We start from the raw sequence: 72,089 nt of genomic DNA, 5'->3' as shown, positions 1-72,089 counted from the left end.
ACTTCCCACCAAGTGTCTGGTCAATCCCTTTGACCCACTTGGACTTTACTCGTCGTGCCAAGTATCCGGTCACTCTCTTGTCCTACTTGGACTTCCACCAGATGTCTGATCATCCTTGATCCATCTGGATTTTCCCTTGCCTGGCTTCACTCACCAGGACTTTCACCTGGCTTCACTCACCAGGATTTCCTTCTGCCTAGCTTCACTCACTAGGACTTTCACCTGGCTTCACTCACCAGGATTTCCAATCTGCCTAGCTTCACTCACTAGGGCTTTCCTTCTGCCTGACTTCACTCACCAGGACTTTCACTTCTGCTGCCTAACATACCAGTTAGGACTTCCTAGTCAGGTATCCGGTCACTCTTGACCTACTTGACTCTCCTTCAATCACACTGATCAATCCCTGATCAGAATCTCCCCACATGAACACCTGCACCTGCATTGTCCATGTGTCTACATGTATTGTCAAACATCGAAACTATGACCAAGACCCAAGCTTGGTCAACTCAGTCAACCTTGACCTAAAGGATATTGCACCAACACAAAGTTCCTTAAATCTCTTCCAATATTCATGCAATGTCTCCTCCTCGAATTGTTGAATACCACGAATCTTTTTTCGCATAGCTATATAATCATTTTGAACTCCCTGTGGTCTTTGATATGCTGGATATGACTCATCAACTTGTCCTTGTGCAACCTCATTCCTAAAATTTGATTGATTAACAAGTGGGTAGTACTGATGTTCAGGCTGATAGAACCAAGTCTGAGGCTGATAGTACTGATAATATGGATCCATGGTCAAAGAAATTTCCTGCTCTTATACTGAAACACTAGCAAATAAAATCAGAAGACACAGGAGCATATAATATCAAACACATGGATATATGAACATAAAAGCAATTGAAACAATTGTTTTTTCAAATTTTTATGTAAAAAGAAAAAGAAACAATCCCAAGGTATCAAACACTGCTACATTCCCCGGCAACGGCGCCAAATTTTGATAAACCCTAATTTTGTCATGAAATGGGTATCAAAAGAATTAAGTGATCGAAGTCATTCTACACTAATGTAGCATAGAGATGACTCGGGTCGTCTCCCAACGAATGTAAACAGTAGGATGATAGTCTTAGGATCAATTATTGTTGGCTTGGGGTTTTCTGGATAAATTGAAGATTTCATAATTGACTTTTGAAAAAAGAGAAGAAGTAAGGCCCTAAAACTATGCTACATTTGTAAATTCAACTCATGGAAATTAACAAACAAAGAAGCTAACTAATCTAAACTACTGCATTGAAAGAAATGGCAAACAAGAACAACCTAATGCAACAATTAAGCAATTCTAAATTGTGTAGAATCAAGAATCAAGAACAGTGGCCTTAACCGAAGGTTTCAAAGCAATAGCAAGGAAATTTGAATCAACTATGCATTGATCAACTACAACAAAACAACAATTCAATCAAAGATAAGGAAACTAATCAAACTAGGAAACCCTAGCTTGGATCTGATGTGTATCGGAGGAAGAACTCAGTGATGAAGATAACAGAGGAGATAAATTCGGCTTGAAATGGTTCAAAATTAGAGGAAAAGAAGAAGCAAACACTTATGATGGTTCAGATGGATGCGGAGCTTCAGGGAAGAAAGATCTCCGGCTGGAAGACAAAAGAATCGGCCCAGACCACCAGATTCTTCACCTTCTCTGCTTCTTCTTTCTTGCACGAAGTCGCGGCAGTGGTTTGAGATCAGATGATCATGGCATCGCCGGTTGCTTGTGAAAGACCACCGGAGGAAGGGAAGTGCCCTTGACCTCACTTGCTCGCCGGCGGTGGAGTGGATCAGAATCGCCGGAGAAGGATCGCACCTCCTCGCCGGAATCGACAGTCTTCGCGTCAAAAACAGAGGAGGTGCGATCCTTCTTCGGCGATTCCGATCCACTCCACCGCCGGCGAGCAAGCGAGGTCAAGGGCACTTCCCTTCCTCCGGTGGTCTTTCACAAGCAACCGGCGATGCCATGATCATCTGATCTCAAACCACTGCCGCGACTTTGTGCAAGAAAGAAGAAGCAGAGAAGGTGAAGAATCTGGTGGTCTGGGCCGATTCTTTTGTCTTCCAGCCGGAGATCTTTCTTCCCTGAAGCTCCGCATCCATCTGAACCATCATAAGTGTTTGCTTCTTCTTTTCCTCTAATTTTGATCCATTTCAAGCCGAATTTATCTCCTCTGTTATCTTCATCACTGAGTTCTTCCTCCGATACACATCAGATCCAAGCTATATATACACACACACGAAGCTTCTGCCACATTCTCGTGATTCTTGCCCTCCCTCGCCCTATGTCCTAAGACCTAGGGGGAATTAGAGAGAAAGAGAGGGGTATTATGTCAAATCGTCACAAATTGTGGCATTAATAGGGTGAGGAGACACTGTTCAAGGGGAGCCTTCTTCGTGTTTTTTCCACTGTTCAAGGGGAGCCACATTCACTGTTCAAGGGGACACTCTCAAGTCCCTACCGTCGACGACCACGCCGCCACCAAATGGAGGAGACTACCGCCTCCCTCTCCCACCTCTCTCCCACCTTCGCCGCTGACCTTCCCTTCTCCCTGCCAATGTCGTTACTGTTGCATGAGGCTCTCTTCCATTCACGCGTCGCTCACGCCGCCTCGCCTTCCTCTCCCCTGCGAAATGTTGCCGCTGCAGGGACCCGCATCACCTCCCCTGTCGTGATGCCACTACCTCCGCCAGCCAACAACCTCCGAAGTCGTTGCACCACCCTCGATGCAACCTTCGTTGCCCCCACAGTGTAAAACGCTTTGCTGACCAATGTTGCCCTGTCACTCTCCCCCTTTCCAGCGTCATCTCTCTCTCTCACATTCATCGGCAAACCTCCGACGCCACGCCCGACCCGTGCGGCCATTCTCCGTTTTCCTCTGCACACCAGCCGTCTTCCGTGGCTTCGACAACATGCACCATTACCGCTCCACAGCCCCGGCGAGCAGCCACCAGCAGTCGACGCTGATGCTGACATCACTGCCAGCGCCCCTGCCGTCGAATCTGACCAACAGGCACCCTTGTCGGTGGATCTGACTTGGCGGCGCCCTTGCCTTAAGATTCGACGCTGACATGCCGACGCCCTTGCCATTCAGCATTCTGCTCGGCTCTTTTGATTTAGCTCGTCTCGGGTCTTTGAGTTGCTGTTATTCTCGGCCGTTACGTCATTGTCTTGTTCCAGCCTGTGTGTCATGTTTCGACCTGTGTGTCGTTATCTTATTCCGACCTGTATATTGTTATCATTTTCCGGCCTACGTGCCAAAGTCATATCCCGACCTGCGTGTTGATGTATTATCCCAGCCTACGTGTCGATGTCATATCCTGACCTATGTGTCGATGTCATATCTCGGCCTGCGTGCCGAGGTCGCATCCGATTTTGTGCCATCGCGTTTAGCTCCGCGTTGTCAGATCTAGCTCTCCAACCTGTTCAGAGTTATTTACTCTTCCGGGTCATGACAATTCAAGCAACATCCCGACTAGCTTATCGATCCATCAGAGGGCGCTTCCTTAGGCTAGGGTACGTTCTCCATTCATATTCTATACACATTTCATTATTATACGTGTTAGTCTGTTATTTATATATTCATTGGATCTATCTCAAACATTGGGGGTATCAGAGACTGAGGTGACTCGGTCACTAGCTGCAGGTACCGTTGACCAGAGGACTTCTGACGACTTGGTCAACATAGAAGTCATCTCAACATATCCCTTCCGGGATATCATGATTCGGTCAATATTCTATTCATCTCATACCACGGTCCATCTGACTCAATTTTTGGATCGGATATATAATTTTCGATATTTTTATAATAAAAATATGAAATAAATAATTATTTTAAAGTATGTATTTGAAAAATAACTCCTTATAAATATATTCGGTACAAGCGTTAAAGCGGAAGCCGAGGACGGGGAGCACACGGAAGCTCGCCTCTGCCTCCGCCCAATCCACGTTCACCATCTTTACCAACTCCCACCACCACCTGCCCTCCACAAAACGGTCCACCAACACCTGCAAGCTGCTTCGAAGCGGCTTGCTCCTCTTCTTCCTCGCCCCCCTCCTCCTCGATCGCTTCGGGATTCATTCGGTCGTCCCCTTCACGACCGTCGACAGACATCGCTAGCTCCTTCCGGCGTCGTCCAGCCAAGTGCATCATTTCCCAAGCGCCACCCAATCTTTAGTCACGATTCAAGCACTTACTGAAACTCCGCCTGCCATGCATCGCTGCCACCGCACCCGCACCACGTCCTCCTCCTCTACCCACGTAGTCTTCTGCCATTTGCCACGTGGATGAATGCCGCTTGACTGTTACTATAACTACTAGCTACCACCTTCTTACTTATTAGGTATGCCATCAGATCATCGCTACCTCTCCAAATTAACCTCTTGCTTTGGTACGTAGGACGGTAGGAGAATCAATGAATCATCTTCCTTTAATTCGTTTTCCTAGCTAGCTAGCGAGTAAAACTATATATTAATTGTTGTGAGCTTAAATTACTGGTTAATTAATCAATGGCATCACGGGAAGCGATAAACAAAGTGAGAATAGGGAAGACGACGACGTACCGGAAGGGCACCGATACGGAGCTGCTTGCCTTCGGAAGCGAAGCGGCGATGGCGGCCAAGTTGCTCGTTTTGGGAGACGGCGGCGGCGGCAGGCGGCAGGTCTTCCGCGCCGGGCGGCTCTCCGTGCACATGATCCGGCTGGCGTCTTCCCCCGTGTGCTTGGTCAGCTGCATGGTCGGGGATCACCAGTGGACGCTGGCAAGGGACGCGGTCGTCCTCCGGGCAGCTCCGAGCAGGTACGCCTTCGCCATGCCGGGATTCTGCTACGGCCTTTCGCTCCCCTGCTCCGGCGGCGCCTACGAGCACGAGTGCTGCCGAACGCTGGAGGAGATGCTTCTCCGGTTTTGCGCCTTCCGGTGCCTCGAAGGTGCGCCCGCCGAGATCAATTTTTTGGTTTGAATTTTTTTGTTATTTCGGCGCGCGCGCCAAGAACAAGTTTGTACATATATTCTGCATCCGTTCAGCGTGCGGAGGTGATCAATCAGGTGATGTTTGGGCTCGTGCCTACGAGGAGATCAAGAAGCTCACCTATGCTACTGTCACCGTCGATCCAAGCAGCAGTCGCGAGGGCCTGGACTCGATCCAACTGGCGGTGAGGACGTCGGCGGTGGTGAAGCTGCTCTCTCGTTCCCTCCTGACCGGCGCTCTCGACCCGCGGAAGCATCTCGACCTGACCGCCGGCACCTCCCTCCCCAGCGGGCAGATCATAGCCGACCTTCTGGATGTGGTTGAGACGGGGTGGCGACGGGAGCCGTCGACGCCACCAACGGCGGCGACCCCCAGTGGGCTCTGGTGCATTAACGCAGAGGGGCTGAAGCTGCTGCTGGTGGTACTTTCGGCGTGCAGCACCGCGGAGAAGAGAAAAAGGCAGCAGCTAGAGACGCCGAATGAGGAGGAGGAAGAACCGGAGGAGGCGGGAGGCGACGAGGATGCAGGGGAGAAAGGCGGAGGCGGAGGAAGTAGTGCCGCTACTCCTTCGAGGTGCATCAGCGGAGGAGCAAGGGTGGAGAAGGAAATGGATGTTTACTGAGAAATTAAGGGTGCGTTTAGTTTGTACCGTTTTCATTTTCATTTTCTGGAAAACGCGCGTTTTCTAGAAAACAGAAAACAACTTTTTGTCATTCTCTGTTTTTCTAGAAAACGATAGTCAATTTTTTAGAAAACGCGCGCGGAAAACGCAAACCAAACACCGTTTTTCAGAAAACGCGTATTTTTCAGAAAATGAAAATGGAAAACGCGCGTACCAAACGCCCCCTAATATTGCTGCATCTCGACGACGCCAATTCCTTGTTGAATTATTGGAGAAGAAAAAAAGATTATAGAAGGAAAATGTGGAAGAGGTGAAGAATCTCTACGTGGAGAGGAGGAGAATAAAATAAAACACACAACTTACTTCATTCATTGAAAAGAGATACATACTTATAGGCTTATTGGATAAGCACTAATAATCAATGATACGGTTGGCAATGGAGGGGCCCAAGAGGAAAGGGTGAGAAAGGTCAAGGCCATATAGCAGTCAAAAGTCAAGAGGACGTGGCGGTCAATAGTCAGGGTGATTCAGCAGTCAATAGTCAAGTTGACTAGGCAGTCAGAGGCAAGTATGTGGGGGTAGTCAGTGGCCAGGCAGACTTGTTGATCAAGGAGGCAAAGTAGTTGAAAGACAAGGGGAGACGACAGGCGGAACACCGGGTATAGGTCGGGATCGGCAGAGCTGGGTAGAGGTAGCCCGATTTACAGGCCTGCGATTTGAAGGCCCGGAAGCGCAAGTCACAAATCATAGATCTAAGGCGCGGCAAAGATAGCCCGATCCTGGCTTACGGCCGAGGCCGAGTACTCATGGGTCGGGAGGCGGTAGAGGTGGGAGGCATGATTTACAGCCCGCGATTCAAGCCGGTGCAAGTCACGACCACGGCCTGGAAGCAGAGCTGGCCTGGTCACCGTGACCGCAAGTAACGCCAGAGGCGGATGCCGAGGTATGAGGTAGATGCATACCGTGATAAATAGGATGAGCTAAGCTGTGCAGGTCGGAGGATCACAATCGTCCGTCAAGGGTAATCATTGCATACCAAGAGATGCGGGCGGAGGCGAAAAGATGCTCTCATAACCAATAGCAGCCTGACAGATGTCCTCTACGAGACAAAACTCCTGTGTAAAGGCGGAGGTTCCTAAACAAGAAGATGCCTTCACGACCAATAGCATGACTGACAGGTGTCGGGGATATAAGCCCAGCCTAACGCTTTCCGAGAGGGTTGCGGTTCGGAAGCAAGGTGCATAAAAGGAAGAGATTCTCGTGACGCTGCACGCGCCTCCGGTCATTTTTCCACAACTTTTCATTTTGAGTCTCTACTTTTCTGGGAAAAGGACTGACTTGAGCTGAGGGCCTGATCCGGACTTTTTCCGGTTCCGGTCTCTAACGTGAGGGGAAGATCGTCGAGTGTGTCAGGTCCCGCAAGATCGCCACCGCCTGGGAGCCAAATCGCCACGACTTTCCACAACAACTGTGCCACCACGACCAGCCTCCGTCCGACCTTCCTGACAGATCAATTGCGCTGGGAACACAACAGCCTGATTCGAGCGTGAAGATGGAGGACTCGGGCAGCTCCAGTAGGAGGATTAATGTTACCATGACCGCGGGGGAGTATGAGCTCTTCAAGGAGGTCAGAAAGCGAGCCGCCTCTGAAAAACAAGGCGCGGTTTCACGACCTCGCTTAGCACCTGAAGCGTCTAAAGAACCAGCTCCTGTTTCCGACAGGAGCTCAAAAAGAAAGCAACCGGAAGAACTCCCTCGTACTTCATTCCGAGAGCCTCGCCGCAACTATCATCGAGCTGGACCTCGGGAGCATAGTCCGAAGAAAGAAGAGCCACCGGCGTCGGTGGCGGAAAGCTCTTTACATCCACCCCGGGATTCAGGAAAGGGGAAGGCTATAATCTCCGCCATAGATCTGCCTGAAGATCCGGATGATAAGGTACCCTTCTCGGCCCAGATCTTGAGGGAAAGCCTGCCAAGGGGTTATCTAGCCCCAAACATCGGAGAATATGATGGGAGCAAGGACCCGGAAGAACATCTGCGGAAGTTCAAGAACGCGGTTATGCTGTATCAATACAGCGATGCTGTCAAATGCCGAGTATTCCTACACACCCTGTCCGGGTCGGCGCAAAAGTGGTTCGATGGATTGCCCCCAGAGTCCATCAATCGCTTCATGGATTTCAAAACGGTCTTCCTATGCCGTTTCGCTAGTAGTCGTAAGTATCAAAAAATCGACCACTGTCTTTTTGCTCTCAAGCAGGATCCGACCGAGCCCCTGCGAAGCTACATCAACCGGTTCAGTCAGGTGGCCAATGACGTTCCCTCCGCCACCTCAGAAATATTGATGAGCGCCTTCTCCCATGGATTGCAAGAAGGGAAATTCTTCAGGGACCTCATCAAAAACCCCGCCCGAAGCTTTGACGATATGGTGGAAAAAGCTTCTTGCTACATCAAGGTGGAGAAAGCTCAGGCCGCGAGAAGAAAGGCCGAAAAAACGGTGGCTCCCGGCAACCGACCTGAAAGGAGAGCACCACAGCCAACCCAGCCCTTCCAGCGCGTTCAACCCAGCCCTGCCCCTCAGCCCGCTCAGGGAGTCAGACCAGCCCCACGAGTTGCTGCCATACACGCGCCCAGGCCTGGACCAAGGGGAGCACCATATTGCACATATCATCGGTCCAGGACGCATGATCTCAGTAACTGCTTCCAATTCGCTCGTGATTCCAGGCGCCCCCCCCGGAGTTAGCGCCCCAAATACAGAGAATGGAGGAGGAACGGGCCGCGGCTGGACTGCTCGTCAGGCCCAACCCGATCAAGCCGGTCCTTTTAATCAAGCCGGTCCCGGGGAAGATCGAAGAGATGCCAGAGAGTTGGAAAATCGGGGTAACGCCGCTGTACGAGAGATCGTCATGATTTCAGGAGGGCCCATTGACGGGGACTCAGGCCGAGCCCGTAAGTCGCACGTTCGGCGGTTGTATGTGGGAGCTGTGGGGTGCAGCCACGAGCAGGCGTCTGGCCCTGTCATTAGCTTTGGGCCACAAGATTTGGAGGGTCTGGAACTACCCCACGACGATGCTCTCATAATCAAGACCGTTATCGCTAACAGCCGAGTGGCCCGGGTATTTGTGGACACCGGGAGCTCGGTCAACATTTTGTTTAGAGCTGCGTTCGAGGAGATGCAGATTGATGCCGCTGAGCTCCAACCCGTGACCACTTCTTTGTACGGGTTCACAGGCAACGAAGTCAAGCCCATGGGTCAAATCAAGCTGGCCATCTCCATGGGCACTGAGCCATTGGTGCGCACCCGGAGGAGCACCTTTATAGTGGTGGATTCGCCTTCCTCCTACAACGTCATCCTGGGAAGGCCAGCTCTGCATGAGTTCCGGGCCGCTGTCTCCACTTTTCACCAGAAGATCAAGTTCCCTGTTGGCGAGCGGGTCGGGGAAGTCAAAGGAGAGCAAAAGGTATCTCGCAGCTGCTACATCGATATGGTCCGGGTGGAGGCGCGCAAAAGCCGGAGGACGCAGGATGGTGGTGTACACGCTATCCAAGAGGAGCCTCTGCCTATTGTTGAGGAGCCTATTCCTTGGGAAGAGATTCAGTTGCACCCTGACAGAGCGGAGAGCATCACTCGCATTGCCAGCGACTTACCGCCGGAACTTAGGTCGGAGCTGATACGGTGTCTGAGCCATAATAAGGACGTTTTTGCTTGGTCACCGGAAGAGCTGCCCGGAGTCAAACCAGGGGTAGCCAAGCACAAGCTGCATTTAATGCCCGAAGCTAAGCCAGTCAAGCAGAAGAAGAGAAACTTCTCTGCCGACCAGAATAAAATTATCCGAGCTGAAGTGGATCAGCTCAGGAAGGCAGGACATGTTCGAGAGGTGCAGTTCCCGTCCTGGCTTTCTAACGTTGTACTGGTAAAAAAGCCTAACAACAAGTGGAGGTTGTGCATAGACTTTCGTGACCTCAACAAAGTCACCCCCAAAGACTGTTATCCTCTCCCGCGGATCGATCAGGTGGTGGATTCAACTGCTGGCTGTGAAAGGATATGCATGATGGACGCTTATCAAGGATATCATCAGATACCCTTGGCTAGGGAGGATCAGGAGAAGGTTAGCTTCATAACGGCCGACGGTACTTTTTGCTATACGGTCATGCCATTTGGACTCAGGAATGCTGGGGCTACCTACCAAAGGATGATGGATAAAATCTTTCGGAATCAGATCGGCCGGAATGTGGAGGTCTATGTTAATGACATCTTAATCAAGTCCCCCCTGACGTCCAGTCTAATAAAAGATGTAGAAGAAACCTGTGGGACTCTGAGGCAATACGGGGTAAAGCTGAATCCCCTGAAATGTCTGTTGGGTGTCAAAGGAGGGAAGTCTCTGGGCTATCTGGTGACCGAGCGAGGGATAGAAGCCAATCCTGAGAAGGTTCAAGCACTTCGGAACATGCAGATCCTGAATCAAGGAAAGCGCAGGTTAGCCAGGATAACAATACGTGTCGATTCATCTCCGGATCTGCAGATCGAGCCGCCCTTCTTCAAAGTGCTCAGAAAGCGGCCAAGTTTCGGACGGAAGAATGCACAGGCCTTTGAGGAGCTAAAGCAATACCGGAGTCTTTGCCATCCTGTCGTGGGAGAGCCCTTTGGGTCTACTTGTCGGTCACCCCGAGGCCGTGGGGGCTGTGCTTGTGACTAATGTTACAGCAATTTTTTCACCATCTATCAGGGTGAGTCAGGACATCCTGGAAAAGTTGGTTTACGGACTTGTTCTCATGGCTCGACGCCTCCGACCGTATTTTTTGGCGCATCCCATCACCGTCTTGACAAACAGTACAATGGGTCGAGCTCTCACCAAGGTGGAGGTAGCAGGTCGGCTTATCAAATGGGCAACCGAGCTCGGGGAATATGATATACAGTATCAGCCCCGAACCGCGATCAAGGCGCAGGCCCTGGCGGATTTCTTGACAGAGGTTTATCAAGCGGATTCGGAGGAGGTTTGGAGAGTTTACGTAGACGGGTCGGCTACCCATCGTGGGAGTGGTGTAGGTGCACTTCTAATATCTCCGCAGGGAGACATTATGCAGCTGGCTGTACGGCTAAATTTCAGAGCTATCTGTTGGAACCCCGAGGTGTTTTGATGTGATCAAACAAGTTAAGTTAGGTCCTGCGTTGTTTAACCCTTGTGTCTAAGTGTGCAGGAACTTAGGAACACAGGAAGTCGAGAGACGAAGGCGCTTAGCGAGAAGGACAGAGGGAGAGCCGACGGGCCGGTGCGGCGTCGAGGGACGAGGTGTCCGTGGAAGAGTACACGGTGGACAAGAAGAAGCGTCTGCCCGGCTAGAAACGGCCGGGAAGGAAGGTCGCCGAGAAGAAGGCGGAACATGGGTTCGGTGAGCCTATTTCGGATGGCCGAGATCACCCAAGCTAGTGGAGCAGGAACAAGACCCGGCCGAGGCCTGAGACCGAGCGGGGAGCGACGGACGGGAAAAAGTCAACCAGAGTTGACTTTTGGGTCCGGAACCATCCGGGCGCCTGACCTCCTGGGCCCCGGGCGCCCGGATGGTGGAATGAGATTTTTGACCGATCGAGTCAAACTCGATCTGAACATTGGGGATAAAGTTTTATCCCCAGTGCGCCGGAACCCTTCCAGCGCTCCCAAAGGCTATAAATATAGCCTTGGTCCGTAAGCAATCAATTCGAGCAGCGTAACTTGTAATCAACTTCCGGTGCTTTACTTTTCTTCTTAGACGTTCAACGTTGAAGAGGCTACTCCGCCCAGAGGAGAATCAGATAGTGCGCTTACATTCCTTGGATTAGCAATCCCCTGATTGCAAACCAAGTAAAACTCTGGTGTCTGTTTTTCTTTACTTAGTCTCTTTTTTATTTATTACAAGTGTTCATTATATAGTTGAAATCCGAGAAAGGTTCGTGTTTTAATTTGTAGGGCAATTCACCCCTCCCCTCTTGCCGGCCTCCAAAGGGACTAACACTATCAACAATGAGGCAGAATATGAAGCCCTATTAGCAGGTCTGCAAGCAGCTCGGCATGTGGGGGCAAGCCGAGTCATAATATATTCAGATTCCTAGTTGGTGACTCATCAGGTGACTGGGCATTTTGAGGTAAACGATGAAAAGATGCGAGTTTACAAGGAAGCCTATGAGAAGATGAGGGAAGAGTTTAAAGAAGTCACAGTCACTAAGATTCCCAGGGCTGAAAATGAAAGAGCGGACGAACTAGCTAAAATGGCCAGCTCCCTGACCACTTGGACGCTCGACAGAGCTATAGCACAGACCTTCCTTATAGCTCAGATAGACCTACAAAGTAACCTGGGAGAAGTAATTGATTGGAGGGCGCCCATAATAAGCTTCCTCCAACGAGGAATTATACCCACCAACTTAGAAGAGGCGCATATGCTCAGGAGACAGGCCCATTCTTATGTTATGATCGGAGATCAATTGTACAAAAGGTCTTTCTCCCGACCTCTGCTCAAGTGCTTGAATATGGAAGAAGCAGATCAGGCCTTGCGGGAGATACATTTGGGGTGCTGTGGCAATCACGCAGGTGGAAGAACGCTGGCCCGGAAAGTACTATTGGCCGGGTATTTCTGGCCTACCCTACAGAAGGACGCACAAAAGCTAGTGAATACTTGTTTGTCGTTCCAAAAGTATCAGAACCTGACACACTGACCCACAGAGCTACTGAGAACTTCTATAGTGTCTTGTCCGTTTGACCAATGAGGTATGGATATCGTAGGACCTTTCCCGATGGCTACAAGGCAAAGACGTTTCTTGTTGGTAGCAGTAGACTACTTCTCCAAGTGGGTAGAGGCGGAAGCTCTGGCTAGAATTACTGAAGATGCGGTGATCCAGTTCTTGTGGAAGAATATTTTTTGCAGATTTGGCTTACCTCATAAGTTAGTGTCGGACAACGGCAGACAATTTCAAGGACGCAAGATACAGAATTGGTGCAAGGGGTTCGGCATAACTCAGGCCTTTACTTCGGTGGCTCATCCTCAGAGAAATGGTCAGACAGAGGTGGTCAATCGAGAAATAGTGCGAGGGCTCAAGGTCAAGCTGGATCACATGGGAGGCAGTTGGGTGGACGAGCTGCCGAGCATTTTATGGGCCTATCGTACGACACCCCGAGAAAGTACAGGTCTGACACCCTTCCATTTGGTGTATGGTAATGAAGCAGTAGTACCTCTGGAGGTCGGGATACCGTCCGTGAGAAGAATGATGTACGATCAAGAGAAACAGAGAGGAGCGGTTGGCCGATTTCATCGATGAAATTCTCGAGCAAGCATTGCAGTGGGAAGCCTATAGGCAGGAGGATGAGACGAACTATAACGAAGGGTGATCCCTGTTTCTTGGAGAAGGAGACCTAGTCTAGGCAGGTGAAGCCCTTAGGGAGTGAGTTTGGCCACAATGGGACACGGACCATACAAGTCATCAAAACGGCATCGGGGCCTATTATTTGCGGGATGCTCAAGGAAGGAATCTAGACCGACCTTGGAGTGCTTCTGACCCCTCGGGTTTAAAGTGGCTCTGTGGGGTGTAAGCCGGGTCGGTGAGGGCCTGGAGATAGTAGAATAGTCGGGGTAAAAATCCAGAAAGCATATGTACATGTAAAAATTCCACAGTTTAAGCGGCTGGTACGAGATTTTAATTTATCAATGGGTGATTTAGTTCGTTGAATCAATAAACCCGATAAGTTGGGAAATGGTATTACTTATAGTGTGTGTTGTTGATTATAGAAGGAAGCTGTGTCCTAGAGATACTAGGTTGATAATGTCAAGAGGAGCTCATAAAGATTGTCATGTTAAACCCTGCAGGTGGATTTAGTCAGACATGACAATAAGGTTGAGTGGTACTACTCTTGGACTTAGATATTAATTAAATGAGTTGTCGTTAACTCACTTAATTAGTGGACATTCGATATCTTAAACACAGGGAGACTAACACACTCATAATAAGAAGGAGCCCAAAAATGTAATTTGGGATTGGTGCGGTAGTTCAATGATAGTTCTCTAGTGGAATGAATTATCATTGATAAAATTAAGTTGTGTGTTAGGGCGAACACGGGATGTAATTTTATCGGAGACAAAACCAATTCCTCCTCTCGGGTCCTATCGTAGCCTCTTATTTATAGAGTTCATACCCACCTATACCCACCTTCTATACCCACCATAGGGGCGCCAAGCTAGCTTGGGAACCAAGCTGGCCTAGGTATAAAATGGCCGGCGCCCTAAGAAGCTAGTAGGCAAATAAAATAAAAAGAAATTTAATTTTAATTTTTATTATTATGTGGAAGATATATTTTAAAGAGAATTAAAATTAAAATATCTCTCTTGTAAAAGATCTACAAGATTAAAGAAAGATTAGATCTCTTTCCTTATTAGTAGATTGGAGAGATGTTTTATTTTTCTTTAAAATTATTCACATTGATAAAATTAAAATTATAATAGTATTAAATTTTATAAAATTTCCGAAACAAATTAGGAAGTTTTAATTGTTGATTAAAACTTGTCCTCTTTGTTTCCAATGATGTAACCGACCATCTCAAGTTAATTGGGAAATTTTGTTTTATTTTTCTCAATTAATTCATGTCAAGAAATTAAGAAAATTTATTGTAATTCAATTTCCTAATTTGCCTAGGCGAGGAATATAAAAGAAGGGTTAGGGTGCCTTCATGGACACAACCTCTATTGTTTTCTCTCCCTTTTCCTTGGTGTTGTGGCGGATCATCCTCTCCTCTCTTCCTCTTGTGGTGGCCGATACTTCATCTCTCTTGGAGTTCTTGTGGTGGCGGATACTACTTGGAAGAAGAAGAAGAAGGAGAAAGCTAGCATCTCTTGGAGCTTGGTTAGTATTTTGATTTTCTTCTTTGGTGAAGTTCTTCCTTTGTGGCGAACCTTGCTTGGAGGAGAAGGTGGTTGGTGGTTTCTCATCTCGGTAGATCGTTGCCCACACAACGTCCGAGGTAAGAGGAATACGGTAGAAGATCAAGAGGTTTTCTACAAGGTATAACTAGTAATTTCTATTTCCGCATCATGCTAGTTATTTATGGAAATAATACCAAATACAAGAGGCTTACGTTCTAGAATTTCGAATATGTTTTTCGAAGTTGTGTTCTTTGTTTTCTTTTCCTTGTGATTTGATTGTTCTCTTTGGTTAACCTAAAGTTATTTTAGGAAATTAAATATTAGCTTTCTATTAAAGGTTTTGTCTAGTCGGTGGTGGTTGCTCCAATATCCAAGAAGGCCATGTGCCTCCGTCAATCTTGGGAACCTTTTATGAAATTAATATTTAATAAAATTAATAACAAGGAGACTTGGGTCGAGCGTGTTAAGTTTCGCAGGAGATCAGTCAAAACCTAAAAGAACAAATAGATTAAGTTTTGGATCAAGCGTGTTAAGTTCATGCAGGCAATTTAATTTAAAAGAACACATGGTAGCTAGGAAAAGGTTCAGACCTTTGTACAAAATTTTGTACAGTGGAACCTATAGGTTTTCCGAGTAGCAACCAACAATTGGTATCAGAGCTAGGGTTTTGCCTCTGTGTATTTGGTATTTAGTTTAATTATGCACATGTCATACATTATTTAGGCAGGATAATAGTAGGATGTGCTAACTTTGTGGATGCAGGATCCAACTATTATGGCTTTTAGTTATTATGTGTGTGATTGGACCCTTGAACATGTCAAGGGCATTTAATGTGTGTGCATGATTGTATTAAAAATACAGGAGTGTATTTAGTTTTATTAGGATTTTATTTTTTGATCTAGATACATGTACATTCCTTTTATGGAATATAGGATCAAAAATGTAAAATTCTATTTATGTCGCGGATCGAATCTTGCAAAGCGTGGAACCTTCTAAGGACCAGAGGCGCAGCGGAACTAGGAGCAAGATGGATGCGACAGCTAGACCCGGTGGCGGTGGCCAAATATGGCAGCAGCTTGGGATGACAACACACGGAGGACAATTAGAGATAAAAGTCATAATAGTTGAAAATTAAATTTTCTATTTATTGCTTTTATATTGTGCTGTTAGTAGGCTAGCATAGTTAAAATTTCTTTTTTATAAATAACTAAGTGGGAGAGGGATTTTTAAATAAATCCCATGGTCTCCATTACTGGTTTGTAAGTGATGCAAACAAGCTTGCGCGTTGGCTCTGAGTGCCTTCCTCCATAACGGATGAGCTTGTTTGCGGATCACTAGAACAGACTTCTATTTTTGGATGACTATAGGAAGTTAATTAAGAGCGTGTGATCTTCCCCAACGGAAGGGGCATAATCTTATTAATGGACTTAGTGTCAAGTAATGGTATACACTTAGACACATCTAATAGTATCCTCCCAAGCAGAGTCATTGCTATTATTTATGTGACCAAATGATACCAACTATTATTTTTATTTGTCAAAAAGTTAGGTTGACAAGATAATAAAATTAATGGGTTAAAACCCTCCTTTTACAAATGTTGAATTTGTATACGTCCACACTAACGTGACATACAAAATTCACGGTGTTATGAGGTGTTGGTTAATTTAAAATAGTATTGTTTGAGGAATCAATATTATTCTAAATTTAGAGTTCGACCAAAAGTTATTTGTGATTCTTAGGATGTCTTTCAACCTCCATCATACTTCAACAGAATAGATTCTTGGACCAAACTACATAGATTGGAAAAGAAACACGGACATTGTTCTTCTTGCTATAAATATGTCTTGACGATTGCACGATGCACTCTTGGTGAATCTACCCAGAGGAGATTGAATATCATAGGAAATGGGTAAAGCGAGATGAGATGGCGCGGTGTTACATTTGGCTTCAATGTCAAATGTATTGCAACATCGACATCAAGATTTACCAACGACTATGATATTATGAACAATCTCGAGGAACTCTTTGGTCATCAGGATAGGGCTTCTAGGCAAGAAGCCATGAGAAAGATAATGGCGACCACCATGCAAGAGGGTACTCCATGAGGATCATATCCTAAAGATGATGGCTTATCTGAGCGAGATCTGAGATCCTTGGAGGAGAAATTGATGGGAAACCCGGATCGATATGATCCTCAAGCGCTAGAAGTTTTGAGCGGTTTCGCTGAACTATAATATGAATAAGAGGTTTTATTCATTAGCGGAACTTCTAAGCAGCTGAAGGATTATTTCGTCACAATGCTCAAATTCACTATCTTGAAAATGGTTCTACTTCTAAACCGAAAGGAAAGAAGAAGAAGAAACAATGGATTCAGCAAAGAAAGTGAATAAATCTCGAGTACGGGATTAAAATTTGGAATGAAGAAGCCGAAGGGCAAGTGCTTCATCTGTAAGCAGGCAGGACATTGGAAGCGGACTGTCCTCGTAGGAACCAAAACAAAGGTATATCTCATACTCTAGTTGTTGAAACATGTTTAGCGGTGTTATCTACCAGCACTGGTGTGTAGATACGGGAGCCACTGATCATGTCTGTAATTCTTGTGGGTTCAAACCCAGGACTATCTGAAGGAGAAATTACCGTCTACATGGGCAATGCTACTAAGGTGGCAGTATTGTTGCGGTGGAGGCGTCTACTTATCTTTAGTAGAAATAGAATTTGGTTTAAGAAATTGTCTTTATGTACCCAGTTTTAGAAAAATTTAATTTCGGTTTCTAAAGCTGTTTTAGATGGATATTCGGTTTCCTTTAGTAACGATGTAGTTATTAAAAGAAATAAAGTGATTATCCGTTACGGTGCATTAGTTGGCAATTTGTACTTTAAATCCAATTTCTTCCACAAAGCAAAACATGGAAATTTATAACTCATCTTCTAATTCTAATAAGAAAAGAACCTGAAAATGAACAAACATATCTTTGGCATCTAAGGCTTGGTCATATTAACTTAAGTAGGATTGAGGCTTATAGCGATGGACTTTGGGTTCATTAGAGTTGGAAAATTTTCCAACTTGTGAATCTGCTTGGAAGGTAAAATGACCAAGAGGCGTTCAAGGCCAAGGGTATAGAGCCAAAGAAGTGTTAGAATTGGTTCACTCGGATTTGTGTGGTCTATGTCTGTCCAGGCAAGAGGAGGTTTGAATATTTTGTCTCTTTCATAGGCGATTATTCAAGATATGGATACATTTACCTAATGCGCCAAGTCCAGGTGCTTTGATAAGTTCAAAGAATACAAGGCTGATGTGGAAAAGCGACTAGGTAAAAGTATCAAGACACTACGGTCGGATCGTGGTGGCGAATACCTCTTAGGAGGTTTAGGAATTACTTATCGGCGGGATTCAATCCCAATTATGCGCACTGGAACACCCAGCAGAATGGTGTGGCGAGCGAAGGAATAGGACTCTTATGGAGATGGTTAGATCAATGATGAGTTATTGAATTACCAAATTCGTTTGGGGATATGCTCGGAAAGGACGTTCTGAACTTAGTACCTTCAAATCAGTTTCTTCTCCCATAGAATTGTGGAATGGGCGGAAGCTCTAAAACATATTCGGTTGGGGTAGTCCGGCACATGTCTTTGAAACCGGATCTTGATAAGTTAGAATCCGTCTGAAGTTCGCGTGTTTTAGGATATCCCAAAGGAGCGAAAGGTGATTTATTTTATAGTCCTAAAGACCGGAAGGTCATTGTTAGCACCAATGCCCAGTTTTAGAAGAAGACTATATAATGGATCACAAGCCCGATGTAAAGTTGTTTTAGAAGAACTTAGAGAGGACATGTCTACTTGATACCAGCGATACAAGAGACTGCAACATGTGTCACACATGATACACAACCACAGACGGTGCCTCATCGTAGTGGGAGGTTGTAAGCTGAAAGATTCATGTTTTTGGGAGAGTCTTGGACTTGGTCACAGGTAAACATGAACTGATCCTGAACATCTGAAGAAGCACTCCAAGATATAGATCGACATCTTGGAAAAGGCAATGAATTACGAAATAGAGTCTATGTACTCTAATAAAATCTGGGAGCTTGTAGAACCACCGATGGTGTAAAAGCCGTTGGATGCAAGTGGATCTACAAAAGGAAAAGAGGACGGACGGGAAGGTAGAGACCTTCAAAGCTAGGCTTGTTGCGAAAGGTACACTCGGAAAGAGGAATCGATTATGAGGAGACCTTTTCACAGGTAGCCTTAAGTCTATCCGGATACTCTTATCCATTCTTGCTCATATGGATTATGAGATTTGGCAAATGGATGTCAAGGCGGCATTCCTTAATGGAAGTCTTGAAGAACATTCATATGAAGCAACGAAGGGTTCATTGAAAAAGGCAAAGAGCATCTAGTGTGCAAGCTCAATCGGTCCATTTATGGATGAAGCAAGCTTCAAGGTCTTGGAACATCCGGTTTAATGAAGTAATCCGGTCATATGGATTTATTCAAAGTCCGGATGAGTCTTGTGTATATAAGAAGTGTAACGGAAACGTGGTGGTATTTCTTGTACTATCGTAGATGATATTTTGTTAATTGGCAACAATGTCAAGGTATTATCGGACGTAAGGGTATGGTTGTCCAAACAATTTGATATGAAGGACTTAGGAGAATGTGCATACATTCTTGGGATCAAAGTTATAAGGGATCGTAAGAAAAGAATGTTGTGTCTATCCCAAGCTTCATATATAGATACAATCCTTGCTCGTTTTAGCATGCAGGGTTCCAAGAAAGGTTTCTTACCTTTTAGACATGGAGTAGCTCTATCTAAAGAGATGTCTCCAAAGACATCAAAAGATAGAGGACATGAAAGCGGTTCCTTATGCTTGGTGTAGGAAGCCTAATGTATACAATGCTATGTACGAGACGATATCTGTTCTGTCGTGGGCATGGTCAGTAGATATCGAGTAACCTGGACAAGGACATTGGACTGCGTAAAGCATATATTGAAGTACCTAAGAAGGACTAGAGATTATATGCTAGTTTACCAGCAGACGATCTGCTCCCTGGGTTACAGGATTTGATTTCCAATCGGATAGGGATATGATAAAGTCTACATCGGGCTATGTGTTTACTTTGGGAGGTGGAGCCATTTCATGGAGGAGTGTTAGCGAAATGCGTTTCGGACTCAACCGTGGAAGCTGAATATGTGGCCGCAGGCAAAAAAGCGGTATGGCTCAAGAACTTTCTAATGGACTTAGATGTGATTCTGGTTTGCCCAAAATCATCACAATTTATTGTGATAATAGTGGTGTGATTGCAAACTCGAAGGAACCACGAGCTCATAAGGCAAGTAAACATATAGAGCACAAGTACCACGTGATACGAGATATTGTGAAGCGAGGAGAAGTTGTCATCGCTGTGCATTGATGCGGATCATGTAATCCTTTCACTAAGGCCCTTCTGATCAATTCTTCGGGGCAGTATGGGGTCGATGAGCTCCACTGCTCACATTCAGTGTAGATAACATTTATTATGAAAGCCTAAGCTTTGTAAACATTTATTATGAATAAAGAATCACATTTGGTCTAATTATCTACATTTGTTTGTAGTTGTTCATTTAATTTATATTGTAGATAACATAGTATGTGGTGTCACATAGAAGATGATGTTATCAGTACCTTATAAATTATAAACAGTAGCTCACGACCAAAATGGAAAAGGAACAAACCATTAGAAGGTCGTAGTGTAATTAGATATTAGTTTATCTTGACTATATAATTACACTAGTACACTCAGAGTGTATTGAGTAGGACCATTTGAGGTCGTTTCTTTTATACTGACTTTATAAAGGAACAAAGACATCAGTTATTATGGAAGTATGTGCTCTTAATCCTAATATAATAACAAGCACATATATTTGATATTTATTTCTTTAATTTATCAATGGGTGAGATTTAGTTCGTTGAATCAATAAACCCGATAAGTTGGGAAATGGTATTACTTATAGTGTGTGTTGTTGATTATAGAAGGAAACTGTGTCCTAGAGATACTAGGTTGATAATGTCCTCAAGAGGAGCTCATAAAGATTGTCATGTTAAACCCTGCAGGTGGACTTAGTCCGACATGACAATAAGGTTGAGTGGTACTACTCTTGGACTTAGATATTAATTAAATGAGTTGTCAGTAACTCACTTAATTAGTGGACATTCGATATCTTAAACACAGGGAGACTAACACACTCATAATAAGAAGGAGCCCAAAAATGTAATTTGGGATTGGTACGGTAGTTCAATGATAGTTCTCTAGTGAAATGAATTATCATTGATAAAATTAAGTTGTGTGTTCGGGGCGAACACGGGATGCTTAATTTTATCGGGAGACCAAAACCAATTCCTCCTCTCGGTCCCTATCGTAGCCTCTTATTTATAGAGTTCTATACCCACCTATACCCACCTTCTATACCCACCCAATAGGGGCCGACCAAGCTAGCTTGGAAACCAAGCTAGGGCCGACCTAGGTATAAAATTGGGTGGCCGGCCCTAGCTTGAACCCAAGCTAGTAGGGCCGGCCAAATAAAATTAAAAAGAAATTTAATTTTAATTTTTATTATTATGTGGAAGATATATTTTAAAGAGAATTAAAATTAAAATATCTCTCTTGTAAAAGATCTACAAAAGATTAAAGAAAGAGATTAGATCTCTTTCCTTATTTGTAGATTGGAGAGATGTTTTATTTTTTCTTTAAAAATTATTCACATGTTGATAAAATTAAAATTATAGAAATTTCCTTTTATCAACCATGAAGAGATTTTAAAGAGAAATTTTATTTTTTAAAATTTCCGGAAACAAATTAGGAAGTTTTAATTGTTGATTAAAACTTGTCCTCTTTTGTTTCCAATGATGTGGCCGGCCATCTCAAGTTAATTGGGAAATTTTGTTTTATTTTTCTCAATTAATTCATGTCAAGAAAATTAAGGAAATTTTATTATAATTAAATTTCCTAATTTGCCTAGGCCAAGGAATATAAAAGAAGGGGTAGGGGTGCCTTCATGAGACACAACCTCTATTGTTTTCTCTCCCTTTTCCTTGGTGTTGTGGCCGGCCATTACCCTCTCCCTCTCTTCCTCTTGTGGTGGCCGAATACTTCATCTCTCTTGGAGTTCTTGTGGTGGCCGGATACTACTTGGAGAAGAAGAAGAAGAAGGAGAGAAAGCTAGCATCTCTTGGAGCTTGGTTAGTATTTTGATTTTCTTCTTTGGTGAAGTTCTTCCTTTGTGGCCGAACCTTGCTTGGAGGAGAAGAAGGTGGTTGGTGGTTTCTCATCTCGGTAGATCGTTGCCCACACAACGTCCGAGGTTAGAAGAGGAATACGGTAGAAGATCAAGAGGTTTTCTACAAGGTATAACTAGTAATTTCTATTTCCGCATCATGCTAGTTATTTATGGAAATAATACCAAATACAAGAGGCTTACGTTCTAGAATTTCGAATATGTTTTTCGAAGTTGTGTTCTTTGTTTTCTTTTCCTTGTGATTTGATTGTTCTCTTTGGTTAACCTAAAGTTATTTTAGGAAATTAAATATTAGCTTTCTATTAAAGGTTTTGTCTAGTCGGTGGTGGTTGCTCCCATATCCAAGAAGGCCATATGCCTCGCCACGTCGATCCTGAACCACTTTTGGAAATTAATATTTAATGAAATTAATAACAAGGAGACTTGGGTCGAGCGTGTTAAGTTCCAGGAGATCCAAGTCAAAACCTAAAAGAACAAATAGATTAAGTTTTGGATCAAGCGTGTTAAGTTCCATGAGCGATCCAAAATTTAATTTAAAAGAACACATGGTAGCTAGGAAAGGTTCGGACCTTTGTACAAAATTTTATGCAGTGGAACCTATAGGTTTTCAGTAGCAACCAACAATTGGTATCGAGCTAGGGTTTTGCCTCATGTATTTGGTATTTAGTTTAATTATGCACATGTCATACATAATTTAGGCAGGATAATAGTAGGATGTGCTAACTTTGTGGATGCAGGATCCAACTATTATGGCTTTTAGTTATTATGTGTGTGATTGGACCCTTGGACATGTCAAGGGCATTTAATGTGTGTGCATGATTGTATTAAAATACAGCAGGAGCTGTATTTAGTTTTTATTAGGATTTTATTTTTTAATCTAGATACATGTACATTCCTTTTATGGAATATAGGATCAAAAATGTAAAATTCTATTTATGTCGCGGATCGAATCTTGCAAAGCGTGGAACCTTCTAAGGACCAGAGGCGCAGCGGAACTAGGAGCAAGATGGATGCGACAGCTAGACCCGGTGGCGGTGGCCAAATATGGCAGCAGCTTGGGATGACAACACACGGAGGACAATTAGAGATAAAAGTCATAATAGTTGAAAATTAAATTTTCTATTTATTGCTTTTATATTGTGCTGTTAGTAGGCTAGCATAGTTAAAATTTCTTTTTTATAAATAACTAAGTGGGAGAGGGATTTTTAAATAAATCCCATGGTCTCCATTACTGGTTTGTAAGTGATGCAAACAAGCTTGCGCGTTGGCTCTGAGTGCCTTCCTCCATAACGGATGAGCTTGTTTGCGGATCACTAGAACAGACTTCTATTTTTGGATGACTATAGGAAGTTAATTAAGAGCGTGTGATCTTCCCCAACGGAAGGGGCATAATCTTATTAATGGACTTAGTGTCAAGTAATGGTATACACTTAGACACATCTAATAGTATCCTCCCCAACGGAGTCACTGCTATTATTTGTGTGACCAAATGATACCAACTATTATTTTTATTTGTCAAAAAGTTAGGTTGACAAGATAATAAAATTAATGGGTTAAAACCCTCCTTTTACAAATGTTGAGTTTGTATACGTCCACACTAACGTGGCATACAAAATTCACGGTGTTATGAGGTGTTGGTTAATTTAAAATAGTAAGTCATCCCAATCCAACTTGGCAAAAGTCGAAGCGTCTGGGAAATGCTCCGCCAACAAGGAGATCCAAGAAGGAGAGGCCATTGCGAGAGAGATTATCTCAGGAGGTAGAAAGAACAAACGAAGAGAGGCGACTTGAAAACAAGGAAGGAGCGCGGCGCAGTCTCAGAAAAAGTCAGTCGGCGGCGGCAGCGTTTGAGTGCTCCGTGGTGATGACGAATCATAACAGAAGGGAGAGAGGAAGAAGATACTTATAGGTATGGCGGAGGAAGGATATTTTCGTAAGTTAACAACGGATGATTGATACAGGGGCGAAGATAGACAGGGAGCGCTCTGTGATGACCCTCGAGAATATAACCAGAGGGCATTATAGGAAAGGCAAGGGCTCGAGATACGAAGCGCCTCCTAAGGTGATTGCTCCAAGCAAGACAAAAATGTACGGAGGGGCCATTAGAAAGGTGGATAGATCAAAACAGCGGGCTTCATGAACATGCAAGGGAAAATCTATCTCTCGCCGGGCTCGGTCCAAAAGCAATCATAGAAGGAAGAGCGATGTAGCAAAGCAAAGTAAACGAGGGCAGGCTGATTAGCAGAGATCAGCCAAGGCCCACGGACGACCTACTAAGAAAAGAAACGAGCTAAGGATGCGTGAAGGGGAAGCAATATAATTATCCGGATATAAAGGATGATAAGTACAGGTATTCAAAGTGCAATACGACCATACGAATAAGTACAATCAGGGAGGGTTCAGCATCAACACATAAAAGGTAAACATTACAACATGGTTCCGACTACACAACATCTGAAGAAGAGGGCGCAGGATCAATAGAGGCCAACGGAAGGAGCAGGGGATCAGCCAGCACTATGGCGGAAGACGCAGGATCATCGGACGTTTCAGGAGCAGCAGCAGGAAGGGCCTGGGTAGAAATATCCACGGGAGCCGGATCGGCCGCAGGGGGAGGAGCCTCCAAGAGGAAAAGCCCATCATCCGCTTCAAAGGAGGGAAAAGTTTCCTGCAGCAATTCCCTGGATAGGCGAGTTGTGTCCAAAAAGGTGGCAGGAGGTGCCGAGCGTAGAAAACCTTGCTCGAAGGCCTGTCTAACCCCACCAGCGGCCCCATGACACAGCAACAAGACCATCCAGCGTCCCAGTTTTTGGAGGAAGAAGGAAGAGCGGACATAGGCCAGTCTGTACGCCTTCAGCCGCTCTGATTCGCCAGCTCAGTACGCTTCCAAGCTGTTCTTGTTCTCGGCAACCTCGGCGCGGGCTACGAATAAATCGCTCTGGCCCTGAGACACTGCTTCCTGGGCCTTCGATAACTCCGCTTGCAAGGATTGGAGAGTGGCTTGGCAAGCTTCCCACTGAGTCCGCATGGTTGCCTCCCGGCTAGCCGCAGCACTAGCCAGGGCCTGGGCATTGGCCAACCCCATTTGCAGGAGCTCCCGACTTTGCCGTAGCAAACTCAAATCCGTCGATCGGGAGAGCAGCTCTGCCTCTTTGTCTTTCAGCTCAGAAACTGCCGCTTGATGACGATCCGCTTCAGAAGCCAAGGAAGACTCACTTGTCTTTAAAGCCGCCTCCAACTTCTGAAGTTTATCGAAGGCGGCATGGGAAATGGCTCGAGCAGAGGCCGCAAATTCCCCGGCGGCACGCAGATAAGCATCCAAGCTTCCAAGAGAAGGCTCAGGAGGAGCTGAGGAAGCTACAGGTGGCTCTAGTTCCTGAAGACGTGCCTTGAGCACCGTGTTCTCTCGCTGAAGCTCGGTCGCTCGCTGAACGACATTCAGACTCGCAGAACAGGTCTGCAGGTGGCCATAGGAAGGGAAAGGGGGTTATAGAAGCATATGAATTCCCAGAAGAGGGAGAAGAAGAGCTTACCGCTACCAAGGAACGAGCAATTTGATCAAACCCCTCCAAAGGGAAACTGCTCTCCCAGAATTGGCGGTTGGCTGATTGCCAGGTGGTGGCCAAGTCCCCATAGAAATCGACCCTACCGAAGATAGAAGATAGGCCGGCAGCGGGCAGGTAAGCCGGGTCGATCTCTGAAGGAAGTCTCCAGGAAGCCTCGAAAGCTAGGTCTGCAGAAGGCAGGTTCAGAGTCGGCATGGCTGAACTCATAGGCGCAAGAAGAGGAGAGGCTAGGGGAATCAGCGAGTCCAGGGGCTGATCGCCGGAGGACGAAGGCGGGGCAGGTAATACACTCTGGATTGGTACCAGAGCTGTCAGGGCCAATGACGGGTCTGCCATTTCCAGATCAGAGGCCTTCTCCCGGGCCAAGCTTGTCTCCTGGGTCGACCTCGTATCCGAGGACCTAGAGGGGGAGGAGATACTCAATACCCGTTGACGGTGAGGAGGTGGAGGAGAAGTTGCGGTGACCGGGGCCGCTCTCTTGCCCTTGCGCGTAAGGCGCAGCTTCATAGTAGGAGGGAGCAAGGGCACTTGTCCTGCTGGCGAGGGCTCAGACGCAGGTTGATCAGAGATGCAGGGTAGGGCTGAGTCTGCAGGGCTGGGGGCAGGTGGCTCAATAAGCGCCGAGGCGGCTACCGTCTCTGAGGTTCGGGATCCCGAAGGCTGTGGACCGGCGGAAGCAGCGGGGTCGGAAGATAGGCCTTGTGTTAGCTCCTCATTCAGAGCTTGCAGAACGGCCACCGAGGGTGTCTCCTGACTGGAAAAAGAGCGGAGGATGGCAGCCACTACAAGAATAAGAGGAAAAAGCACCTCAGTTAGCGAAGAGCGGCATATAAAAAGTAACAACTTACCAAAAGGAGCTCCGATTTCTGTGGAGATAGGACTAAGACCAAAAGCGTACAGAATGCCTTCTAGCATCAATACAGACAAGTGAACAACAACACCGCTCAGCTTAGCCACAGCTGCAGAGCAGGCAGGCTCATGAGCGTGCGAAGGGAAGTCTGAAGCAAGGATGGGACGCCATTGGGAAGGCCCGGCTAAGGGGACGGGGGGCTTGAGGAAGAAAAAGCGAGATCTCCAGCCTTTATTGGAAGAAGGTAGGTTATCAAAAAACTTATGGCCCGGCTTGGCCTGAACGTTGAATACCCCCGCCTCGGCTCGCCAGAAGGAATAGAAATGATGGAATAATTGAGCGGTCAAGGGAATGCGATAAATGCGGCACAAGATGATGGTTCCGTAGACAGCTCGGAATACATTAGGAGCGAACTGAGAGATACCAATACCACAATACTGACTCAACTCGGAGAAAAAAGGATGTAAAGGAAAGCGAAGACCGCCTAAGATTTGATCCCTAAAGACAGTGATAAACCCTTCGGGAGGAGAAGAGGGATGTTCGTCGGGCGAGGGAAGTCGGAACTCATATGCGGCGCCTAGTCCCAAGTTGGATTGCAGTGAAGACAGGTCGTGATGGTCTAAATCAGAGATATAGCATGAATACCAGAAGAGTTCCTTACCATCCATGACTACGAGGAGTAAGCAAGTGAGGAGGTTGAAGACAAGAGGGGTCACAGGTCAGGCGCAAACAGGAAGGCGAGAAGCTTCGGGCGGAAGCAGGAGGACGAGAAGCTGCACTACCAGAGACGGTCACGAACGAGAGGAAGAGGATAGCGAAGCGTCAAAGTGAAGACGGCAGACTGCTCTTAGGGTTTATAAAGCCCATTCATTCCTAGGACACATCGAGAGTCGAGCCAAGTATCTTTTTGGGTAACACACCCCAGCGCCGTCTGATAGGAAGTAAGCGCCGAAGGGTGCAAAAAGGGGTCAGAAGCTGGCGTCAGGAGGCGTGAGCAGTAAAGGCATCGGACATGTGTCACCCCGAGAAGAAGCGCATTAAGGATTGACATGGCAAGGCAATCATGAAGGGGCGTGACCTACGAAAGATGCATTTCTCCTCGAAAGGCCCGAGGCTAAGCGGGAAGTTTCATAAAGCTACAGAAGCCAGGCAATTCAAAAGGGTCGCAAATGAGGCAAGGCAGGTCAGCTGAAGCAAATGTCATATCAGAGGAGTATCAAGCGGGCCTGTGGGAGTGTTGCTTGCTCGGACCATCCTGGCAAGTAGCTCTGCGTAGATAGCCCCTGATCCGGTCAGCTAACCAAGCGCATCGCGAGAGCCGCGGGGTCATCATAAGCTGCGAGGGCACTGTGGCCCAAGGGTTGAGTAAGGTTTTTACGCTCCCTTCTCTATTCTTAATTCTATGCCATGCATAATGCAATTGCAGGGAGAAACGTGACTCGAATGAGTAAGCCCAAAGCTAGCAATAACGACCAGATCAACCACAGCAATGGGGTCGGTATAGGTGAGATTGATAAAGGCGGAGAAGAGCAATGCGTCTATGCCTCCGCCGTTTGAAGTATCATTACTGGTCTCAGACCAGCTCCATCGCCACCGGTCTCGGACCGGAGTACCCCAGACTCTCGCCCCAGTGCGAGTTATAAGTGAGCTCTGTTCTCACGCCCAACGACCTTTCAGGTCGGCTCCCATGCGAGAATTATAAGTGAGCCCTGTGCTCACGCCCAACGACCTTTTAGGTCGGTAGTCCCAGACTCTCGCCCCAGTGCGAGTTATAAGTGAGCCCTGTGCTCACGCCCAACGACCTTTTAGGTCGGTAGTTCCAGACTCTCGCCCCAGTGCGAGTTATAAGTGAGCTGTGTTCTCACGCCCAACGACCTTTCAGGTCGGCTCCCATGCGAGAATTATAAGTGAGCCCTGTGCTCACGCCCAACGACCTTTTAGGTCGGTAGTCCTAGACACTCGCCCCAGTGCGAGTTATAAGTGAACTCTGTTCTCACGCCCAACGACCTTTCAGGTCGGCTCCCATGCGAGAATTATAAGTGAGCCCTGTGCTCACGCCCAACGACCTCTTAGGTCGGTAGTCCCATACTCTCGCCCCAGCGCGAGTTATAAGTGAGCTCTGTTCTCACGCCCAACGACCTTTCAGGTCGGCTCCCATGCGAGAATCAAAAGTGAGCTCTGTCCTCACGTCCAACGACCTTTCAGGTCGGCCCCCATGCGGGAATCAAAAATCAACTCCCCTGCGAAAATCATAAGTGAACTCGGCGCCCACGCCTAACTACCTTTCAGCGAGATATGCCTCACACTGAGCGGAGCGTTTTCAAATAATCAGGTTAGCTACATCTGGGTTTATTTCAGCTCCTTTATGCAAATTGCAAATATGCAACAAATATGCAAGGCACGGAATGCGGGAGGCCATCTACCCTACCCCTAAAGCATCAATATTAAACTGCGAAATCAGGTTTTGCACGTTCATTGCATTTTTAATTCTCAAGCAATATGTTGGTTTTATTGTCCAAAATTCATACATGAAAAGGAATCATGATGCGACTCTTGGCTCTTACATACGGGCCAGTTTCTAAAAATGCTTGCTAGATGAAATTTGAGCAGGAAAGACTACGTCGGAAAAGGACAGATATACAAGTACAGCAGCACAGTTCAATAAGCAGGATATACAGCTAAGGCTACAGGAGGGAACGTTTTGCGGCAAAGGAGCCACTGAGACAACTATGGCCAGAACTAGTTTTAACTCGGGGAAAGGATTGGTCATGGAGAATGAGCACTGCCGTGTGAAGAAATGTCTGGGGACTCAGGAGCCTCTGGGGCGTTCAAGGCTTGAGCCAGCTGCGCGTGTAAGGAGTTGATGACTGTTTGTTGCCGGGCGATCGTGTCTTGCTTGTCGTCGAGATACGCACGGAGGAGAGATAGCTCCGTTTCATGCTCTTGTTTCAAGCGTTCCTGAAGGCTAAGTTGGAGCTGCAAGCTGGCCTGGCATTCCTCTTTCCTCGCCTTCTCAGCATGCACGCAAGACTTCGCGACACGATACTGGGTTTCCATGGAGCGCAGGGCAGCTAGCTGACGAGCTCGATCCTTGGATACGCGCTCCAGTTCACGTTCTTTCGCGGCAAGTTGTAAGTTGAGCTGCTCTATCCGCGTTTGGGAAGGTGGTTGATCAACGTCCTCAGAAAAAGGAGAATGCATCACGTGGGAAAGAAGCTGGTGGAACACGGGTTAGCAAAAGAAAGTGGGAAGGCGTGACAGAAGAAGGATAGAATAAAGAAGTGACCGTAAGGCTCTTTATAAAGAGGATGGGTGGCCAAGTCAAAGCAACTATGTGGGCACGGTACCCCAAGCGACTGGCGAAGCAATTAAGGGGGCACGGTACCCCAAGCGACTGTCGAAGCAATTAAGGAGGCACGGTACCCCAAGCGACTGTCGAAGCAATTAAGGAGGCATGGTATCCCAAGCGACGCGACACAAAGGTTGATGCGTGAGGCAGGAAGCAGAGCGCGCAGAGATATGCTGAGGTAGAGACACAGAGATAGGCTGAGGTCACAGAGATATGCTGAGATCTTAGAGATGTGCTGAGGTCTAGTCAGTCAGACTTTCGTCCTCCTTCGACTAGACTTGAGAGGGAGGCTTGTGATACGGTTGGCAATGGAGGGGCCCAAGAGGAAAGAGTGAGAAAGGTCAAGGCCATATAGCGGTCAAAAGTCAAGAGGACGTGGCGGTCAATAGTCAGGGTGATTCAGCAGTCAATAGTCAAGCTGACTAGGCAGTCAGAGGCAAGCATGTGGGGTAGTCAGAGGCCAGACAGACTTGTTGATCAAGGAGGAAAAGTAGTTGAAAGACAAGGGGAGACGACAGGCGGAACACCGGGTATAGGTCGGGATCGGCAGAGCTGGGTAGAGGTAGCCCGATTTACAGGCCTGCGATTTGAAGGCCCGGAAGCGCAAGTCACAAATCATAGATCGAAAGCATCAGAGCTGTGTAAAGACAGCCCGATCTGCGGGCTTACGGTCAAGGGCCAGCGAGTACTCATGGGTCAGGAGCGACAAAGCTGGGTAGAGGCAGCCCGATTTACAGGCCTGCGATTCGAAGGCTCGGAAGTGCAAGTCACGACTCACAGGTCGGAAGCAGCAGAGCTGGTCGGAGTCAGCCCGACTGGCAAGTAACGCTTAGAGGCGGGATCTGGTCGAGGGTATGAGGTAGATGCATACCGTGATAAATAGGATGAGCTAAGCTGTGCAGGAGTCGGAGGATCACAACTGTCCGTCAAGGGTAATCATTGCATACCAGTGAGATGTGCGAAGGCGGAGGTCCCTAAGCGAAAAGATGCTCTCATAACCAATAGCAGCCTGACAGATGTCCTTCATTACGAGACAAAACTCCTGTGTAAAGGCGGAGGTTCCTAAACAAGAAGATGCCTTCACGACCAATAGCAGCACGACAGGTGTCGGGGATATATGACAAAGCCCAGCGTCTAACGTTTTCTGAGAGGGTTGCAGGTTCTGGAAGCAAGGCGGGTGCATAAAAAGGAAGAGATTCCTCGTACGCGGGTACGCGCTCTCTGGTCATTTTTTCCACAACTTTTCATTTTGAGTCTCTCTACTTTTCTGGGGAAAAAGGACCTGACTTGAGCGTCGGAGGGCCTGATCCGGGGACTTTTTCCCTGGGTTCTGGTCTCTAACGTGAGGGGGGGAAGATCGTCTGAGTGTGTGCAGGGTCCTGCAGCATCGTCAGCCGCCCGGGGGAGCCGAATCGCCCACGACTTTCCGTCAACAACCAGGCCACCACGACCAACCTCCGTCCGACTCAGCTTCCGGACAGGATCAATCAAGATTTTTTTTTTTTAAATTCTATCTCTACGAAACTCTTATCCTATCTTGATAACTCAACAATCCTATCACAAAGTTTGGTCAAACTTGCCACCTCAGCCTTCTATCTTCACAAATTTTATCAACATTAAAATAAAGTTTAATCTCCAACACCTCCTCTTAAACTTTATTTTGTGACTCCAAGTAGATTCCGCATCTTGATGAAATCTTCAAATTTGAGTGGCTTTGTAAAGATGTCAACAACTTGATCTTTGGTCTTCACATAGACTAGCTCAACATCTTTGTTTTTCACATGTTCCCGAATAAAATGAAAGCGTATATCAATATGTTTACTTCTTTGATGATATACTGGATTCTTCCCCAATGCAATTGTCGATTTGTTGTCAATGCAAATTTGAGTTGCTTCACTGTGTTCAAATTTTATCTCCTTTAGCAAGCTTCTTAGCCATATAGCATGACTAACACATGAGGATGCAGCAATGTACTCTGCTTCACAAGTGGAAAGAGTAACAATAAGTTGTTTCTTTGACATCCAAGAAAATGCCGTATCTCCAACGAAAAATGTAAAGCCGGAAGTGCTTCTCCGGTCATCACAGTCTCCACCCCAATCACTATCTGAATATCCAACAAGCTCAGAATTATTAGAGTGAGAATAAAATAGTCCATGATTCATAGTACCTCGGACATAACGAAGGATTCGCTTGGCTGCCTTCCAATGAGTCTCTTTAGGCTCTTCCATGAACCTGCTCACAAGACCGACTCCATATAATATATCCGGTCGAGTGCAAGTTAGGTACCGCAAGCTTCCCACCAAACTTTTGAAACGTGTGGGATCAACCGTCTTTCCTTCGTCATTCTTGGATAGCTTTGTTCCGCAGTCCACCGGTGTGTTAACTGGATTACAATCATCCATTCTAAATCTCTTAAGGAACTCCTTTGCATATTGTTCTTGAGTCATAAATATGCCATCAACTCCTTGTTTCACCTCCAAGCCGAGAAAGTAGGACATAAGTCCCATATCGGTCATATCGAATGCTTTTGCCATAGCTTCCTTAAACGATTTTATCATTTGAGGCGAACTTCCTGTCACGATTAGATCATCTACATATAATGATACCAATAAGATGTTATCATTGTCTGCTCTTACATAAAGAGCATGCTCATATGGGCATTGCATAAAGCCATTTTCTTTGAAGTATACATCAATTCTTGAATTCCATGCTCTCGGTGCTTGCTTCAAGCCATAGAGAGCTTTCTTCAACTTCAACACCTTTATTCTTGCCCCCTCTTGATGTAGCCAGCCGGTTGTTCAATATACACTTCTTCTTCTAAGTAGCCATTAAGAAATGCCGATTTAACATCAAGCTGAAATATTTGCCATTTTAGTTGAGGAGCTAAAGAGATTATCAACCTTATAGTCTCCATTCAGGCAACGGGAGCAAACACTTCTTCGTAGTCAATGTCGGCCTTTTGTTTGTAACCTTTTGCCACAAGTCGCGCTTTGTACTTTTCTATTTCTCCTTGAGCATTTTTCTTCACTTTATAAACCCACTTCACACCAATGGGTTTATGGCCATCGGGCAAAGTAGTAAGATGCCAAGTTTCATTCTTCTCAATTGCTTTCATCTCTTCATCCATGGCTTTCTTCGATTTGCTATCTTTAATAGTTTCTTCAAAAGATACAATTTCTTCATTAGCATAAAGACAAATGAGATTAAGTGGAGTTGTCACCTCATATATTTCTTGAAGACTTCTTGTCTTTTGTGGTGGAGGATCTTCTTCATCCAAGAGTGATGAAGAAGTAGGCGATGGTGGTGGAGTTGGTTCTTTCTCCTTCACTTATTCTTTTTCTTGAATCATCACCATATTAGTGTTCCAATTCCAAGCACCATCTTCTTAAAATTCAACATCTCTACTTATGATAATCATTTTGTTCATTAGATTATAGAGTCTGTAAGCCTTCGATCTTGCATCGTAGCCAATGAAAATGCAAGGTAAACTTTTGTCATCAAGCTTCGTTCTTCTTTGATCTGGAATGTGTGTATAGGCAATACACCCGAAAATCTTCAAATGAGATACAGATGGCTTAAATCCGGTCCATGCTTCTTGAGGTGTAATTCCTTCTAAATTTCTTATAGGAGATCTATTTAGCAAATACACCGCACAGTTTACAGCTTCAGCCCAAAATTCTTTGGGTACTTCTTTCGTTTTGAGCATACTTCGAACCATGTCGAGAATAGTTCGGTTCTTCCTTTCAGCAACTCCATTTTGTTGAGGGGAGTAAGGTCCTGCCAAAGGTCTCCAGATGCCATGATTTTTGCAGAATTTTTCAAATTCTTTTGAAGTGAATTCACCACCACGATCTGACCGCATTGCCTTGATAGTATAGCCAGATTGATTTTCTACCAATCCTTTGAATTCCCTGAACTTCTCAAAAGCATCGTCTTTATTCATCAAAAGATAGACCCAAGTTTTTCTGCTAAAATCATCAATAAAGGTTAGAAAATATCGACGACCTCCAAAGGAGGTCGGAGTGATTGGCCTACATATGTCCGTATGAATGAGTTCAAGAGGGTTCTTAGCTCGATTGTGCGATTCATTCGGAAAACTTGCTCTAGGATGTTTGCCAAGAGTACACCCTTCACAGATATCATCTTGAGCATTAATATGAGGAAGACCATTCACCATTCCTTTGCTTGAGAGAAGCTTTAGAGCTCTGAAGTTTACATGCCCGTACCTCATATGCCATAGCCATGTAATATCCTTTATGCATGCACTTAAGCATTTTGCAGTAACATGCTTAATATCAAGAGAAAACATCCTATTTTTAGACATAAGAATATGAGCAATAAGTTTGCTTTGCTTTCTCAGACGAAGACTATCATCTTTTAGTTGCATATTAAAACCTTTCTCAAGCAATTGTCCAAGACTAATAATATTTGTTTTCATGTCGGGCATATATAAACATCAGTGATGTATGTGTGAGATCCATCTTTAAGTTTGATAAGAATCTTACCAACGCCTCTTACTTGGATTTTGGATGCGTCTCCAAATGAAACTTGTCCATTCACCATTTCATCCAACTCGACAAACATATCTTTACGCCCGCACATATGATTGCTTGCCCCGGAGTCTAAATACCACAAATTCTTGTTTGAGGAATCTCCATCCTTTCTTGCTAGCAAAATTACATCATTGTTATTGCCTTCTTTGTTAGGACCAAAAGTAGCTAGAGGGGGGGGGGGGTGAATAGCTCGTCGCGTTCGCTCGGTGCTTGGCGTTGCTTGTTTCTTCAAGAATATGCAGCGGAAAATACAGAAACAAATACAACCACGCTAACACTAGGATTTTACTTGGTATCCACCTCCAAAGGAGGTGACTAATCCAAGGATCCACACCACGCACGCACCCTCCACTATGAAACACTCCTTTTCGGTAACTACCGAGGGCGGAGAAGCCCTACAAGACTCTCGGTACAAGAAGAAGGAAAGGGAAACAAAATACAAGCACAAAGCTTAATGAATGCAGAAAACCCTAACCCTAACTTCTCTTCTTGCCTTTGATCCGCCTCTTGACTCGGAGAGCTTCCAAGAACCTTCAAGAACTGGCGATCACGAGCTTTGAGAGTGCTGTGGAGGAGCTGGCGAAGATCTGAGATGAAACGGTGAAGCGATGCCGAAGGAAATGAACGCCTGCGGCCTTTATCGACGCCAACGGTCGGATCCCGATCGATTCGAATGTTCCCAATCGATCGGGGAGGCTTTGGATCGATCCACGGATCGATCCAGAGCGCCTCTATGCTCTAGAAAAGCGCCTGGATCGATCCACGGATCGATCCAGCGCTTATCGCGCAAAGCAGCCGCGTCCCAATCGATCCACTGATCGATTGGAACATCTGGATCGATCCACGGATCGATCCAGAGGCTCTCTGTTCGCTTAGGAGAAGCCTGGATCGATCCAGCTTCTGGATCGATCGATCCAACACTTGGTTTTTGCCCAAAACCAAGTTCCAAGCCTCTCAAACCAACATCCGGTCAACCTTGACCTGTTGGTACATCATGCCTAGCATCTGGTCACTCCTTTGACCTGCTAGGACTTCCCACCAAGTGTCTGGTCAATCCCTTTGACCCACTTAGACTTTTCTATTCATGCCAAGTATCTGGTCACTCCCTTGACCTACTTGGACTTCCATCAGATGTCTGGTCAATCCCTTTGACCTATCTGTATTTCCTCGTGCCAAGTATCCAGTCAATCCTTTGACCTACTTGGACTTCCCAACACCAGATGTCCGATCATCCTTGATCCATCTGGATTTTCCCTTGCCTGGCTTCACTCACCAGGACTTTCACCTAGCTTCACTCACTAGGGTTTTTCATCTGCCTAGCTTCACTCACTAGGGCTTTCACCTGGCTTCACTCACCAGGACTTTCACCTAGCTTCACTCACTAGGGTTTTCCTTATGCCTAGCTTCACTCACCAGGACTTTCACCTAGCTTCACTCACTAGGGTTTTCACCTGGCTTCACTCACCAGGACTTTCACCTAGCTTCACTCACTAGGACTTTCACCTAGCTTCACTCACTAGGGTTTTCCTTCTGCCTGGCTTCACTCACCAGGACTTCCCTGTCAAGTATCCGGTCAACCTTGACCTACTTGACTCTTCTTCAATCAATTTCTTATTGTCAAACATCTAAACTCAAACCAAGACTCAGCTTGGTCACCCAGGTCAACCTTGACCTGAGGGATGTTGCACCAACAATCTCCCCCTTTTTGATGTTTGACAATACCACAATAACACTTACAATACCACATGTAAGTTAGGCTAATCCTATAGCCTCAATCTTCATGCCACTAGGTAATGAACATATAAATTAAGCTCTTCATTCTCCCCCTACGAGGGCACACTCCCTCTAGGTAATGAAAGCCTAACTTACACCCATTCATAGGTCCTTTCATTCTCCCCCTATTGGCACACATCAACCCATCTTTGGGCACACATCAACCCATGCCCCAATTTTGGGTACACATCAACAAATCCATTTGTTGACGACTCTCCCGAAGAGTTACTCATCATTGTTCACAACATCACTCGTTGTGATCAACACGATAATGAAGGTCCCATCCCCTTCATTTATCCTTAACTTCTCCCTCAATGTAGACAAATACCCAACCTTGAGCATTATCTAACCACTTGAGTTCCCACTTGAAATAATGAGGATATCCACTCCCCATTTCAAGTTCAAAAGCTCATACATGAGCATTTTCTTTAAAAAAGGTTAACCACCTTCCAAGGTTCATGAAAAGTAATTTTTCATGTCTTTAAAGAGTCCCTCCCCCTAAAGACATGGTGGTGACTTCTGTCATTGCACCAACAATGACTTGGAATCCCTAAACCTTTAGGAAACCCAAATTTAGAAGTTTTGAGGTTCAAATACTCAAAATTTGAAACAAACCTCAACCTAAACTTCAATGAAGCCTTCCTTAACCAATCCATCCTTGTTTTCACATGAAAACACCCTTTGTATGTATACAAATGTATTTTAGGGGTTTGGAATAGTTACCTAGACTCAAAGAGGTTCAAAGATGCTGAAATCAAGCCTTCCCAGCCAAAATCAGCAACTTGGATCGATTGAAGTTGGGTTCCAATCGATTGAACATTTCTGAATCGATCCACTAATCGATTCAGACTACCTGGATCGATCGGCTGATCGATCCAGCGAGCTTCTGCTTGGAGACTTACCAATCGATCCACGGATCGATTCGGGCACTCAATCGATCCATGGATCGATCGAGCTCGATAGTTGCTGAAATTCCATTTCGGTCAACGAAACCCTAGAAAATTCTACAAAAATCCAAAAATCATGAAATTTCGTGTAAACATTATTTAGGGCATATACTATCAAAGAAAAATAGTTTTCTATGAAAATACATCATATTTTCAAAGATTGACACAAACTTGAAAACTTGCAAAAACTTTAGTGTTTTTCTTCAAGTTTGTGTCTAACTATTCAATGGTGATTACTATCAAAAGATAGCATTCACCAAGGTTTTCCAAAAACATTTTAAAAACATTTTCAAAACCAATATCCCATCATGTTCCTTGGGCATAATGCACATGACTTGTACATTAGCTTTCCCAATGATGGGAAAACACATAACTATGTGTTTTGATGAACCTAAAACTCAAAAGAATGCACTAAATCAACATCTTGAGCTTTGTTCATCATCCTAACATCTCACTTGTATCTAATGTGCACTAATCACATACAAGTCACCTTATAGTCTTTGTGAGATATAGATTTTGGTTTTTGCCCTAATCTAGGGATCATGCATATCTATCTAGGCATTTTAGAAATATTAGACATCCACCTAGGATGTCACTTGTCAATAAGTGTCGTTAAATGTCATTTGTCCTTAATTACAAGGAATTAAACTTAATGCATGATTATGTTATGGCATACATCAAAAGAAAATAATTTTCAAAAGAAAATATCCTATTACTACATGATGTATGAATGTCATGACATGGTATTTTTGGATTTTTCATAATAAAACATGAATGCAAAACTAGACATGATGTCATGGCATAAGATGGGCAAACAATCATGGCAAGATTTAGCATAAATAAAATATACCTAGATTAACTATCTAAGTATCCTTAAAGTCTTAGCTAAACTTACACCTTAAACCTAGATTGCCCTAAAGTGCTACAAGAGAATGCCAAAGCCTAAATTGGCATTTCTAATTTCCTTGATTTAATGTATGCCAATTGAAAATAAACATGTCCTCAAATGTTGGCATATTCCATTTTTCCTCAAGAGTGATTACATAAATCAAGGCCCGGATTGCCTTAAATTTCCAAGAGAATACCAAAATCCCAACTTGGTATTTCTCAAGGTTTTCCCAATTTGTGCCATTTTAAGATAAAATCAAATTTTCACCATTAGACACATTTTACTCTTTCAAGGAGTAATCAATAATTCCATTTCATTTTCAAAGGTTAACTAAAACCTTGAAAATGCTCCTTGAGTGTCAATTTCCTCAAAGTTGGGTTAACTACCCTTCTAATCGGAGTTGACACTCTCTAACCCATCTATGGGGTAGAGAAGATGCTCCTAGGAACCCAACACCTATTGGTGCTCCTTGGATGCTCTAGGTACTCACTAGGGATAACTTCCCTAGATACCTTCCTAGTGACCTTGTTGAGCTTCTTAGAAGCCTTGGTCACACTTTCTAGGTCAACTCTAGGGATAGCTTCCCTTGTAACCTTCTTTGTGACTTTCTTAGACTTCTTAGAAGTCTTAGTCACATTTATTGCAAAAATACTCTTAGGGATGACTTCCCTAGTATTCTTGGCTTGACCACTAGACCTAGGGTTTGTTCCATAACTATATGGAACTCTATGGTAAGAGGGCACATCCTTCTTAGCCTTTGGTTTGTATCCCAAACCTCTATGGCCATTAGATGACCTTTGTGCTCCTAGACCTAGGCTATGCTCATTTTGCCCTTTTAGGATATTTTCCATCCTTTTTAGGGTCCTTTCCATTTTATCAAGCATTGACCTCAAGACTTGATTTTCTATCACTAAGTCCTTAGTTTTAGATTTTTCATTTGATTCATGAGCATATTTGTTCTTGGGCTTGTATCTAAAATCTTTAGAGTTATTGCCCAAGTGTCTATCTACCTTCCTAACCTTAGGTTGGGTAGTTTTGGCATGTAGGGCCACATGTTTTTCCTTAAAGCCCTCATGCTTTCTATTCTTATGGTAAATTGCATTAAAATGATAAAAGTTAGAACTATCATGCTTTTCACCATAATGTAAGGGGGTAGGCTCAATAAATGTTACCTTCTTCTTTACCTTGGAGGCTCCCCCTTGACAAATGCCTCCTTGAGCCTTGACCATCTTCTTCCCCTTGGGGCATTGACTTCGGTAATGCCCTTTTTGATTGCAAGAGAAGCACACAATGTGCTCCTTGCTCTTCTTTGTTCCGGGGATGGTCTCCTTGGGCTTCTCCTTGCCCTTTTGTGCCACTTGGCTCTTCTTCTTGGCCAATTTAGGGCATTTGCTCTTGTAGTGCCCACTTTCCCTACACTCAAAACATATTATATGATTTTTATTTTTAATTAAAACATTTATACCTTCTTGTATAGAGATGACACTTGCTCCTCCATTTGATATTTCTTGAATTTCGGAGGTGGCACCATCTTCTTCTTCTTCACTTGACCCGGATGTAGAAGCTTCTCCTTCTTCTTGATCCGGCGTCACCAAAAATTGCTCCCCCTCAATCCTAGAGGTGAAGGCTTCATCATCTTGAACATGAAACAAGGAGTATGCTCCCTCCTTGTTCCCTTCGGTGCATTCCCTTGAGGATGAAGCTTCTTGGATTTCCTCTTCTTCGGAGGTTGAGCATCTCTCAACCTCGGAGTCCTCCTCTTGGTCTTGCTCCAAAGAGTCACCCTCTCTGGATTCTTCATGATCTTGTACAGTGGAGGGGATCTCTTCATGAAGCTTAGCCAATTTGCTCCAAAGTTCCTTTGCATCTTCAAATTCTCCAATTTTGCAAAGAATGGTGCTTGGCAATAAATTGACCAAAAGCTTGGTCACTTTGTCATTTGCCTCGCACCTTTGGACTTGCTCCGGGCTCCATTTGCTTTTCTTTAGAACTTTGCCCTTTGAATTTCTTGGAGCCTTGAAGCCTTCCATAAGAGCAAACCATTGCTCTATCTCCATCATAAGAAAATTTTCGATTCTTGATTTCCAAGAATCGAAACTCGTAGAAGTGTATGGTGGAGCCACCCTCGTGTCGAATCCGAGTCCATCTTGGAATTGCATCTTGAAGTTGAGCTTTTTGATATCTTTGACTTTGACAATTTTTGCTTCAACTTCTTCACCCTCTAGCTTTTCTTGTTATGCTTGACCCTTCCGGCGATGATTCCGGTGAAGAGCGGCCTCGCTCTGATACCACTTGTTAGGACCAAAAGTAGCTAGAGGGGGGGTGAATAGCTCGTCGCGTTCGCTCGGTGCTTGGCGTTGCTTGTTTCTTCAAGAATATGCAGCGGAAAATACAGAAACAAATACAACCACGCTAACACTAGGATTTTACTTGGTATCCACCTCCAAAGGAGGTGACTAATCCAAGGATCCACACCACGCACGCACCCTCCACTATGAAACACTCCTTTTCGGTAACTACCGAGGGCGGAGAAGCCCTACAAGACTCTCGGTACAAGAAGAAGGAAAGGGAAACAAAATACAAGCACAAAGCTTACAATGAATGCAGAAAACCCTAACCCTAGCTTCTCTTCTTGCCTTTGATCCGCCTCTTGACTCGGAGAGCTTCCAAGAACCTTCAAGAACTGGCGATCACGAGCTTTGAGAGTGTTGTGGAGGAGCTGGCGAAGATCTGAGATGAAACGGTGAAGAGATGCCAAAGGAAATGAACGCCTGCGGCCTTTATCGACGCCAACGGTCGGATCCCGATCGATTCGAATGTTCCCAATCGATCGGGGAGGCTTTGGATCGATCCACGGATCGATCCAGAGCGCCTCTGTGCTCTAGAAAAGCGCCTGGATCGATCCACGGATCGATCCAGCGCTTATCGCGCGAAGCAGCCGCGTCCCAATCGATCCACTGATCGATCCACGGATCGATCCAGAGGCTCTCTGTTCGCTTAGGAGAAGCCTGGATCGATCCACTGATCGATCCAGCTCCTGGATCGATCCACTGATCGATCCAACACTTGGTTTTTGCCCAAAACCAAGTTCCAAGCCTCTCAAACCAACATCCGGTCAACCTTGACCTGTTGGTACATCATGCCTAGCATCTGGTCACTCCTTTGACCTGCTAGGACTTCCCACCAAGTGTCTGGTCAATCCCTTTGACCCACTTAGACTTTTCTATTCATGCCAAGTATCTGGTCACTCCCTTGACCTACTTGGACTTCCATCAGATGTCTGGTCAATCCCTTTGACCTATCTGTATTTCCTCGTGCCAAGTATCCAGTCAATCCTTTGACCTACTTGGACTTCCCAACACCAGATGTCCGATCATCCTTGATCCATCTGGATTTTCCCTTGCCTGGCTTCACTCACCAGGACTTTCACCTAGCTTCACTCACTAGGGTTTTCCATCTGCCTAGCTTCACTCACTAGGGCTTTCACCTGGCTTCACTCACCAGGACTTTCACCTAGCTTCACTCACTAGGGTTTTCCTTCTGCCTGGCTTCACTCACCAGGACTTTCACCTAGCTTCACTCACTAGGGTTTTCACCTGGTTTCACTCACCAGGACTTTCACCTAGCTTCACTCACTAGGACTTTCACCTAGCTTCACTCACTAGGGTTTTCCTTCTGCCTGGCTTCACTCACCAGGACTTCCCTGTCAAGTATCCGGTCAACCTTGACCTACTTGACTCTTCTTCAATTAATTTCTTATTGTCAAACATCTAAACTCAAACCAAGACTCAGCTTGGTCACCCAGGTCAACCTTGACCTGAGGGATGTTGCACCAACATTCTTTTGACGCGTAATTAGCATTCCCTTGCACATTGTTAGAGCGGCATTCCGTTGCATAATGACCAAATTTGTTGCAAGTATAACATCTTACATTTCTTTTGTCATACCTCTGGTCTCTACCTTGATTGTTGTCTTTACTTCTTCCTCGGCCTCGAGCAAAGCCCCTGCCACGGCCTCTACCTCGGCTACGTCCACGGAAGTTACCACGACCACCGTCATTTTCTTGCGAACCTTCGGTCTTTGACTCTTCTTTCTAGTCAATAATGGTGAGCTTGGTTTGTAAAGTCTGCTACATAGGCTCTCTCCTTCTTCTTTGCATTCTTGCTTCATGAGATTGTAGAGCGCTTAATAATTCTTGCACCTTCATTTCTTTCACATCTTTTGATTCTTCTATAGCCGCAACTACATAGTCGTACCTTGGTTCCAACGATCGTAGAATTTTTTCTACGACGCGACTATCTTCAATGTTATCGTCATTTCTTCTCAATTGGTTGACAATAACCAATACCCTTGTAAAGTAGTCTGATACATTTTCGGACTCTTTCATCTCCAACGATTCAAATTCCCCTCTCAGGATTTGAAGGCGAATACTTTTTGCTCTTTCATCACCTTTGTATGCTACTTGTAGGATCTCCCATGCCTTTTTGGAAGTTGTAGCTTCGGCTACATTCTCAAAAGTAGCTTCATCAAGAGCTTTATAAATAAAGAAAAGAGTTTTTTTATCTTTTCTCTTTTGTTCCGCCATTGTCGTCTTTTCTGCCTCCGTTTGGTCGACTCCTTCTTGAGGCGCTTTATAGCCTCTTTCAACAATATCCCACAAGCCTTTGCTCTCCAGTAAGATACTCATTTGGATACTCCAATTGCCATACTTCAAATCAACAAGACGAGAGATAGGAAGCATCGACATGGCTCTGATACCTCTTTGTTGGAAAAGGAATTATTGGAGAAGAAAAAAAGATTATAGAAGGAAAATGTGGAAGAGGTGAAGAATCTCTACGTGGAGAGGAGGAGAATAAAACAAAACACACAACTTGCTTCATTCATTGAAAAGAGGTACATTTTTATAGGCTTATTGGATAAGCACTAATAATCAAGATTTTTTTAAAAAAAATTCTATCTCTACGAAACTCTTATCCTATCTTGACAACTCAACAATCCTATCACAAAGTTTGGTCAAACTTGCCACCTCATCCTTCTATCTTCACAAATTTTATCAACATTAAAATAAAGTTTAATCTCCAACATTCCAGTCACCATTGCCAACTTTTTCATTTCATCGAAAATTCTACAAGGAATTGATGTAGTCAATATTAATCTGCAAGCAAGACCTACATATCTGCGTGGTCGATATTTGTAAAATTATCTATTAACACATGGGATGTAAATGAATACTTGGGCAAATGAACCCATTATTCCTGAACAAATTTAATTTGTTTATGTTTGTTTAATATACACAAGATTAATTAAATAAATAATCTTGAATAGTTCATTAAATTAAATAAATAAAAATAAATAACCTTGAATAGTTCATTAAAATAAATAAATAAGTTTGCTCATTAACTTTGGTGAACAATGTACGTGAACAACATTCATAATCAATTTTCACGAATCATATTCATTAATAAAATTCTTTTTAATATGTTAAATAAATAATAAAATAAAATAAATAAGTTTAAATTATCAAACTCAATAATCAATCAAACAAGCTTGAATTGAGAGTTTGATAATGATCCTGTCCGAAAGTCAAAGAGATTGAAAGCTGGGGATGTGGCGTTCCCACTGACCTCCTATGGACTCCGCTCCGACCTGCAACGCAGACTACGTCAATGCCGAGCCAGGGAAGGGGTCCTCGACGTTGGCCCTCCGACGCTCAAGTCAGTCAAAAACGATGAAGTATAAGACAGAGCAACAAGAAGACTGTAGCGCAAATAGTGAATATTGCATACCTCCGCCGATGCTTGGACCCCCCTTTATATAGAGCTCCTGTAGCGCGCGTGTATGCTCCCCAAGGCGGGCACACATCCCAAAGTTTCCTCTGAAAAGACTTGTCAGTAAAGTATCCATGACACAGTACCTTAACAGGCCGAGCATATCTCTGAAGTGACAGTGAAAGCTTCTGCCATACGATTTTCTGGTTGTCCATGCTCGGTGTCAGCGACACCAACTCCCAAAAGGATGTCGATGGATATCATAGAGAGTGTACTGCTAGGCCGAGTGGGTTGGCCGCTAGGCCAGAATTCTGCTGCTCTGGTGACTTGTCCAGTCGACCAGAACCTCGCTACTCCTGTGCGGGATTCCACTAGACCGTCATTCCATTGTGTTTTTGTCACGTCTGCTCGGCCGAAATTCTTCTCTATCAATGTCGAGTTTGCTGCCCGGTCGAGCGGGGTAGCCGCTCGACCGAAGTTAAACTCTGCCAATGCTAGCCCTACTGCCTCGTCGAGCGGGGAAGTCGCTCGGTTCGACTTCTGCACATCATCTCTATTGAGCGTCGGTCGCTTGACTCCTTTCTCGCGTTGAACGCGGGATCGGGGCCTTCTCTCCCGGTCGGGACATGCTTCGCCCGATCGGCCGAGGATAGTTGACCGCCTTGATTTTGATCTCCACCGTAGCAGCTATCTTTCGCGGGGTGGGGCCCCTCCTCATCACCGCATCATATGCCTCCCCCTCAAATCTAGTCGAAGGAGGTTGCAAGTTCGACTGACTGGACAATTGTATGAACAGTTCTCCACCGGATCGGCCTTCGACACTACTTGGTTTCTGATCGGGATGCGACCGCTCACTGTCGGTTGGCCTGTTGAAGCTTGTCGTTTGACCGTAGGTATGCTCATTCGATCCGATCGGCACAACGAACATCTATACTTGTGAAATCTTTTCTTGGGCTGTCTCGGGCGAGCGCGATCCTGGCTTACGTCACCCAAATTTCTAGGAGCTGGTTGCTCTTGTCCAGATCGGCCCGCAGTTTAGCCACCTCGGCATTCGTATGCTCTTGAGCGGCGGAGGATTGGCCGCTTGATGACTTCATCTTCTTCATTTTCTCCTCCAAAAATAAGAGCCTTTGGCAGATGGTTAGGCTCTCCACCCAGTACTGCAAGCAACAAAGAGAATATAAGCATCGATCGAAAATAAACTATGATAATGCAAAACTTACCTCAGTAGACATCTGAGTGTGGTTGTCCGCGAGCGCCCTCAGAGGCATCATTGCTACACGGACCCGGGCATCAGCTCATATTTGGGCGAGCGACCCTTGGATGATAATTTGGTGCTTGGGAGCTCGAGATTCGACGCAAGACTCACACCACTGGCTGAGGAGGTTGAGCCAGAAGCCCCTCAACTTGAACAACCGATAGCCGTTCGGAAGGAGGTTATGAGCCATCGGTCGCTCCAGCACTTACCAAGACAAGAGTCGCTTCGCTCTCATCTTGCGGCTTTTCTTGTGAGCCGACTGGATGCAAGCCACGGCTCTCCGATTCTTCCATAGCAGCTGCATTGATCGCAACATCCGCAAGCTTCGCCTTGTTGGCCAGACGTGCGCTTAGCATGACTTCGGTTGTAAAAGAGGAAGAAAAATCAGTTAGAATCAAAGGAAGGAGTAGAGAGGTCGCATACCTAGGATGAACAAAAGTCGAGTGCGGATCGGACTCAAGCCGAAGATATAGAGGACACCCTCCAGCAGCAGCTTGTGGATGTCATACTTCTGGCCGTCCAACATCGAAGCTACGTTGAGGTAGTCCGATTGTCTCTTGTACTTCTTTAAGGGAGGCTGGGTCGCCACGTCGAGCTGCCAAAAGGTTGGTAAGTCTAGTCGCTTAGGAAAGCGCACAAAAAAGTGCTCCTTCCCCTGTTTGTTGGAGGTCGACATTTTATCAAAAAAAACCCACTTGGGCTTGGAAAAGAAAAGTCCCTGGCTCGGACGACTTGGGATAATAAAAGTAATGAAAGAGCCAGGGAGTAAGGGGAATGTCATGCAGGCGAAAAAGAATCACCACCCCGTATAGCAGCCCAAAGGAGTTCGACACTAGTTGATGAAGGGAGACTCGGAAATATTTACACACGGCGGAAAAAGGGGTGGATGGGAAACTGCTGACCGGCGGTAAAATGGCCCATAAAGAAGCAAATACAGCCAGGCAGTGGAGAATTTGGCCGATCGGAAGGAGAAAGAAGAATGACTTCATATTCGGGAGGAAGCTAAAAGAGGCTTTCAAACTCTCAGTGTTGCTAGCGTCAAAATCGGGACTCGGTAGAGGTGTATGATTGTGAGGAACTCGCCAACACAAAAAATAAAGATAGTGAAGAGATGTGAAGGAAAGGAAGCCTACGGATAGAATTATCGCTGGAACACAGAAAGAAAAGCCAGAAAACTCGACGATAGGTGCGATTGGGAGGAAGCTTATGAGAAAAAGGCCGCCGGAGGAAGCTTACGAGAAAAAGGTTGTTGGAGGAGCAGGAGAGGAGGAACATCGCCGGAGTATAGATGGAGCGTTGTCGGAGAACTCGAAGACAAAGTGTCCAAAGTCGGTGATGCGCACGGGCCTATAAGCCTTGAGGCCAGCCGACCGGAACCGTCCGATCTAGGTCACAGAAACCTAGGCCGAGATCTGACCTTTAAATTTGAAGGGTCAAACGTCACATCACCAGCGGATATTCGCCTGTCACGTCAGGCGTGCAGCGACAGTGGGTGTGACATGTGGCGCCTCACCACAGGGTCAGCATTTAATGAGGGCACGGGGCACACTTATTCTTAATGCGAAGAGATTTGTACGATTTCTCAGAAATCTGTGTGACATAAGCCAGGATTGCGCTCGCCCGAGACAACCCAAGAAAACATTTCACAAGTATAGATGTTCGTTGTGCCGATCGGATTAAAGGAGCATACCTACGACCAAATGACAAGCTTCAACTGGCCGATAGGTAGTGAGCGGTCGCATCCCGATCAGAAACCAAGTAGTGTCGAAAGCCGATTGGGTGGAGAACTGCTCAGACAATTGTCTAGTCAGTCGGACTTGCAACCTCCTTCGACTAGACTTGAGGGGGACACATGTGATGCGGTGATGAGAAGGGGCCCCACCTCGCAGAAGATAGCTGCCACGGTGGAGGTCAAAGTCAAGGTGGTCAACTATCCTCGGCCGATCGGGCGAAGCATGCCCTGACCGGGGGAGAAGGCCCCGATCCCGCGTTCGACACGAGGGAGGAGTCAAACGACCGACGCTCAATAGAGACGATGTGCAGAAGCTGAACCGAGTGGCTTCCCCGCTCAGGGAGGCAGCAGGGCTAGCATTGGCATAGTTTAACTTCGACCGAGCGGCTACCGGGCTCGACCGGGCATCAAGACTCGACATTGACAGAGTAGAATTTCGGTCGAGCGAACGCGACATAAACACAGTGGAATGGCGGTCGAGTGGACACCCGCACAGAAGTAGCGAGATTTTGGCCGACCGGACGGAGCACCAGAGCGGCGGAATTCCGACCGAGCGGCCAACCCGCTCGGCCTAGCAGTACACTCTCTCTGATATCCATCGACATTCTTTTGGGAGTTGGTGCTGCCGACACTGGGCATGGACAGGCAGAAGATTGTACATCGGAAGCTTCCACTGTCACTTCAGAGATATGCTCGGCCTATTAAGGTATTATGTCAGAGACACTTTACCGACCAATCTTTTCAGGAAAACTTTGGGAAGCATGCTCGCTCTGGGGAGCGTGCACGTGCGCTACAGGAGCTCTATATAAAGGGGGGGGTCCAAGCATCGGCGGAGGTATGCAATATTCACTGTTTGCGCTACAGTCTTCTTGTTGCTCCACCTTATACTTCATCGTCGGTGACTAACTTGAACGTCGGAGGGCCAACGCCGGGGACCCCTTCCCTGGCTCGACACTGACGTAGTATATATTGCAGGTCGGAGCGGAGTCCACAGGAGGTCAACGGGAGCACCACATCCCCAGTTTTCCATCTCTTCGATTTTCGGACAGGATCAGATAACATCTAAACGAATCAAGCTCAAGCCAAGCTTGAATTAAGAGTTCGATGACATCTAAATGAACCAAGCTCAAACCGAGCTCCAAACAAGCTCAAACTCATAAAAAATAAATCAAACCAAACTTGAACAATTATTTAAAAAATTTGATTCATTTTAAGCTCGACTCAGCTCGACTATCTTATCAAAGAAGTTTGAACACCCAAAACTCGACTCGACTTGTTTATAGTCCTATTAACACGTATACAAGTCTGGTTTAGATAATCTAAAATCCTCTCTGACACGATTAGTTTAGCTCCAATTTGTTGTTGTTGTCTCAACCTCTAAGCTAAATACCACACCTAAGTCCATATAGTTAGAACCAATCCCACACCTTGTTCACCTTTTGATAACTACTCACCTTTCATCCCCAATGGAAGTCACGACTCATGCACCTACTTGACTCTCCGTGCACTTCAATTGAGCAAGCAGGTTAGCGGAATTGAACCTACCACTCCGCTCATGATCTCACATAATTCCTCTAACCTCGGCCCCTTCTAGATTATTTCTCTAACTAAGATTCAAATTAGTTATACCAACTAGCAAACCTACATCTTTTATAGTTAACATGCATCATCAGTTCATAACACTTTATAATCAAGAGAAAGTGAATAGGTGAGAAAGTAAATAACTAGTTCAACATCATAGAAGTTTAGTATCCTCCATTAACGAAACACCTTTTTCAAAGAATGTGATATCCATTATACTCGAATTAGTTTAGATTAGTTAGTTAACAAAGTGGCTTGATTATCGAAGACTTTCGAAACCAAACAGTGTACTGGCTGCTTGTAGCTATCCCTCTCTCTCCCTCCCTCCCTAAATCCTATTGCACTAAATAATGTTAACTGATCACCCTAATCTTGACATTTCAGCATTACAATTTCGTTTAAGAAAAATGATCAATTAACACATGACAAAAGCTGTTGTTAGAGATGCTTAAATTGTCCTTGTTATAATTTAATAGTAGAAGAAAAGATAATTGGAGAGAACGGGAGAGGAAATTGTCTTATTCAATCATTCTACGAAACATCCATTGTAGCAAAAGGGTTGTTTGGTAGAACGATTGAATATGATAGGTGGAGTGGTAAAAATATAGAAGAGTATAATGATATATCAATCAATAATCAAATTAAATCAATCGTCTATTATAACACTCCTCCTTAGATGTTTGATAGAGAATCCAATATTGTCTTGTTAAAACTTTGTCAATAAAACCCAGTGGAAAAAACCTGAACGAAGGAAAAAGAATACAGTAGTAGATACTCCTCTTGATTTTAATCACTGAAGATTCTTTATTTGATGTATCCCTATCTTATGCATCAATTCTTGAATGTTGACGTCGACAATGCTTTTGTAAATAAATCAACTACATTATTACTAGAATGAATTTGTTAGACATCAATATCACTTTTCTTTTAGAGTTCATGTGTAGAAAAGAATTTTGATAAATTATGCTTTATTCTATCCCCTTTAATATTGCCTCCCTTTAGTTGTTGTTAGTCTGCATAATTCTTGAATATGTAGCATCATGAATCTCAACCATATACATTCTTGACTGCTTCATGCATTGCAATGATTTTAGAGTGATTTGATGATATCATTGTTAAAAGTTATTCTGCTAACTTCCATGATATAGCAATGTTTCCTTATGTAAATACATAATCTGTTTGAGATCTAACTTTATATGGATCTGAAAGATAACCTGTATCTGCATATCCTACTAAATATAAATTTGTCCTTATCGATTAAAATAATCTCATGTTTGTTGTGCCACGAAGGTAACGAAATATGTCTTTTACACCATTCCAATATCTTCGAGTTGGAGAAGAGCTATATCTTGTTAGAAGGTTAACAAAAAATACAATATCTGGGTGAGTGCAATTGACAAGATATGATATAATACACTAATTGCACTAAGATAAGGTACTTCTAGACCAATAATATTTTTTCCATCTTCGAGTGGACGAAAAGGATTTTTTTTGTGTCAAGCGATCGAACAACCATTGTGAAGGAAATGAATGTGCATTATCCATATAAAATATTTTAGTTTTTTTTTGTTTATGAGCATTGATAAACAAATATTACTTTTAGTAAATGTTCAATTTACAATTTAAGATAAAATTTTATCTTTCCTATATCTCAAATTCACTTGTTAAACAATTAGCAATTTTGTTGAGCTCTTCGGGAGTCCCTATAAGATTTAGATTTAGATTATCAATATATATTGCCACGATTGCAAAACCTTCTTCTGTCCTTTTTGTAAAAACACATGGACAAATAGCATTATTTGTATAGGCTTCTTGTAATAAGTATTCACTTAGACGATTATACCACATGCGGCCTGATTACTTTAATCCATATAATGATTTTTGTAACTTTAATGAGAACATGGTATTGGGGGGTGCATCATTTTCTTCTTGTGGTTTAAATCCTTCAGGGATATATATATATATATATATATATATATATATATATATATATATATATATATATATATATATATATATATATATATATATCACTATCAAGTGAACTATATATGTAGGACCGATGCATGTAAAAGGGGGAGGTAAATCACGTGATTTTAAAAACTTTATTTTATTTTGAAATTAAGTACGCAGCGGAAAAAAAAAACTATGATGAGAAAAGAAATGAAGACACAATCGGTTTACTTGGTTCAGAGCCTTCGTAGACTCCTACTCCAAGACCCAGGTCCCTCGGACCTATTGATAGAAAATCCATTAAATTTTCTATCGGTAAACTCCCGATAGAGTAATCGAATATAGAAGAAGAAGAAAAGTGTAACAACCCTACATTTTTCTTATGCAAATATATAAAAGAAATAATACTAAAAGTACTATTACCAACACGAAAAGATGGAGATCCGGATGCGTTCGTGTGTTGGGGTCGGTCTGCCAGCAGTGATCGGATGTAATAGAGCAGTAGTAAAGTAGTAGAGCATTTTACATGTTTTCAGAGTAGTAGAAGGATCGTTTGAGTTTATATGAAGGACGATGCATTAAGGCTGGCCGAAACCTATTTTTAAAAGGTGTTGAGGGCGCTTTCAACCTCAAATCTCATCGCATAATCTTCGGCTGCTAATCAGCTCCGATGCCTGCTGTTTCTATCCGCGCAAGGGCGCCTCCAAGCGCTTTGAGGCACCTCCAATGCACCTTCGAGGCGTCACTAGCGTACTTTAGGGTGCCTTCACGCAAATCTGCGCATAGACGCCTCCGCTGGGTCCAAGGTACCTGTAAACACTGTTCTGAGACGTCTCTGTGCACCTCTGAGGTGTCTCAGACACTGTTTATTCAAGGCTAATTTTTACCATTTAACCCTGCAAGTTCATGTTAGTCTAATAATAAGAAATAACCTACAAAACAATGTTAGTACATTTATAAAATAACATTATTAATTAGATCTTATCTTTCTAAGACTAAGATCTAGTCATGGTCTCGGCTTAGATATCTGAAATGTCTTTAAGCTAGACCACGCCTATAGCCACATTGAGACTCATCCTCACTGGTTCACTCTCCTCCAGTGACTTACCTACACTTCCCATTTGTAGCCACTTGACTTGCCTTTTGTCCCACCAGGTTTGTCGGTAGTGATCGGATGTAGAAGAGCAATAGCAAAGTAGTAGAGCAGTTTACATGTTGTCGGAGCAGCAAAAGGATCGTTTGAGTTTGTATGAAGGATGATGCATTAAGGCTGGCCGAAACCTATTTTAAAAAGGTGTTGAGGGCACCTCCAATCTCATCTGAGGCGCCTCCAACCTCAAATCTCATCGCATAATCTTCGGTTGCTTATCAACTCTGATTCTTGCGGTTTCTATCCGTGCAAGGACTCCTCCAAGTGTTCTGAGACACCTCCAATGCACATCTAAGGCACCTCTCGCTCACTTCAGGGCGCCTTCACACAACCCAATAATAAAAAATAACTTTAAAAACAGTGTTAATACATTTATAAAATGACATTATTAATTAGATATTGTCTTCACAAGATCAGGATCTAGTCATGGTCTTAGCTTAGACATCCGAAATGACTTTAAGTTGGACCACGCCTATAGTCTCACCGAGACTCGTCCTCACTGGATCACTCTCCTTCAGTGACTTACCTTCACTTACCATTTACAACTGCTAGACTTGTCTTTTAACCCACCAAGTTTTCTTGCCAGTTGTTAGGTCCGCAAACTTAATTGGACTTCGGCTAGTTGCTAGGTCCCACAGATCCAACTGGACTTCCTGCCAAATATCAGGTCACACTTTGATCTATCAGGTCACACCTTATATCTAAAAATTTCACTATTTTCATTCTTTTTTCGTACAAACACCTATTGATAGCCTACTGAGATTACATCTTTAGGTGTTCAAACTATGGGCCTAAACACTTTACGGTTCTCTAGATATCCTAATTTAGTCTGTATAGTTGTCTTCCATTTTGGCCAGTTATTTCTTTCTTTATAATCTTTAGTAGCTTGTGATTCAGGATCTTTATTACCTTGCACGATGTCAAGAGTCATATTGAAAGAAAAAAACATCATCACTAGTTGTATTATTTCGAAATCTCATTACCTATATTTTATGAGATATTAAATAATTTATTGAAATCTCATTATTTCCATGTAACTGTGATTCCTCAGGAACAACATTTTTCATATCAGATTCATTGATTTCTTTTACTATATCATCTGGAATTGTTTCTTCTAAAGCTTTTGATTCTTCTTTTTCTTGTATCTTTCTTTTCAAGGTATAGTGTCTTTTATGTAAATTGGTCGACCATGCTTCTATCGTATTCTAGATACATTTGTAGGTGAGTAATAGATGGTCCTGCAAGGACATTAATTTTTACTGGAATATTTTCGGATGCACCGAGCCCATCGGCTCCCTTCCGGTGCCGTCCTTCTCGCTAGCTGCGTCTTCCGCTCGACTTCCTGCGTTCCTAAGATCCTGCACACTCAGACATATGGATCAAACACAAAGCAGGACCTAACCAACTTGGTTGATTACATCAAAACAATCACGGAGTCTAACAATCTTCCCCTTTTTGATGTGCATCAACCCAAATTAAAGTTAGGGTGAAAATAGACAAATAGTAATTTAAAGAAAATTTCTAAACTAACATTTTTAAGCATAAATTTGCAATTAAATAAAATTGTAACTATTTAATTAAGAGTTAAACAGAATTTTTTAAAACTCAGAGTAATAAAAAAAAATTCTCTCCCCTTAAACTTATATCTTTCTCCCCCCTTTTGATCACAGCAAAAATGAGGTAATAATAAGAGAATATGATATTTATTTTAAAAAATATTTAGCAAATTCTTAAGTTAGAAGAATTTCTGAGCAAAATGAATTTTTAGAATTTTCCAAAAAAAATTTCTAACTAAAATAAATTTTTTGAAAAAAAAAATTCTAAGTTAAATGACTTTTTGGAATTTACTAGATAAAATTTCTAAGTAAATTGAATTTTTAGAATTTAACAAAAATCTAAAATGAATTTTTAGAATTTTCCAGAAAAGGAATTTCTAAGTAAGCTGATTTTTTTTTAATTCTAAGTAAAAATTTTGAAGATTTTTAAAGACAATGTTTGACAAACTTTCAAAACATTATTTAATTCTAGTTTAATGTTTTTTCAGAAAGTTAATTAAACATTTTATTTCAATATTTCAGCTTCCAGGTCGTGGCGAGGCACTAGGCCTTCTTGGTTATTGGAGCAACAACCACTTCCTTAGACAAAGCCTCATAGAGAAATATTAACGTTTAGTTTTCTTGCTGGAAACTTTAATAATAAAATAAATTTAGTGTAATAAAGCTTTTGGAACCCAATAGAGGTTCCTTCCTACTGGATTAATCAGAAACTTAGGGGGTATATAATTCTTGAAAAATTTCCTAAGTTGACCTTGATGATGTTTAACATACCAGTTTAATTTTTTATAAATTCTAAATTTTGACTTTTGAAAAACATTTATTTTAAAACATGCATCAGTTTTTAAATTTAAAATTTCTAATTTTAAATTATCATTTTCTGATTTTAATTTATCTAAAATTCTATTTAAGTCAGCATTCTCTTTTCTAATTTGAATAAATCTTTAGAAAGAGATTTAATAAATTGAAAGGACTGAGTCGGGGGTTAGATTACATACCTTACTTACCTGACTTGGTGATGCTCCCCCTTCACTACAGCTTTCTTCCTCTGATGTTCCTCCCTCTTCATCTATGCTCATTTCTGAGCTTGACTCTTCTTCCAGCTGATGGTTAGCTATTAGCACTAACCCCGAGAATTCTTCGATGTCTGACTCGGAGGATGAGTCTGAGAACGTGGCCTTCAGGGTCTTGTATCTGGAGGATTCTGGCTTCTTGTACTTTACCTTTTCCTTTTCTTTCTGCTTGTTCTTCAATTTAGGCAGTCATCCTTGATGTGCTCTTCTTCGTTGCAATTGTAGCAACGGACTGTCCTTCTCTTTTGATGATGTTTACTCGACTGCGATCTAAATTTGTTAGATTTAAAAAACTTATTAAATCGTCTTACCATTAATGCAGCTTAGGATTCGTCGATCGAGGCTTCGGAGCCAGAACTGTTTATTCTTGTCTTTAGGGCAATGTTCTGACTAGTCTTCTCTACTCCATTGGGCTTTGCAACTTGAGATTCGTGAAGTTAAAAAGTAGAAAACAAATTTTGTAAAGTACTTACCTCGAAATCCTTAGAGATGTAGTATGCATCTACTAAGGACACCCATTCTGGAATTCTGGGGAAGGCGTTGAGCGCGTACCGGATCGAGTCCTGGTTCGTTACTTGTTCTCCAAGGTTGCTTAGTTGAGTTATTAGCTCCATAATCCTTGCTTGGAGTTGCGTTACCTTTTCGCCTTGGTTCATCCGGATGTTCGTAAGTTGAGTCCGAAGGATATCGCGTTTTGCAAGTTTCGCTTCGTATGTACCTTCGTGAAGCTCCAGGAATTTTCCCAGAGGTCTTTTGCGGAATCATAGCTTCCGATCCGACTTACCTCTTGTGGTGGCAGCACGCTAAGCAGGTGGAATTCTCCCTTTCCGTTGGCGACAAACTTGACTTGCTCCTTCTTGCTCCACTGATGCTCTTCTTTGTCTTTCGAAACTTCAAAATCATATTTCATAGTTAGTAAAATATCGAAGTCGGTTTTAAAAAATACCTTCATCCGACATTTCCACATCGCGAAGTCTCCGTCGAACTTCGGGGGATGAATGCTTGTTCCGGCCATCTTCTTGATCTTCGTACTTCAGTCGACAATTAGTCCTTCTGAGGCGGTCTGGCTCTGATATCAATTGTAGGTGCAGCGGAGGCTGGCAAGAGAGGGGGGTGAATTGCTTAAAAAAAAATAAAATATACCCTCCTCGGATCTTTCAACTCAAAAGTGCAATAACAATAATAAGATAATTGAAATAAAGAAATAGAAATGAAATCGAGACTCAGCAGTTAACCTGGTTACAACCAAGAGCGTTGTTAATACAGGGCGATGAAAAGCGCACTAGAAAAAGTCTCCTTTACTAAAGGTGGAGAAACCTTTTACACTTTAACAGCTCAGAACTATTGCTAGGAAATGATTACAGAGTTAATTGAACAATTGATGATTAATTCCTAGGTCCATGGGTCATTTTATAGCTCCTGGAAAGTCTATCCCGTAGGTCTAAGGCGCCTCCAACTGAGGTCCAAGGCGCCTCAGGTCGAGTGAACAGATAAAACTCTATCCGGTCGACAATGGACGTTTTGACCGGGATGAAGGCACCTTCATCAAACCTTGAAGGCACCTTCAAGGTGAAGGCGCCTTCAAGCCATGATGAAGGCGCCTTGAGCTGCCTTTCCAGCTCGTTTTCTTCTTTGCTTCAACTTCCGAAGTTCCGTCCTTTTGGGTGATTCTGGCCAACCGAAATAGGCTCACTCGAACTCAGTTTCCGGCCTTCTCCTCGAGCAGCCTTCCTCCCCGGCTTAACGTCCCTCGAACGTCGCACATGTTCTTCTCGCCCACCGGTGTACTCTTCCGCAGCTCTCTCATCCTTCGGACGCACCGAGCTCGTCGGCTCCCTTCCCGTGTCGTCCTTCTTGCTAGCTGCGTCTTCCGCTCGACTTCCTGCGCTCCTAAGCTCCTGCACACTCAAACACAGGGATCAAACACAAAACAAGAACTAACCAATTTGGTTGATCACATTAAAACAACCACGGGGTCTAACAGTATTCACTTAGACGATTATACCACATACGCCCCGATTACTTTAATTCATATAATGATTTTTGTAACTTTAATGAGAACATAGTCTTGGGGGTTGCATCATTTGTTTCTGGTGATTTAAATCCTTCAGGAATATATATATATATATATATCACTATCAAGTGAACTATATATGTAGGACCGATGCATGTGAAAGGGGGGAAGTGAATCACGTGATTTTAAAAACTTTATTTTGTTTTGAAATTAAGTACGTAGCAGAAAAAAATAAACTATGGCGAGAAAAAAATGAAGACACAATCGGTTTATTTGGTTTGGAGCCTTCGGAGACTCTTACTTCAAGACCCAGGTCCCTTGGACCTATTGATGGACAATCCATTAAATTTTCTATCGGTAAACTCCTGGTAGAGTAATTGAATACAAAAGAAGAAGAAAAGTGTAACAACCCTATACTTTTCTTTTGCAAATATATAAAAGAAATAATACTAAAAGTGTTACCAACATGAAAAGATGGAGATCCGGATGCATTCATGTGTTGAGGTCGGTCTGCCAGCAGTGATCGGATGTAATAGAACAGTAGCAAAGTAGTAGAGCAGTTTACATGTTGTCAGAGTAGCAGAAGGATTGTTTGAGTTTGTATGAAGGATGATGCATTAAGGCTGGCCGAAACCTATTTTTAAAAGGTGTTAAGGGCACCTTCAACCTCAAATCTCTTGGCATAATCTTCGGCTGCTTATCAGCTCCAATGCCTGCTATTTCTATCTGCGCGAAGGCACCTCCAAGCGCTCTGAGGCACCTCCAATGCACCTTCGAGGCGTCTCTAGTGCACTTTAGGGTGCCTTCACGCAGATCTGCACGTAGACGCTTCCGCTGGGTCTAGGGTACCTCTAAGCACTGTTCTGAGACATCTTTGTGCACCTCTGAGGTGTCTCAGATACTGTTCATTCAAGCCTAATTTTTACCATTTAACCCTGCAAGTTCATTTTAGCCCAATAACAAAAAATAACCTGCAAAATAATGTTAGCACATTTATAAAATAGTATTATTAATTAGATCTTATCTTTCCAAGACTAGGATCTAGTCATGGTCTTAGCTTAGACATCCGAAATGACTTTAAGCTAGACCACGCCTATAGTCTCATCGAGATTCATCCTCACTGGATCACTCTCCTCCAGTGACTTACCTTTACTTCCCATTTGTAGCCTGACTTGCCTTTTGACCCACTAGGTTTGTCGGCAGCGATTGGATGTAGCAGAGCAGTAGCAAAGTAGTAGAGCAGTTTACATGTTGTCGGAGAAGTAGAAGGATCGTTTAAGTTTGTATGAAGGATGATGCATTAAGGCTGGCCGAAACCAATTTTTAAAAGATGTTGAGGGCACCTCTAATCTCATCTGAGGTGCCTCTAACCTCAAATCTCATAGCATAATCTTCAGTTGCTTATCAACTCTGATTCTTGCGGTTTTTATTCATGCGAGGATGTCTCCAAGCACTTTGAGACACCTTCAATGCACCTCCGAGGCACCTCTCGCTCACTTCAGGGTGCCTTCGCACAGATCTGCAAGCGGGCGCTTTCGCTGGGTCCAGGGCACCTCCAAGCACTGTTATGAGGTGTCTCTGCGCATCTCCGAGGCACCTCAAATACTATTCATCCAATGCTAATTTTTGCCATTTAACCCGGCAAGTTCATATTAGCCCAATAATAAAAAATAACCTGTAAAACAGTGTTAGCACATTTATAAAATGATATTATTAATTAGATCTTGTCTTCCCAAGACCAGGATCTAGTCATGGTCTTGGCTTAGACATCCGAAATGGCTTTAAGCTAGACCACGCCTATAATCTCACCGAGACTCGTCCTCACTGGATCACTCTCCTTTAGTGACTTACATTCACTTACCATTTACAGCCACTAGACTTGCCTTTTGACTCACCAAGTCTTCTTGCCAGTTGTTAGGTCCGCAAACCCAGCTGCCAGGTCCCAGAGATCCAGCTGGACTTCTTGCCAAATATCAGGTCACACCTTGATCTATCAGGCCACACCTTGTATCTAACAATTTCACTATTTTCATTCTTTTTTTGTACAAACACCTATTGATAGCCTACTGCGATTACATCTTTAGGTGTTCAAACTACGGGCCCAAAGACTTTATATTTCTCTAGAGATTCTAATTTAGTCTATATAGTTGTCTTCCATTTTGGTCAGTTATTTCTTTCTTTATAATCTTTAGTAGTTTGTGATTCGGGATCTTCATTACCTTGCACGATGTCAAGGGTCATATTGAAAGAAAAAACATCATCTCTAGTTGTATTATTTCAAAATCTCATTACCCATATTTTATGAGATATTAAGTAATTTATCAAAATCTCATTAGTTCCATGTAACTGTGATTCTTCAGGAATAACATTTTTCACATCTGATTCATTGATTTCTTTTATTGTATCATCTGGAATTACTTCTTCTAAAGCTTTTGATTCTTCTTTTTCTTGTATCTTTCTTTTCAAGGTATAATGTCTTTTATGCAAATTGGTCGATCATGCTTCTATCGTATTTTAGATACATTTGTAGGTGAGTAATAGATGGTCCTGTAAGGACATCAATTTTTATTGGAATATACTCTACTGGTATATATATGCCTTTGTCACAATTTTGGTATTAACAAAAGCATTAGACAATTGGTTTGCAATTCTTTGCAAGTGAACGATTTTTTCCACTTTTTATCCACATTGATTGTTGTAGGAATCAAAATGAGATAATGTTTTTTTTCATTCCAACAAATTTTTCATTATTTTTTAGGATACAACTTTGCCCCTAACATTGAAAATTTATTTATCAAAGTGGCAATCTGCAAATCTTATAGTAAACAAATCACATGTTAAAGACTCAAAATATCTAATAATGGATGATGAATTATATCCCTCATAAATATGACGAAAAAATAATTTCCATCGCTAAAATTGTGATGGAAAAATAATGCCGGCACTAACTTTAGCAACGAAATTCAATTTTCATCGTTAAGTTTAATGACGAAAGTTTAGTTCCATCCCTAATTACCTATGGAAATTTAATTTTCATCACTAAATAATGTTGATGACCATATATGTGCAACTAAAATTATTAAACTCTAATCGATCACTAAATATATTTAGCAATCGATTAACGACCAATATTCGATCGCTAATCGTGATTTTTTTTTGGTAGTGATCGTTGTCCAGGCCTAAAGATACTCCTTCGGATAATGAACACACCTTCTCGAATTATTATAAGATCGAGGTGAGGGTTTAACCACCCAGTGTTTATGGTCTATTGGCAATTATTTTTCAAGATATAAAGATCTTTAATTAAAAATGAACCCTCCAAATTTTAATTCCTAATGAACTTTCAATGCTTTAAAGAGTAGATGATCACTTTAACAAATATTCTTTTATGCGTAATCAACATGCATTGCCTTTATTGATTGAGGAGCTTTTGCTTCTCAATCAATTTTGACTATTAAATCCAAGCCGATTGAATTTGATTGTAAACTCAATTTAATCATCTTGAACTCTTTGTAGGATATCACAAAACTATTAGTTTTAGGTCATCTGGCAATGGTTAGACTATATATTTTTTCTCCAATGAGAAATGGATGATCTTCATGTGGATTTTCAGATTTATTTTAATGGTCGATGAAAAATTTTTATAGGATTCGACCGCTCATTCATGAGATTAGTCGATTGGAAGAGTTGAATATTTGATGTCAACTAAAAATATAATAAAAAAATAAATAAAAAACAAATCTATTTAAGTCAATTTGATTTTCGCTCAAATAATTTCTTATTCATTTGAAAATTAATTTATTATAGTCCATTCATAAAATAATTTATCTATATCCCTATATATCAATTAATTAGTTAAACTAATTTCTAATATATAGAACCCTATTCATCTAAGACATGACAAAATGGGAAAATAAATAGTCCTATACCATTCACGATGATTGACATCAAGACACGACAAACTAGGAAAACAAATAGTTCTGATGATATCATTGATAACATGAACATTTGATTAGTTCTATCAAAATATTTTAAGATATGACGGTCAAGCAGTATTATTATTGGATCGAATGTAGGAATCTCTTTAATATTTTGACATTCAATTCCAACATTTCTTTTTCATGATGATTCTTGTGAATCTAGTTAGGGAGGATTAGATTCGTACGTTAATTATTGAGTCAAATTAATATATTTATATAGGGAAATGTTATTCTACACAATAAAGTTGGATGTCGTTTTTTGGACGACTCTCACAACTAAAATACTCGGGAAGCTCGGACCAAGTCTGAACACTCCAAGTTACGAGGGTCGTCTAGGAAGGATGTTCAAATTAGTTGTGCAAGGTAACATTTGGGTATATTTATGTATATATCCCAGCTCCGACTAATTGTAAAGGTAATTGATCTGGATCTAAGATAGTTTTTCAGTGACTATTAGTATTAATTGGAAAATATAAATATGTCATAAGTAACATGGTTTGACCATTTTGGCATTAACTATGTGTTTGCCCAATTCACTGCTCGATCATTTTAGCACCATGAGTTCGCCTAATCCATTTACTTGAAAAATTAGCTCAACATGTTTGATCCTCTTATTCTCGTCTAATTCGGTTTGCTCAACCTACTCGATCAACTCGGCCTACTTAGTTTGCCCGCATACCCAACTTGCTCAGTATCTCAAATTACCACTCAATATGATTTGTTCGTTTGACTTTTATACTCACTCAATTTGCCAAGTCCACTCGGCTCATCTAATTTGTCTGCCTTAACTTGACCTACTTAATTAATCTAGCCCATCCAACTATACTACTATTCAATTGACTAAATCATCTATCTATCTTGCTCATCTCTCTATATACTTTGGACCCATCTACCACATTATTAGCCAACCATATAAATTTTAAATATGCATTTAAGTTGTCCCAGGACAATAGCGCAACCGTTAGTTAGACTTTTCAGCAATAATCAAAGAATTTAAGATTTGAATTTTAACTGTAATACACAGTAAATATTTTTTCAAGAAGGGAGAAAACAAATGCATTAAGTTGCATTTATGATTCCATAAACATTCTTAGAGAGTTGGAGTAGGATAATTCCTACCAACCAACCACACATTTAATCAACTAACTAGCTTTTGCATTGCCAATAAATAATCTCATCCTTGTTCCCTGAGCCCACCTTCACCCAACCAATGTCATCGGCCCATTCATCTATTTCTAAATTATTGTATTTATTCATTTATTCATTCATTCATTCATTTTAGCAAAGCTGCCTCTTGCCATTTTCTTTCTTTCTTTATTTATTTATATTCTTTCTATGCTGCGTATTTATTGATCCCAATGGAGAAAGAGTTTCCACTTTTTCTCTTCCCCAGCTTCCGGCTTTCTTTCCTGCTTCTTTGTTTTTTCTTCTTCATCTTCTAATATTATTATTATTATTATTATTATTATTATTCCATGCCATGTCTTCTTTGTTTCTCCATCAACTTAAATCACTCTGAAATTTAAATAAATTTCCAGAAAAAGATAGATAGAAATTGAGTACCATTTGCTATGGATTCCGGCAACACCAGTAGCCTCCACTCCTCCTCCGGCGGCGGAGGAGGCGGCAGCGAAGACGTCGACTCCCTCTCCGCCTTCTTCCACACATCCGCCTCCCCCTCCGGCGTCGCGCTTCCGACTCCGCTGCCCCCCTCTTCCTCCGTAGGTTCTCACTTCCTCGACTACTACTCCCTTTTCTACCATGATTCCTCCTCCTCCTCCCCGGCTCCGCACCTCCCCTCTGCCTCAGGAAGCCAACCTTCAACCGCGGAGGTGGAGGCGCAGGCCGATCCCCCGGCGGCTCCGCCTCCGCGGAACTCGAGGAAGCGCTCCCGCGCCTCGCGCCGAGCCCCCACCACGGTGCTCACGACGGACACCTCCAACTTCCGCGCCATGGTCCAGGAGTTCACCGGAATCCCAGCCGCCCCCTTCGCCGCCCCCTCCGTCTCCTCCTCCCTCTTCCTCCGCCCCCGCATCGACCAATTCCTCCACCCCTCCTCCTCCTCCTCTGCCGCTGCGTCACCCTTCCTCCTCCGCCCCTTCCTCCACAAGCCCCACTCGCCTCCCTCCTTCACCAATCCCATTCCCAATCCTCCTAGTCTTCCCCCTTCTCTAAACCTAACAAACACCGCCTCCACCTCCGCCTCCGCCGCCCTATCTAACCCTATTTCTAACCAACTCCCGCCCAACCTCCACTCTCTCCTCCACCCACCGATCCCACCAACCTTCTTCGCCTCCGACGACTTCGCGGCCCTTCCTCCGGCGCTCTTCGTCCCCGACCCTGCCACCTCCAACTGGGCCGGCGTCGACTTCTCTGGCGCCGGCGTCTCGCGACCACACATCAGCGTGGCCGGGAGTTGCAAGCCATCCTACGCCTCGCCGGCCGCGCCGGTGGCGGAACGAGTCATCGGGGAAAAACCAGAGGCGGAGGTGGCCGGAAGGAACAGCGACAACGCGGCAGAGCCATCGTGGATTCGTTCTTCGTCCGATTGATCGATTAAAATTAGGGATTTCATTTGGAGAGGTAATTTAGCTTGACGAAGAGAAGAGGCGCTCGTTGCTTTTGTTACGCCCTTCCCGCTTCTCTCCTCTCATGTATATACCGGTACGCGTTACGTTATCATTGATCACTTCTCGTCCTCTCTTCTCTCTCTCTCTTTTCGGTTTATGTCGGTTTTTATACGTCGAAAACAACGGGATTCCGTTTTATTCGTTGGTTTTCTTCTCCGATATGAATAATTCTTCGTGCGATTTCTTCGCACAAGCCAGCTATGGAAACTATGGACGTTCATGGTGCAATTAATCATGCAATCGAACCAATCAATCATTTTACATATAATCTCCTGATAAATATCACATTATGGACAGTGATGAAATGAACATTTTTCTTCCTTTATATTATCTTTTTTCTTGTTTTGTGATGTGATTTTGGTTGGCAAATGTTTCACCTACTCTTCCTGTTCTTTTTTGCCTTTTGTCAGAGATAGCAGCTCATTGATTAACCTCATCAGCGTGATGTTTCATTTTGCCTTTACATTATCTAGCTAACTTATTGATTATATCAAGCCTAGAAAACAATAGCATTGCCGATATAAATATAAATATCCATGCACTACCATACATTCATTCTTCATCTGTCAATACCATAATGAATTAATGACACAGAAGCCATTATTTAGATATAACAGAGTCGCACTCAATATTCTTCACCGAAACCTGCCTCCTGAGCACACCGAATAAAACTATTTTTTTTCTTATTTATTTTGAAAATGTGAAGCAGAAAAGGCTAGGAATTGAAAATGATAGGTTGAGTTAAGAACTTGTACTGCTATATAAACTGAGTTATCGCCAACCAAAAACCTTTAACATGATTATAGAGTCTCCCGATTGCCTACTAATTAATATGGTTTAGATTTCCATTTAGGACTTGATTTGCAGGTGTATGGGTATAAGTAGTATTGAATTTGGATGAGGTTGATTATTTTAGAACTCATTTTGGTCTCTGAGGTGGTAGCACTTTGGTCGAGCTAGACCACATATCAACTTAGCATGCCCGATGTGGATGCGATGTAGCTGAGTTTAACAGCTGGGTGTGGATCTAGCTAGTTCATCTGAAGTTGAAGTGACTCGTTCAAGGTGGATAGTTATGCATGCTTCATCAAGATTCTACTCATTCAAAGTGGTCAGAAGTTGATTGTATATATTAATGAACCATAGTGTAGGGTTGAGGTGTCCAACTTAGTTTCACCATAGAAGGGACTGAGGGCGTGTGACTCCTTTTGTTAATCTCTCTGTGAAAGCTACAGAGGCTCTTAGAGACCTCTGTAAAGATCAAACAAAGTTTCTACTCATTGCTTGTGATCCCACATACCATCTCATGTTCGCACTATCGTTCTCTATAAGTCAAGCATATACGATATCAATATAACCTGCAATAAGTCTCATGTTTCAGATTCCCAATTGTGGATCCAAATATTGGGCTTGGTTACATTTAGAAACCTTTTTCAATGGCCAAGTGTCAGTATTATACATGGGTGGTGCTAAGGAATTGGATGAATACTCCAATTGTATCAGACCTCTGCTCTAAGCTGGCCGAGGCAATAAAACAACTGTGGATGTATATAAAAAGGATGTGGTTGGTGGTTTTCTTTTTAGGGTTCTTGGTTGGTTGGTAGGCTTAAATTCATTGGATTGTGATGCAGCATATGAGGGCCAGGGGTGGTGAGTGTGGTTGAACAAATAGCTAGCTGGTCACTCAGTGCTCACAACATAGCACTGCTACAAAGTCAAAATGGGCATAATGACTGCGACCAGCAGACTGAGAAGCTACATGGATCCTTGTCTCTTCTCTTGTCCCTACTTCTATGTCCTCTCTTCGCCCAAATCATTTGACTGGTATCGCCAAAGAATCCTATCATTATCTTCATTTCTTTTCTGCACTGACATTTATAATATACAATCAGATGCTTTATCTCTGATAATGCCCTGGTCCACTGCATGATTCATGCATTTTTTTTAATCTTTTTTTCTTTTTTGCTTTTCATTTTGTGAATCGAGGAATTAGGTTAGACTAGGCCCATTCCTACGAGTTATTGTAGTACTGTAGGTTCACTAGCTAGGTTTCTGAATCAGAAAAGACAATATCTATCTTAAATGCTTGGGATATTTATTAATTCTTTGATATAAGACTTTAAAGTTGCTGATTTAATTTAAGTGCAGTAACTTTCGTTGATCATTTATTATTGCTAGTGACAAAGGTCTCCAGATCTTCGTTTAAGTAAGCATCCAATTGTCTCACATAAAATATATATTATACCTGTGTAGTTAGATTGAGGACGACAGAGGGGTGAGAGGAAATCAAGTTCTCTTCAAATTTAATATATATTTTAAGTGAAATGGAACATAAAAGTTGGGAAAAGAAACCTTTATGAAACAAATAGATCTTAGACTCTTCTTAAATTATGTAAAGTAAGTCAAACAATTACATGCAAGCAATTGACCCAAATTCTTTTCCAGAGTATCTGCTTCTTCAACAGTCAACACATATGGTAAGTAATACATCCCATCTACATAACATAATATTTCTTCAATAGAAGGTGAATAAGAAGTCGAGGCTCATGCATGCTAAAAGTACATCATGGTGTAGTTGTCCTGTAGACGTCTTTTAAATTATTATTATTATTATTATTTTCCATTTTCTTCAAAAATTTGCTTATTTCAATATTCAATGTTTTTTTTATACAACAGTTTATAACTTTTTAATTCTTTTAGAGATTTTAGCATTAATTTCACCAACACATGTAGTGAGATGTCGACATTTGGTCCCCCTGTTTGAATGTGGAAGCTGAACGCTAGTGGACCTCACACAGCAATTCATATCACATTTGACTTTGCACTCCACAGTTGCCAGCTTCAAGAGAGGCAAACCCTAAACCCTCCACATGACCATTTATGATTCATTCAGGTCACTAAGGAATTGGGACATTTATGAACTTAGAAATGTTTAGCATCTAGGTTAAGCTTCAAGATTTCAGCAACTCATTCATCGACGGTCTCAGGCCACAACACTATCTATCTAACCTTGTTTTCTTTCACCTCCGACCCCGTGGGTCATCCGAGCCGGTATGGGACGGGAGTTGCTGCAATGAGGCCGCCGGATCGAAATTCAGTGGCAGCGGGGGAATAAATCTCCTATCCCTGTATCCCACCCGGTCCGTCCCATACTAGCTCGGGTGCTGCGATTTACCTCCCTCACGATGGCCGTGGTTCCGGTCGGTGGGGGCCCTGGGGGCGAGGGCTTCGCCTTTTGCTGCAATTGTTTTCTTTCACCTCCTCATCAGATATGCTGATGAGACATGGTCCCACTGCTGCCATTGTTAGGGTTTGACAGGATGATCCACCACCACAGCTAGATCCATCTCTGCCTCATCAGCCATGGAAGAAAAAGCTACATGCCTTTTTCTTCTTTTCCTCACTAGAACAAGTAGCGCTGCAGCAACCGAGGACACAACCCGATCCCTATGCTGCCTCACCTCTTCACTTTTTGCCTGCCATTGTTGCCATCTCATCTCCCACAACCACCACTTTGTGTTGCTTTATTGTTGCCATCATCGCCAACATTGTTTTGAAAATCAGATCGTGTCATGCCGGCACATGATCTTACTGATTGAACTAGCCGTGTCGGTTGTTCAACCTGAAAAAACTAGGTTATTCTTTTAATCCGTCGCATTATGCTTTTACCTATCGAACTTGCGGTCTTGATTGTTCATTTCAATTCGTAAAAAAATGCATGCTTGTTCTCTTAAAGTAAACTATTCTTTGTTTGTTCGATCAACCCACGACAAAATATATATATATATCCTAAATTTCTTAAATCCTAAAAAAAAAAATGCACACCCTGAATACTATATATTATATCCTGTGAGACTTATTTTTTTTTTAGTTTAAATGCGATAATTCAATGTCTAAATCTTAAACATAAAATTTAATTGGCTTACCCCTCAAGTGAAAAATATAAATAAAAATAATAAAAATCTCTACCTATACTAGGACGCTCTAGGTGCGTCAGTAAAAATAAATAAATAATCAAAATTTACAATTTAAGTGCCGGGATATAATCCAAATGCCTCCGTCACCAGCGTATCAAAATCGTGTGTGGTGAGAGAGATTTCCTCTTCAATTCAAATTTCATGGGCCTTTAAGTTAGTGCGCTTCAATCGGCCCATTGAATTACGGTATGCTTGAGTAAGGAAGACGATGGATGGGTCCACCAGGAAATATTATTATTTTAAGGGTAAATTTATGTAAAATAGATAGCGCTATTTTTTTTTATCTAATCATTATAATTAATTAATTAATTATGATAAATTTGCTTAAAAAATTGCCGAAATTGAAATAAGATTTCACGTAAATAGTGAATTTATGAGAGATAATTTATACGATCGAGACTTTTTAGGGTGTGAAGTTCGAATATAGATTATCTAGTTCTTTGTTTTTGTTTTTTTATTTCTTTTTTTATAATTTATACCGGATTGTGATCCGAATATGATTAAAATTAGCTACGATCAGTTCACCTTTCCACCGGTGGTGGATAAATTATATGGTGTCGAGGGGCAATCCGTTCAGCGATAGTGACCTTTGGCCATCTATCTCAATTTAAAATTATAATTTAAATAGAAAAGTAAATTTAAAAGAGTTCATCGTTAATTTTGATAGGATTCTGACCATGATTTCACGTGTAAATTATAAAAAAAAGGTTAATAACTTTAAACCCCCTTGAATTTTATAACAAGTTATATTTTACCTCCCTCTATTTTAAAAATTACACTCAACTCCCCTTTAACATGAAGTAAAAAAGGAAAAAAATAAATGACCAAAATAATCCTAATCTAAATCAGACTTTTAAAATAAAATAAAAAATAAAAATAAAAAATCCCATAAAACCGTTAAAAGCTTAACCTTAACCAATGATTTATATATAAGTCTAAAATCTCATTTATTCCTAGAAAAAAAATATCCTCATAAAATTCATATATGTACTAGCATAAATAACAGAAAAACAGTAATTTTGAATTCTAAATTAATGAATCAAAATTAAATGAAGATAGAACAAATTTTATCATTAAAAATCAAAATGAAGACCATTTATGATTTAGAAAAAAAATCACCCTTTTAATTTTTGTCCAAAAGTAAATTTTCATTTCAAAACAATATCATTTTGAAACGAAAAGTATTTTTAGCTTTTTTGAAATGAAAAATTTACTTTTGGAAAAAAATTAAAATGGTGTTTTTTAAATCGTCAAAGGATCTTCATTTTAATGTTTAATAATAAATTTGGTTCTATCTTCGTTTAATTTTGATTCATTAATTTAGAATATTGGCTCTTTTTTATTTGGTAAAATGAGTTTTTGACTTATTATCTTTTCAGAATTGTTGTTTTTCTGTTGTTTATATTGTCGTATGTATAAATTTTGTGAGTATATTTTTTCTAGGAATAAGTGAAGTTTTGTGCCTATATATAAATTAGATTTGATTAAGATTAAGCTTTCAATTGTTATGTGAGATTTTTTTTTTTTTTTTTTTTATTTTTTTCTAGAAATATGATGTTATAAAATTCAGGGGCTTAAAGTTATTAGCCTAAAAACAAAAAGAAAGATTACGATAGTAGAGGATCTGGCTCGTGAATTTCACGATGGACGGTGACCCGACAAGCCGCGTGGTTTTGAGAGATTTATTAGTATGATAATTCACCTCGGGCGGTGAGCACAACTCGCTGCCATCTTTTCTTTATTAATCCAAGTATTTGGATTAATTTCTTCATTGGCCCTGTATTCTTATTTTATTTTTGACTCCTGACTTTTAATATTTCATTAAGTATCATAGTCGTTAGGCTTTGGTTACTTAGGAGGAAAGATAAAAATGGATAGAAATATGCTTAACCTCGTTATATGAAAATTCATAATTAGCGATTGAAGTTTTGGTCAATAATCTGACTTAATGATCATTTAACGACCAACAATTTTGATTGCAATTTTTTTTTTGTCGTCAACGACATTTAGTGATTGAATTTTTATTTTCATTACTAATTAACAATGAAAATTATTTTTTCTCTGCATGTAATGAGACAAATTTAACTCCATTATTAAATTCAGTAACAGAATTTTATTTCTATCAGTAAAATTAGCGATAAATTTTATTTTCATCACTAACTTTAACTATAAAATTTTATTTTTATCGCTAACTTTAGCGACTTAAATTTTAGTTTCGTCACTAACTCTAGCGACAAATATTTTATTTTATCACTAATTTAACGATAGATTTTTTATTTTCGTTGCTAATTTAGGGTAAAATTTTTACAGCAATCCTTTAATTTCATACTTTAAATCCTATTTACATCCAAATTTCAATCTAACACAATACAACATTCCAAAACATTCATTATATATCCAACATTCACAAACCACTATACATTACAAAACATCCATGCTACATACACAGCCCCGATCCTTTGACACAGGAGGCCCGGGGCGAAAAAAAAAATCCAAAATAAATTTTTAATAATATATAATTCATTTAAACGATTTCTTCTAATATTTCTATTTGTAAAATTATCTATAATATTATCAGTTTCAAGATTTTTCAAAATATTTTTCTCAATACATAAAATTGTCAATCCATTTAATTTTTCATGCGACATTGACGATCTCATATATGTTTTCAATAATTTTAATTTTAAAAAACTCTTTTCAGCTGATGCTACCGTAAGAGGCATAGTCAACAAGATTCTATAAGTAATTACAACATTTGGATAACAATTTATACTTTGAACAAATTCAAGAATATCAATTGTAGACATTACTACATTTGATAAAGTCATTTGTGATATTTTTTAATTCGATAAATAAATCATCTAATTTAACATCTGATAAGTTGTTATGAGTTAAGAGTAGATTTTAGATTGACACAACATTTTCACAATTCATCATTGTCCAAAGTTCTTAACATTTTTGAATCAAATAAAAAATCAAATATATTTTCAAAAGTTTTCATTTGCTCAAATCTACATTTTAAAGAAGCAATCATCATGTTAACAACAATAACAAAATAATCAATTATAAAGGACTCTAATAGTGAAACTTCATCGTCCTCTCTTTCATTAAATTATTTTTTTTAAAAAAATATGATGTTTTGTTGTAAATGTTGACTCTATGTTCATATATATAATGCAAGACTTTTAGTAATAGTCAAACTTGCACCAAAACTATTATTCCTATACTTTTCAAAAAAAATAAGTTTATACCTTCCAATTGTTTCATGGCAGTCCCAAATCCCTAATTTTTCATTTGTTTACCACTTTACAAATTGCAACCTAAAAGGATAAAAGTAAAAGACAATATCAAAAGGTTTTGAAATATGAATATGGGCCCAACTACCCAAGACCCCAATTACATGCCTAAAAAGAAAAAAAAGTAAAAGACAATATCAAAAGGTTCTGAAATATGAATTTGGGCCCAACTACCCAAGGCCCCAATTACATGCCTATAATACATAATACTAAAAAAAATAAAAAATTGGACCCTCTTAAATTATGGGCCTAGGGCCATCGCCCAATGCCGCCCTCCTCTAGGGTTGACCCTGTACATACAAAAGCAATTCTATCACACATGGTTCAAAAACATCCTACAATATACATTAATCATGCATTTAAAGGATGGTGCATTGTTCTTAAATAATTCCATCACAAAAACAAATACATCCTTTCCTACTCAAAACTAACACATCGAAATCCAACACATCCCATCCTATTCAAAACCTAGTATATTCATCATCATCCAATCTACAGTAAGTACAATACGATCGGTTATTAAAAAAACAAGGGCAAAAACTACTCTAGAGGGGTGAATAGCTCGACGCTATTCCTTGCTCGTCGTTGCTTGTTTCTTCAAAGATATACAGCGGAAAATACGAAGAAACACACACACAACGCTAACAAGAGGATTTACTTGGTATCCACCTCACAAGAGGTGACTAATCAAAGAATCCACACACTCACGCACCCTCCACTAATAAAACACTCCTTTTCGGTAACTACCGAAGGCGGAGAAGCCCTACAATACTCTCAATACAACAAGAAACAAAGAGAAGCAAATACAAGGGAAAGCTTACAAGATTTGTACAATGAAACCCTAACTCTAGCTTCTTCTTCTTGTTGTAGACACGCCTCTTGACTTGGATGTCTCTCCAAGATCCTTCAAGAACTGGCGGTGAGAGTGGAAGAATGCTGTGGAGAAGCTGTCGTGATCGCCTGTGGAGAAGAGAGGAAGAAGTGCGCAGAAAAACACTCGCCAACGGCTTTATCCACGCCAACGGTTGAATCCCAATCGATCGGATTGCTCCCAATCGATTGGGGAGGCTTTGGATCGATCGACTGATTGATCCAGAGCACCTCTGTGCTCTTGGGAATCACCTGGATCGATCGGCTGATCGATCCAGGGCTTATCGTGCGAAATCGCACCTCCCAATCGATCGCCCGATCGATTGAAGGATCCCAATCGATCGACTGATCGACTGGGAGGCTTCCTGTTCGTGCGACACTTCTCCTCAATCGATCCACTGATCGATTGGGAGGAGGCTTGTCGCGGGGACTCTCCCAATCGATCGACTGATCGATTGGGCATGAGCCAATCGATCGGCTGATCGATCCAGCTCTTGTTTTTGCCCAAAAATAAGTCCAAAGTCCCCTAAACCAACATTCGGTCAACCATGACCTGTTGGTACATCATGCCTAGCATCTGGTCACCCTTGACCTACTGGGACTCCCTCACCAAGTGTGTGGTCAATCCTTTTGACCCACTTGGACTTTTCTCCTCGTGCCAAGTGTCCGTTCATCCTTGACCCACTTGGACTTATCTCCACCAGGTGTCCGATCAACCTTGATTCACCTGGATTTCCCGTGCCAAGTATCCGGTCAATCCCTTTGACCTACTTGGACTTCCCAACACCAGATGTCTGATCAAACTTGATCCATCTGGATTTCCTGTGTCTGGCTTCACTCACCAGGACTTTCACCTAGCTATACTCACTAGAATTTTCTTTCTGCCTAGCTTCACTCATTAGGACTTTCACCTGCCTTCACTCACCAGGATTTTCCAGCTGCTCGGCTTTACTCACCGGGACTTTCACCTAGCTTCACTCATTAGGATTTTTCTTCTGCCTAGCTTCACTCACTAGGACTTCTCATTTGCCTGGCTTCACTCACCAGGACTTTCCATACTGCCTAGCTTCACTCACTAGGTCTTTCACCTGGCTTCACTCATCAGGATTTCTCAGCTGCCCAGCTTCACTCATCAGGACTTTCCAGTCAAGTATCCAGTCAGTCTTGACCTACTTGACTCTCCTTCACAATCTCACTACATGAACAATTGCACCTGTAATCTCCATGTCTTGTCTCCATGTATTGCCAAACATCGAAACCGAAACATCAAGACTCGAGCTTGAACCAATTCAAGCTCAGTCAACCAGGTCAACCTTGACCTAGGGAATATTGCACCAACAGAACCTAATATATTCATAGCATATCATGAACTTAATGTATTCTTAACATAACATGAAAGTATACATAGCATATCATAAAATATTCATAGCTTAACATGAATCTAAACTTAGTATATCATGAACCCAACTTATTCATAGTCTGTCATGAAAAATCGATATTGGGTTCCCTCCGGAGCCTTGTCCCATAAACGGGCTCCTTCT

At 42.6% G+C, this 72,089-nt stretch overlaps 4 protein-coding genes across 4 annotated transcripts; 2 read left to right on the top strand and 2 right to left on the bottom strand.

The window, feature by feature from the left end:
• Positions 1-4,552: 4,552 nt before the first annotated feature.
• Positions 4,553-5,636, top strand: LOC122043804. Its single transcript, XM_042604380.1, has 2 exons — positions 4,553-4,973; positions 5,071-5,636. Exons 1-2 carry the CDS (start codon positions 4,553-4,555, stop codon positions 5,634-5,636), a joined length of 987 nt encoding a protein of 328 aa, XP_042460314.1.
• A 25,570-nt stretch (positions 5,637-31,206) lies between these two features.
• Positions 31,207-32,217, bottom strand: LOC122043803 (uncharacterized mitochondrial protein AtMg00810-like). Its single transcript, XM_042604379.1, has one exon. It carries the CDS (start codon positions 32,215-32,217, stop codon positions 31,207-31,209), a length of 1,011 nt encoding a protein of 336 aa, XP_042460313.1.
• Positions 32,218-41,842: 9,625 nt separating this feature from the next.
• Positions 41,843-42,460, bottom strand: LOC122043802. The gene has a single exon (XM_042604378.1). It carries the CDS (start codon positions 42,458-42,460, stop codon positions 41,843-41,845), a length of 618 nt encoding a protein of 205 aa, XP_042460312.1.
• An 18,644-nt stretch (positions 42,461-61,104) lies between these two features.
• On the top strand, positions 61,105-63,426 carry LOC122041514 (putative protein TPRXL). Its single transcript, XM_042601222.1, has 2 exons — positions 61,105-62,439; positions 63,273-63,426. Exon 1 carries the CDS (start codon positions 61,347-61,349, stop codon positions 62,325-62,327), a length of 981 nt encoding a protein of 326 aa, XP_042457156.1. The 5' UTR covers positions 61,105-61,346; the 3' UTR covers positions 62,328-62,439; positions 63,273-63,426.
• The last annotated feature ends 8,663 nt before the right edge of the window (positions 63,427-72,089 follow it).

The sequence above is a fragment of the Zingiber officinale genome, chromosome 2A (assembly GCF_018446385.1).
Source record: "Zingiber officinale cultivar Zhangliang chromosome 2A, Zo_v1.1, whole genome shotgun sequence".
NCBI classification, from domain to species: Eukaryota; Viridiplantae; Streptophyta; class Magnoliopsida; order Zingiberales; family Zingiberaceae; genus Zingiber; species Zingiber officinale.
This window is presented reverse-complemented; position numbering and strand designations above follow the sequence as displayed.

Excerpts from the sequence above, each read along its gene's own strand:
- LOC122043802 (XM_042604378.1), bottom strand. The coding sequence starts at position 42,460 with ATGTCGATGCTTCCTATCTCTCGTCTTGTTGATTTGAAGTATGGCAAT.
- LOC122041514 (XM_042601222.1), top strand. The coding sequence starts at position 61,347 with ATGGATTCCGGCAACACCAGTAGCCTCCACTCCTCCTCCGGCGGCGGA.
- LOC122043803 (XM_042604379.1), bottom strand. The coding sequence starts at position 32,217 with ATGCAATGCCCATATGAGCATGCTCTTTATGTAAGAGCAGACAATGAT.
- LOC122043804 (XM_042604380.1), top strand. The coding sequence starts at position 4,553 with ATGGCATCACGGGAAGCGATAAACAAAGTGAGAATAGGGAAGACGACG. Across the intron at positions 4,974-5,070 it reads CGCCTTCCGGTGCCTCGAAG|CGTGCGGAGGTGATCAATCA; the intron begins GTGCGCCCGCCG and ends GCATCCGTTCAG.